This window comes from Diceros bicornis, chromosome 34 (genome assembly GCF_020826845.1).
Source record: "Diceros bicornis minor isolate mBicDic1 chromosome 34, mDicBic1.mat.cur, whole genome shotgun sequence".
Classification (NCBI taxonomy): domain Eukaryota; kingdom Metazoa; phylum Chordata; class Mammalia; order Perissodactyla; family Rhinocerotidae; genus Diceros; species Diceros bicornis.
The window spans coordinates 35,268,910-35,329,857 of NC_080773.1; the positions used below are offsets into that span (position 1 = coordinate 35,268,910).

Sequence of the window (60,948 nt, forward strand, 5' to 3'; positions counted from 1 at the left end):
AAAATACTCCATATGATAGTATAATGATGGGTATGTGTCATTATACATTTGACCAAATCCATAGAATGTATAACACCAGGGGTGAACCCTAATGTAAACTATGGACTTTGTATGATAATGATGTGTCATTGCAGGTTCATCAATTCTAACAAATGTACTGCTTTGGTGGGGGGTGTTGATAATGGGGGAAGGAAATGCATATGTGGGGGCAGGGGATATACGAGAACTCTCTGTACCTTCCTCTCAATTTTATTGTGAACCTAAAACTTTTCTAAAAAAATAAAGCCCTAAAAAAATGATCTGATTCTACCAATCAGCTCCGATTTGGGGGTAGAATGAAAGGGACGATTTACATCATTCTTTTTATCCCTAACCATGCCAAAGGCAAGGATTGCTATGGGAAAGTTGCTGTATCATCCTACAAAAGTACTAGGATGAAGGCCTAGTATTAGTATTAGTGGAGAGGGATTCTTAGGATTTAATGGTTTGAAAAATAAATGGCGGTAGAGCCTGCGGAGATGTTCCAATCTGCGCTTTACAGTCTCGTCATCTAATTTGGCAGCATCACTCTTATCTCCACATAGTAAGAACAATAACTTCAGAGGAGTTTAAACAGTAAAAATGCTGATAGAATTGAGCTGGTCCTCAGCACATAGAAGCATCACATGCTGGTGTATTGTCTGTCTGGAAAGTCACTTAGATATACTTCTGCTAACTCCAGTGCACTCCCTAAAAAGTGATCACGGTGGGGGGCCGGCCCGGTGGCGCAAGCGGTTAGGTGCGCGCGCTCCGCTGCGGCGGCCCGGGGTTCGCTGGTTCGGATCCCGGGCGCGCACCGAAGTACTGCTTGGTGGGCCATGCTGTGGCGGCGTCCCATATAAAGTGGAGGAAGATGGGCACTGATGTTAGCCCAGGGCCGTCCGTCTTCCTCAGCAAAAAAAAAAAAAAAAAAAAAAAGAGGAGGATTGGCGGATGTTAGCTCAGGGCTGATCTCCTCACAAAAAAAAAAAAAAAAAAAAGTGATCACGGTGTCTCAAACTGTAGGTGCTGTCCCCAGAACTGGAATCCAGTAAAAGCATCTTTCTTAAATAAAAATAACTTGAAAAGTAATTACAACCTAACACTCTAAAAATATGATCAAGGCACCTCCCCATGCATCTCCTTACAATATTATGCTATGGCTTATGCCTTAGGTAAGCTTGTGGCCCTCAAATTGATACCCCTCTGGCACTGACCTCTCCTCTGAACTGAAGACTGAACTGAAGACTCCTCTGAAATCTCCACGACGCTGTGAGAAGCTGGGTGGTTAGTGGTCAAACCAGCAAACTCCAGAGCCGCACACCTGCTTCACTAGCTGTGGGACCACAGGCGAATGACAGTCACTCAATTGCCTCATCTGTGAAAATCTCTATGAGGGGAGGAGAGGTTGTAGGATCAGATGGTTTAATATACATACAGAACTCAGAAGGGTGCCCGGCACAAAGTAATTGTCTATATTCAATATTATTTTTACCTTAAAAGCTGCTGCCCCACAGACAGATTCAGAGGTTTCACAGCAAAGGAGGTGGACGGAACATTCCACAGGCTTCAGGGTTCACCTGAACCCTGTAGTGTCCAAGCCCCGCTTCTCTTCCAGGAGCCTCCTAACACGAACTTGCGCTGTTTATTCTCCAAAATGATGCCCTTTTGAACATTAGGCAGGTTATAAACCCTTCAATGGCTCAATGTTTTCCTTTTCTCTTAGAATTAAACTCAAATTCCCGAAAAGGGCTGCATACATAGGTCCTGCCTCTCCCGCCACCCCACCCCCACAGCGCTCAGCGGCACCTTCCTCACCAGCATCGTATCAGTCTCTCTTCTGGTCCTCGGATATTTTGCTCATTTCCCACATCAGGACTCTTGAACTTACTCCTTATCTGGAAACCTTTTCCTCCAGATCCTCACACAATTCATTCATTCTTCTCTTGTAACTGTTGGCTCAAAATATCGCCTCGGCAGAAATGTCTTGCTGACTCAATATTTTAAGGAGCCCTTGCCCCCAAACCACCTGTTACTTCTGTCTTCCTGAGTATTCATGCTTTTGCGTTAGTTTGTTCTTTTTCTAATTTCTGGGTTTAATTCTTAGACCACTGTTACTCGTATTTACTTTTCAAGTGTCTTAGTGCGATTATTTTAAGTTTCTTCATTTGGGCCATGTGCATTCTCTTAAAATGTATCCTTGTAATTTTGGTTCTGCTGTGATTAAGATATAGTTTTAAGTTATACTTTTTAACCTATTAATGCCATCAAATAGATACCAGTGTTTGAGGAGCACATTCATCATATTGGAAAGATGCTGCCAATGTCATCTTGAATGAAATGGTTCACAAAATGCTTTCTGGATCTGTGTTGTTCAACAGGGTAGCCACTAGCCACATGTGACTATATACATTTAAATGAAAATAAATTAAATTAAAAATTCAGTTCCTCTGTCACACTAGCCACATTTCTAGCGCTCAGTAGTCAACTGTGGCTTGTGGATACTATATTGGACAGCACCAATATAGAACATTTCCGTCAGCACAGAAATTTCTGTTGGATAGTACTGATCTAGAATATGATCTCATTTAAAAATAAAGTATATATGTCATATACGTCTTCATATGTGTGTATATATATTTATATATATAAATTTACAGGTTTTCCATCTATTATATAATAGATTAGATTATATAGATCATATAATATTTATAATATGGATTTTTAAAATTTTTATAAAATGTAACTTTATTAATTGGATAAGAAATGTTAAAATATTAAATACTTTACCACATTCCTTGGAGAAATCCTTATTTGGCCACATTATTTACTTTTTAGAATATTCTGCTTCATAATATCCGTTTATTTTTTAAATTCCTTACCATATAGTCTAGCAATTCCAATTCTGAGTGTATATATTTAAAAAATTGAAAACAATTTCTCAGATATTTGTACACCTGTGTTCATAGCAGCATTATTCGCAATAGCCCAAAGATGAAAGCAACCCAGTGTCCATCGATAGATGAATGAATAATCAAATGTGAATATTTGAATATTCACAAGTGAATATTATTCAGCTTCTGCTGAGGAGGCACCTTGTGTTGGTTTGTGCCTTTACTGATTAAGTGAATTTGGGCCACTCAATTAAGGTGGAGCTGGCCAACTTTCTCCACTGCAAAATTACCAATTTTCCTTTTGTAGTTAATAAATAATCTGTGGGGAGAGTCTTTGAAATGAGAGGTATATCTTATTCTTCATTACTTAAAGCTTTTAACATTATTTGGGTTCTGGACCCAATTTCAGTGTGAAGGGGCCAGCCCTGTGACGTAGTGGTTAAGTGCACACACTCCACTGCTGGCGGCCCTGGTTCGGATCCCGGGTGCGCACCCATGCACCGCTTGTCAGGCCATGCTGTGGCGGTGTCCTTTATAAAGTGGAGGAAGATGGGCACAGATGTTAGCCGAGGGCCAGTCTTCCTCAGCAAAAAAGGAAGATTGTCATGGATGTTAGCTCAGGGCTGATCTTCCTCACACACACACAAAAAAATGTGTGAAGTGGGTGGTTTTCTCCCCACGCCACCAAACAACACTCAGTTCACCAGCTGGGTGTCCTACAATTCAACCTAACTCTGACACTATCCACCTGGAGATAGCATCAGATTCCACAGGTTAAGGGCTCAGTCCTAAGTCTGCCCTCCGCTTAAGATGCCAATCTCAATTCCAGGTTGTTACCTGTACTGCTGCCTGGCTATAAATCAGAGGTTTATACGACCTGCTCCTTGGGTTTCATTAATTTGCATATCCTAAAATGTCCTAGAGCAGCTCACAGAACTCGGGAAACCCATTTACTCGCTAGATTACTGATTTATTACAAAGGATATTAAAGGGTATGAATCCACAGCCAGATGAAGAAATACACAGGTCAAGGTATTGAAACCGAGGGCCCACTTGCTTTAACTAGACTCAGTTAGTTGTCTGTTTGCAACAGTAGTTAGATAATGCATTACTCAACCCCACCCTATAGATAACATCTCTATGGGGTCACCATGGTAACAAGTGCTTAAGTTTTTCAGGAACTGAGAGTTGACTCCTTGTCCAGTTATGGCCAGTTAAGACCACCGATTCATCAACTGGGCTAGCAAGAATACCCAATAGGTGACTCTTTGATGTCAGGGGGCTGAAAACTCCACCCTCAGATCACGCTAATGCCACCATTTTGTGAACATGTGTCCTATGAAGAGCCATGAAGCTTGACTCACTTGCACAGATCATCTATTACCTCACTTCTCCTCACCTCCAATCATCTACCGCCACACTTCAGAGGACCCTGCCCCTTTAGCCCATAAATATCCCTAATCCCCATTTTCAGGGAGGCACATTGGAGACTTGTTCTCTCATCTCCTTGCTTGGCTGCCTCATGGATAAACCTTTTCTCTGCTGCAAAACTCGTCATTTTGGTGACTGGCCTGCTATGCAGCAGGCAAAACCAGCCTGGTTTGGTAACAGTATGTGGGAAGGAGTGCAGAGCTTCCATGCCCTCGCCATGTGCACCACTCTTCTCTCCTCAAACCTCCATGTGTTCACCAACCCAGAACCTCTCTGAAGCCCATCATACTGGGTTTTTATGGAAGCTTCATTACAAGGGCACAATTGAAATTCCAAGCGCTTTAGGAACTCAGTGCCAGAGATAGCGATGAAGACCAAATATATATTTATTATAAATCACAATATCACACATCCATTGATGATTTTTGCCTGAATCGGTCATTACTATGATGACTGAAAAATGGTATTAATAAGTTTATTTTCATTGTCCTTGAAATCTGCTGAAATCCGGAGCCAGGCTCAGTCAGTAGAGCCATGTGGTGCCTTGCGTCTGTCTCTGCCTCCTGAAGTCCTGTTTACCATCTCTAGCTTCTGGAGAAGCTGAAGGTATGTTTAGAAGGGTATGTAACCAGGAAGAGTGAAATATTTGGAGCCTAGGCTGATGACATCAAATACTCTGAATTTGTCTCTCTGTCCACCTTGTTCTATCTCTGGAGAAATAAGACAGTCGATAGTGAGATTGGTGCCATTTTGTTTAGTTCCTATACCTAAGGAGAAAAGATAAGGGGAAAGAAAAATGGAAGAAGCCAGTTTATATACATAAACATGGGAGTCAATTCTATCCCACCTCTCCAGTCCAATATGGAACTTACTACCTCCTGGGAAAACCATGCATTAGCCAGCCCCTGGCAGAACACCTGAGGATTCATCCCTCCATTAACTCAATCATGCCTTCCACAAAAGTTTATTGATTGTTTGCCAGGGGCTGAGAAGACCTGGGTAAACAAAATTCACATTCTAACGGGGTTTCTGGGTTCTGGCTGGAAAAGTAGGCAGTGGAATTCCTTGGGAGAAACACAGATTTGGGAAGAGTCTTCAGGGACTGTGACCAATCTGGACTTCATGGAGGCAATAAGGCACTTGAGTAGGAATATCTTCCACCCATCCCTCCCAAGAGGAAATTGGAGTTGACTCCACCATGTGGGTGGACTGGGCACTCAGGAGGCTCTGCCTGTGAGCCAAATTGGGAACAACAGGCTGATTACCTAAAACTCTCTCACCTCAGGGATCTTGTCCCTGGTCTTGTCTCTGTTCTAAGGCCTCATCAGGTTCTCTTTTTCTCTGGACATGGAATCTAGATCTTCGATTTTGAAACCAAATCTGAGTGAGTAAAACAAAGAGATTTGATTAAAACAACTGATATCATGTAAGCCTCACCCTTGCTTTTTTCATAAGGCAAAGGGGAGGGAGAGGTGGTTCATTTTAGGCCTAATTCCAAAATCATTATTGACATTCCATATGACATCTAGAGAAGTCTATCAGGTCTGAAGATAAAGCTCAAAATTCTGAACCTTGAACCCAGTACCTTTGTGATCTAGGGACGGGCTTCATGTCCTGAAAGTTGCCAGAATCCTCTCATTACAAGGGCTGATCTTTCCCTAAAGTGCCACTCCTATATATTGCAGCTCCTCTCTGCCTGGAATTCTCTTTCCATCTTTTTTTCTTCCTCTCAAGAATCCCTACTTTTCTCCCATGACTCCAGACAGAGTACTATCTGTCTAAAAGACATTTTTTATCTCACAAGACAATTAATTGCTATCCCTTGCTTGTGCCCATAAATTATACACATATACGTATATTAGACATTACCTGTACATGTAATCATAATATGATTTCCAATAATATAATTTTATGAACAGTCATCTATTTATATATTACCCACACACACATCCCTCGTCTTCCACAGCTGCTACTTTTGTGTGTGTGTGTGAGGAAGATCAGCCCTGAGCTAACACCCATGCCCATCTTCCTCCACTTTATGTGGGACGCCACCACAGCACGGCCTGACAAGCGGTGCGTCAGTGCGCTCCCGGGATCCGAACCCGAGCTGCCAGCAGTGGAGCGCGCACTTCACCGCTACGCCACAGGGCCGGGTCCCTACAGCTACCACATTTGATTTTCACAGAAGCTGCAAGTAAAATAAGCACAGGTCTGGAGTCCAAAAGCCAGACTTTGGCAAAGTCATATAATATCACTGAGACTTTCACCTCCTTCCTAAAGGCAAATGCCACTCTCCAGACGAATGATTGATTGTTTCGGAAGAGCTGCACATATGTAGCCCTGGATATAGTTTCTACATCTGAACCAGAAATCTCTTTTTCCATCTGACCTGCTTATGGTATCTGTGAGCATTAGTCCCCTGTTCAGGAAGGCATTCAGCGATTTCTCATATTTATGCACCCACCAATATCTTGATTTCATAAGGAAAAAATATGTTCAGCTTTGAATTCTGAGGAGAAAACTAGCCCAAAGGATATGGGGTCAGCTACACTAGGACGTGACTGGGTTCATGTTTGACCACTGACTTCTGTTTCTCTCTCTCCCAACTCATATTTCTCCTTCTTCCAGAATCACACCAAACAATTTACTCAAGAGTCAGTCTGCCATTTAAATCCAACTTCTCTGTAAAGTCTCCCAGCCTTCACTGTGGCACATTGTCTTCTACCCAACCCTCTCCCCGGAGCTTTGGAGTCTCATGGAAGCTGCCTCTTAAATATCTATTCTGAATGTCTCAGGCGGACATCTCCAACCCCGTGGAACTCCTTTCATTCTCCTGGAACCCAGTCCTCCTCATGTATAACACCAATGTCAGTCAGCCATCCAACTAAACCCAGCATATCTTCCTGGTAGTCTCGTCTCTCTCTCTCTCATCCCTGTCCTCCACCCCCATCCCTATATATGCTATCAATCTATGTCCATGTTGTTTCTTAAACAGAACTCATTTCCAAGTCTCATCCTCCTCTTTATGACTTTTCACCCATTGCCTAACTTATTTCCTGTCTCCAGAACGGAACCTGTTCTTCCCTCTGAGGAAGAGCAGCTATTTTAAAGCGCAACTATAGCATGTTCTCTCCTCTGCCTTAACCTTTTCAGCACTTCTCCACCACCCAAAGGAGAAAACATAAATTCCTCTAGCAAGCATTTGCCATGTGTCTAATCCACTTCAGCACCTCTGCTCACTGTTTGGCACACTGGTATTAATCAGATATGAGCCCCATCTCACAGCTCACAGGCTAATGGAAGATGGCGTATTCACAACCTGAACATAAGGTCTTCAATCAATTGGTCACAACTGTTCCAGGCGTGAGGCCTCCATCAGTATCCCTATGTTACCCTAGTTCTCCAGCCTATGGAAAAATTTACAATTTTCTGTATCCACAGGACTGCTCTTAGGACGGCAGTCTGCCACAAATGCCACCCTTATTAACGCCCTCTATTCCGGTCTTCCCCCAGGGAACTTCCATTTGTTTTGCAAGCCCCAGCTCAAGTTTTCCTCTGTGAAACTATTTCTGACCAGATACATCTGCTTCCCTGTTTACACCAAACACAACCATCCATTCATTCATCTTTGTCTAGGAGGTGACTGTTGTGTGACATATAATCACACTATAGAAATTGTTAGTTTTTTGCCCATCTCTCTTGTTATTTTCTGAGCTACTTCTGTTCCTCTCTGTGAATACATCCCTATGTAGTACAGTTCCTAGCACACAGTAGGTGCTTGGTATGAATGCAATATGAAAGAAGAAAGAGAAAGAGAAAGGAAGAGAGGAGAGGGAAAGGGAAAGGTATGTCAGACCAGCTGATGTGTATTAGTTTCCTAGTAACAGGAGGGAGCACTGGTTTAAACACACATACATGGGGGCCAGCCCGGTGGTGTAGTGGTTGAGTTCGCGCGTTCCGCTAGGTGGCCCCAGGTTCGCCAGTTTGGATCCTGGGCGCAGACCTACTCACTGCTCATCAAACCATCCTGTGGCAGCATCCCATATAGGAGAGCTACAACTCTACAACTATGATACACAATTATGTACTGGGGCTTGGGGGAGAAAAAACAGGAAGATTGGCCACAGATGTTAGTGCAGGGCCAATCTTCCTCAAATAAATAAATAAATACACATACACACACAAACACACAAACACCACACCACTCTGACAGAATTACATTCCATTTTAGGATTCATCAGGATCCTATATTTCTCTAAGATAAATGTTAAATCTCTAAAGTGGACATAATAATTCCAGCCTCATGGGAGAATCAGAAAGGCTGAAGGACATGACAGTTATAAGGATGTTAGACAAAATGCCTGGCCATATTCAGTGTAAAGTAACATTCCTTCTTTCATTCAACAGAGTTTTATTAAGTGTCATGTGCCAGGCACTGTTCAGAGCACAAGGAATATGACATCAATTATAACAGAAAGAACTGAAGGAGGTGTGAGAGAGTGGGCCACGTGAGAGAAGGCCCTGGAGTGGAATGTGCCTGGCCTGTTGATGAACAGCTCAAGACTGGCATGGCTTTCCTTCCCACACTTCTCCATCCCTAGAAGATGGAACAAATTCCTCATCACTTACTTGGACTCTCGACTCTGGAACTCCAATTTCTTTAGCAAGTTGCTCTCTGGAATCAATCCCAGGGTATGGGTTTTTCATAAATGCCTCGATGAGGGTGTGTAACTGGGAGGAAGTGTAGCTGGTACGGCACCGTCTGTCTTCTCTACCTAGGACAGGTGTGAGACTGAGGGGTCAAGTACATTTCGGAGATCAGTTTACACATTCAAACAAGGAACCCAAACATGTCCCACAGTCTCCACCAAATTTGGAACCTGTTGCTTTTCCTTGAAAGGGCCTTGTCTCGGCCCATTCGAGGTGGAAGGTTCTAGAGGAGACACAGTATATGGCTGGGTTGCTGGACTCCCATGGAAATAGGGTAAGCAGGGGAAGGTCTCAGAAGGTCCACAGACCATGGGGGGAAGAATTTCCAAGGGCCATGTTGAACCCTTTGCCACCTGAAGACCCTGAACAGGAGCCCCTGAGAGAGAGAACATTCTTTTCCCACTCAGAGTAGTAGTTGGTTCCACGATAGAGGCTCTTGGGTACCCAAGAGGCTCTGCTGGGGAACAAGACTGGAGCAGGCTATTTACTTCGAATCTTTTCTTCATGGTGATCTTCATCTTGGCTTGATTTTAAGTCCTCCTCAGGTTCTGATCTTTTCTGGAATCGGTGCCTAGCTCTTCGATTCTGAAACCAAATCTAAGCGAAGAAAAGAAAATGAGGGAATTAAATATGTTAACGTCATCTCAGCCTTGTCACTGCCTTTCTCCAAAGGGAGTGATTCTTATTAGGCCTAAGCTCAGGTTCATTACTCATATCTGTCACATTCAACTAAGTCTTAGGCCAAGTCTCGGCATTTAGCATCTTTATAATCTGGTCCCAACATGATTTGCTATAATAATTTTTTTAAGTTAATAAATAGATGCTGCAAATTATGCATTTGAGAAGCAGCTCAAGCATTTCCTCTTCTCTGAAAGTGTATCTACACGCTTCCTCCTCATTCCTTTGAGCTCTTTCATACTCAGTGGCCACATTTGTGAAATGTGACTAAGAGGAACGTCCTTATGAGTTCATTCTGAGCATCAGGATACTCCACACAAAGCCCTTAGCACACTGGTGCATAATATGTGCTCAATTAATGGTTTCCCTTTCTAATTCTAGTCTTGGAGATATAGATATAAATTTGTAAATTACCTGGATTCTAGACTCTTCAGTGTTGATTTCTGAAGCAAGTCTTTTTTTGGTAGCGTAACCTGGGTAAGGTTTTTGGTTGAATGCGTTGACGAGGATTTTCAATTGATCTTCCGTGAATTTGGCACGGCTGCGTCTACGATTTGTCGCTGTGGTCTCTGTGGAGAGATTAGGAGAGAGGAAGCATTTAACAGGCCAGTTTAGAGGTTCAAACTTCAGATTCAAGCTTGTCTCTCATTCCTTTTGCTTGTTTGGAATCCACCAGAACCCACAAGGAAAGAGCTCTCCTACAATTACGAAGCCCTTAAACACACAAAGGTGATTCTTCATCTTCTCCAGCTGATCTGAATGCCCTGACTGGGGCGTCAAGATCTTCTGTTTTCAAAGACCACGAACAAACGATGTGTTCTGCTCATTCGGATCAAGAACAACACAAGGGCCGGCCCCGTGGCTTAGCAGTTAAGCGCACACGCTCCGCTACTGGCGGCCCAGGTTCGGATCCCGGGCGCCCACGGACACACTGCTTGTCAGACCACGCTGAGGCAGTGTCCCGCATACAGCAACTAGAAGGATGTGCAACTATGACATACAACTATCTACTGGGGCTTTGGGGAGAAAAAGGGAAAAAAAGGAGGATGATTGGCAGTAGATGTTAGCTCAAGGCCGGTCTTCCTCAACAAAAAGAGGAGGATTGGCATGGCTGTTAGCTCAGGGCTGATCTTCCTCACAAAAAATAAAATAAAATAACAATACGAGTCAAGGAAATGCATGTGATATGTCATCACAGTGATTAAAACTCGAGCCCACAGAAATGAAGAGCATTGGGGCGGCCCAGTGGCTTAGTGGTTAAGTGGGCACGCTCCGCTACTGGCGGCCCGGGTTCGGATCCCAGGCGCGCACGGAGGAACCGCTTCTCGGGCCATGCTGAGGCCGCGTCCCACATACAGCAACTAGAAGGATGTGCAACTATGACATACCACTATCTACTGGGGCTTTGGGGAGAAAAAAGGAGGAGGATTGGCAATAGATGTTAGCTCAGAGCCAGTCTTCCTCAGCAAAAAAAAAAAAAGAGGAGGATTGGCATGGATGTTAGCTCAGGGCTGATCTTCCTCACAAAAAAAAAAAAAAGAAAAGAAAAAAGAAATGAAGAGCATGTGCTACAGGGAAGAGTAAGCCTCTCTTAGTTTCTCTTAGTGGTTAAAATTCCTAGGAAGATATTGATTCATTTTGGGGTCCATTGCCCTCAGTAGCAGATAAACGGGATCAGTTTCCAAAATATTTTTTAAAACACTATGAGGAGAATAAAAACAAATGAAAAAGAAATTTCATACTTTCAGTAGAATCTTCAAGTAGGGAATAAATACTACCTTCCATGATTTTAGATATGGGACACCTCCTTGAAATAGCCAAATCTGGAAAGCCTGGGCATTCGTTTTGCAAAGTACGATCTTGAAACAGAATTAGACTCAGTGACCTGAGATAAGAAGTTACCGGGGATGCTGGAGGTTCAGTTGGAAGCACAACAGCTGTATTCATAGGAAGAGGAGACTTGGACACGCTGAGTTGCACTGATTTGCACCTCACAGGAAAGAACAAATTGAATCCTACTTCTTTTCTATCTCTGGTACAGTTGTGCAATATTTCTGAGGTCACTCTCTGAAAAGTCAAAACTCCATATTTTGGAGGATCCAGTAAACTCCAAGCGTGGCTACCCATTACACTCCTTCAGCAAAATAAAGATTTCAGGGGCCGGCTCCGTGGTGTAGTGGTTAAGTGCGCGTGCGCTCCACTGCTGGCGGCCTGGGTTCGGATCCTGTGCACACACCGATGCACTGCTTGTCAGGCCATGCTGTGGCGGCGTCCCATATAAAGTGGAGGAAGATGGGCACGGACGTTAGCCCAGGGCCAGTCTTCCTCAGCAAAAAGAGGAGGATTGGCATGGATGTTAGCTCAGAGCTGATCTTCCTCACAAAATAATAAATAAATAAAGAATTCATTTGGATTCCCAGACCATGAGGATGCTTTTTTGTTTGTCCCTCCTGAAAGCCTAAATCTGCAATTGCATACCAGTCCACTACCCACTGGTCTATTGTGCTTCAATAGAAAGGGGAAGGTTAACTTTAACATCACCCATAATTCCTCTCGAATCTTACCATGTCGATCAGGTTCTTGCCTCTATCTTTGACCTCATCACATATAATGACCCACTTGGCTTTACATCCTGGAATAAGTGTGTAGTCCAGCCACCACACCTAACTTCTCTCTGTCCCCCAACCAGGCCGACTACTTCCTACTCCAGAGCTTGGTACTTGTTCCTCTCTTCCTGCAATGCTCTTCCCATGATGATGGACTAGCTCGCTCCTTTACATCACTCAGGTCTCAGCTTGAGCACTGTCTTCTCAGAGTCTGGTCCGAGGAGACCCTGACCCTCCAGTCTAAGGTCATCCACACCCCATGCCACACTCTCACTTCACCCTGTCTTATTTCCTTTGCTGGTCTTATCTCCGTCTGAAATAATCTTCTATGCGTTTACTTGTCTCTGCGTTTTCCCCCTCTGGAATGAAGCTCCACAAGACATTCTTGTTTGTCTTGTTCACTCTGGAATTCCTAGTGAATATAATTGGGACTAGCTACATGATTTGTGGGGTCCAGTGCAAATGTTCCAATAAATTATCTTCCAATAAAAATGCTGAGCCCCTTTTTCAAAAAATTTGTTAAAAATTTCATGATAGCAATAGTAGAGCATTAAACCAAGCCCAGGGCCCCTCTAAGCCCAGGGCCCTGTACACTTGTGGATGACACAATATCTACTCCACAAACATTTGTTAGTTATTGAATAAACCTCTGGCAAAAAAATGATGAAAAAAAAACCCCAAAACACTGCGCAGTAACTTCACCCACACCAAACCAATCAAAATATTTATTCAGAAACTAAGAGAAATGATGGCTTGGAGAGAAGTTCCAAATAGAGAAGTTCCAAATAGTGATGGAATTTGTTTTCTGATGGAATTTTTCTAATGGCAAAGTGATTTGCTCTGGGGTTGGCCTTAGGTTAAAAACCCTTATAGGAACCCGCTGGTCTTATACCTTCACTTAACAGTATTCTCAGCTCACAGGTCCTTGACTGGATCCACTCTTAGCAGGAAAATTCCTACAGAGTAAAAAAGCTTAAACGGAACCCTAAGCCCTGAAGTAGATATACAATGACTTTTAACTAACCCAGACCAACTCCCTAGGGCATGGGGGAGGGGATAAGAAAATTAGGGCTTCCTGAGACACTGGTAGGTTGAGGCTGGGCAAAGAGGAGGAGGAGATGAACAAGAACTAAAGAAAGATGAAAGATAAGAAAGGAAAGAAGCAAAGAGATCAAAACTGAGAAAGATCTCTGTCTTCAACCCAGGAGCCATGTTTTAGCCCAATAAGTTACAGCCTCCTGAGAGCAGTGTCAAAATCCAGTTCATGTCTGACTCCAGGGCACACGGTTTGGCACAGCTTGGTAATTCCCCTCCTAAATCTATACCCTAGATGAACTGACCCATGTGCATATGGGTAATGCAAACGGATCTTCACTGCCATACGGTTGGTGGTAGTGAACATTTTAAATGTCCACCACCAGGGAACTGCAATTTCCAAACAAAAATACCAACAAGATCTTTAAAGTAAACATTATTTTAGAATGTTTTTAGATTTACAGAAGTTACAATGATAGTATGGGGACTTCCCATATATTCCACACTCCTATTTTCCTCTATTATTAACATCTTATATTAGTATGGTACATTTGTCACAACTAATGAATCAATATTGGTACATTATTAGTAACTAAAGTCCATACTTTATTCAGATTTTTATTTAGTTTTTATCTGATACCCTTTTTCTGTTCTAGGGTCCTATCCAGGGTACCATATTACATTTGGTCATCATGTCTCCTTAGGCTCCTTTTGGCTCTGACAGTTTCTCAGACCTTCTTTGTTTTTTAAGACCTTGAGAGTTTTGAGGGGGACTGGGCAGGGATTTTGTAGAACTTCATTGGGTTTTATCTGATGTTTTTCTCATGATTAGACTACGGGTATGTTTTTGGACTCGCTCCTCCGATACCAGTTTGAGGGAAACCTAAAATGTACAGCGAGAAAAAAAGCCCACAAAGTAGATCAGATATTTTGTTAAAGAAGGATCAGGATGATAGATTTACTCACCCAGATAAAACAATAGAATATTAAAAAAAATTTTTTCCTGTCTTACTGATGCAGAAACAGACAAATGGAACTCAACAGAAAGCCAAGAAACAGGCCTTGTTTATGTGAGAATTGGGATAGCAATAGCCTCCAAAATCAGTGAGAAACGCTAGTCTTGGGCAAAGAAAATGGATTACTATATGAAGAAAAATGAAGTTGGGTCACACAATATACAGTACATAAAATAAATGCCAAACAAACTAAAAACATGTGAAAGGTAAAAATAAATGAAAGATAATGTACAAGAAAACCTATGTCACACCGAGATAGAAAAGGGTTACTTAAATAAGATACGAAAACGCACAATGGGAAAAATTGCTGGAACTAAAGACATCATAATCAAAACCTTCCGTTCAAAAGCTAGAAAATCAGATAAAAGTCAGATGCTTGCAATGATGGGGGTGGGGTGGGAAGATCACAACCTTTTCAAAGAACTGGTTGGAATGTAATTTATTGTAGATAATCTGTAGGACAATCAGGCTATGCTTGTTAAAATTAAGTGTCATAAGTAAGTGTAACACTGCAGTCCATTTCTCGGCCAGATCTCCATGATATACTGTTCAGAATGCTGTTTGTAGTAACAGTGGAAGCAACCTCAAGGGCCATCGCTAGAGAATGGCTAAGTAAAATGTGGCATATGCCCGTGATGGAATTTTAGCATAAGACCAAAATAATGAGGAAAAAATGACAGAGAAGCAAGACAGATAGGTCTCAAAAATACAGTATTAAGTCAAGAAAGGAAGACATAGAATGAGGTATATACAGGGCAATATTATTTCTGTAAACTAAAAATGCATATACCTACTCAGTGTACACAAAAATTAATCAAACTATACACTTAAGATTTATGTTTTACTGTATGTAGTTATACTTCAATGAAAAATTAGAGAAAAACAAGTATTCAGTAAAGATCAATTAATCTAAATAAAATACATTACACAAAACAATGCTGTGTATTTATCAAAGATACTCATATATCTAAATAGACACATACCCTAAAGGCCACGTAATACCCTAGAATGAACGGGTGCTTGTAGACAAGGTAGGGAAGGAATAGGAGTGGTTAAGGAAATGATGTTGATAGAGATAAAACCCAAGGAAAAGAGAGGCCTTGTTCAGATCTATACTAGAACGTCAAACTTGAGGAACATAATTAACTCAACTTTGTGACTGAGGACTGGATCACAAAAAGAAAAGAACCTTGAAAATTGTTTCACAATTTTTTTGGTCTAGAAGATACCCCAGATCACTCATTCTCAATCATTTTGGCCTCAAAACCCACTTACACACTTAAAATTTAATGAATACCTAAAGAGTTTTTGTTTTATCTTATTAAAAATTAAAGTGAGGGGCCAGCCTGGTGGTGTAGGGGTTAAGTTCATGCACTCTGCTTCCCGTGGCCGGGGGTTCCTAGGTTTGCATCCTGGGCGCAGACCTATTCACAGCTCATCAAGCCATGCTGAGGCGGCATCCCACATAGAAGAACTAGAAGGACATAGAACTAGGATATACAAGTATGTACTGGGGCTTCGGGGAGAAAAAAGGAAAAAAAAAAAAAAGAGGAAGATTGGCAACAGATGTTAGCTCAGGGCCAATCTTAAAAAAAAATTAGGGCCAGCCCTGTGGCGCAGCAGTTAAGTGCGCGTGCTCTGCTGCCCACGGCCAGGGTTCGGATCCCGGGCTCACACTGATGCACCACTTGTCAGTCCGTGCTGTGGTAGTGTCCCATATAAAGTAGAGGAAGATGGGCATGGACGTTAGCCCAGGGCCAGTCTTCCTCAGCGAAAAAAAAAAAAAGAGGAGGATTGGCATGGATGTTAGCTCAGGGCTGATTTTCCTCACACACAAAAAAAATTAAAGTGAGAACATCTATTAATCGATTTAAAATTTTTTTTTTAATTTTTTTATTTGTTTATTTTTCCCCCAAAGCCCCAGTAGATAGTTGTATGTCATAGTTGCACATCCTTCTGGTTGCTGTATGTGGGACACGGCCTCAGCATGGCCAGAGAAGCGGTGCGTCGGTGCGCGCCCGGGATCCAAACCCGGGCCGCCAGCAGCAGAGCATGCACACTTAACCACTAAGCCACGGGCCGGCTCTATTAATCAATTTTAAAATATTGATAAGCCCATTACATTCTAACAACGATAACGTATTTCTATAAAAAATTACTACTTTCTGAAATAAGAACGATCACTGAGAGAAGAGGCATGTTTTACATTTATGAAAATCTATTTGATGTGTAGCTTAATAGAAGGGAGCTGGATTCTTATATCTGCTCCTGCATTTGAGTTATTGCAATATGTTCTTTTTTTTTGTGAGGAAGATCAGCCCTAGGCTAACATCCATGCCAATCCTCCTCTTTTTGCTGAGGAAGATTGGCCCTCGGCTAACATCTGTGCCCATCTTCCTCTACTTTATATGGGACACCGCCACAGCATGGCTTGACAAGCGGTACGTTGGTGATCCAAACCTGTGAACCCTCAGGCCACTGAAGCGGAGCACGAGCACTTAACCATCACGCCACCGGGCTGGCCCCTACGTTCTTTTCATTGAAGAATTTTGAGCAATTCCAGTCTCAGAGAGCTAGGCAGTTGGAAAGAATTCTGTTTTAATAGCCTTTCAGATACTGGTAGTTATTCTCCTTTGAAAACACTCTAAAACAAGCTCCTCAAACTTTCTTAAATGTTACTTGCCATATGGAGTCTGAAACCATTTTAGTGAACTTTTTCATGCTGTGTTACATTAAATGCCTTTGTTTGTCTTGCGTTTTGAATGGATCTTTTATCCATGCATGATTTTGTAGCCTTATGTATTGATGATTTAAAATAATGGTTTACTGAATTCTGCAAATTTTCCAAAAACTGACATTTTATTATACAGTTTCAAGAAATCACATCCATTAAATTTACTGCAACTTTCATCAGAAAAGTTTTTAAAGTATTAGGGTATTGTCAAGCTCACGGTGGAGGGTCCAAGTTTTCCAAATTTCTAATTTTCCTACGAAAGCTTGAATTTTTCTACCTTTCTTCACCTGACAAACATCTACCCACAGGTAAGTCCTGGTAAGATGAACCAGAATATTTTTCTCTAATTCTAATTGTTCAAAAAAATATTTCTAGAGTATCTATTAAAGCCAGACTCTATTCTAGGCACTGTGAACAAAATCGACAGGATATCCTTGATCTCATGGGAAGCCAGGAGATAAAAAAGCAAACAAGTGAAATACACAGTACGTCAGATGGTGAATATTTCCGTGGCAAAAAGGAAAGAAGAAGGGAAAGTGGAGAATGCACAGGGTGAAGTCACAATTTAAGATGAAGTTGTTAGGAAGACCTCACTGAGAAAATGACCTGAGGCAAAGACATGAAGCAGATCAGAGAGGAAGCAATGTTGACATTCGGGAGAGAAAGGTTACAGGAACCGGGGATAGCAGATGGGAGCCGGCCTGGCCTACTCAAGATGTAACAAAAACGCTACAAAGTCTGGAGAAGAGGGAACAAAGCAGAAGCAGATGAGGTCCTAGACCTCAGGGCCGGGAGATTATATAGGGCCTGGCAGGGCCACGTGACTTTTACTCTGAGTACTGTGGGCAATCACTGAGGGGTTTTGAGTAGATAAAAGACATGATCTAACCAACACTTTACTGAGATCACACGGCTAGTGTTCAGAACAGACTGAATCAGGACCCGGGTGAAGCAGACAGATCAATTACTAGGACTTGACAATAGTCGAGAGAGGCAAAGGTGGGGATAGACCAAGAAATGGTCAGATTCCTAAAATATTCGGAAGTTAAAGACAACAGAATTGCCAGCCTGATTAGAGGTAGGTTATGAGAGAAAGACTGGGGTCAAAGGTGTTTCCTAGATGTTTGGCATAAGCAACTGGCAAATGTGAGCGAGGGAAAGCAGGGGAGGAAGAGTTTGGGTGTGAACACTGGAACGTGCTGGGTTAGAGACAAGCAGGCAGTTGGACAGATCTGAGACTCAGGAGAAAAGCTCAGTCTGGAGAGAGAAATCTAGAAGCTGCTTTGATTCCAAGCACATTGTCGTCTCCGAACTCTTTGATGCCTCCCACCCTTTCTTTTAGTGCATCTCTCTCCCTCTCCTTCCCATCTGCTCTTTTCTCCCATCTTCCTTCTCAAAGCAAGAATTTGTCTTGTTTAGTTCTTGAATGTCTGCATCTTTCTAAAATTCCCAAGGCTCAAATGCACAGAAAACAGCATATTTTCATATCACATGAGAGAAATTGGCTTTCCTGAACCCTAGTACAGTTATTGAAAAGTTTGGAAACTGGAACTCCCACAACTTCTGACGAGCACACTAGGTTTCCAGCCCAATTTCCTCCCCAAACCGGCGAAACTAAACCCGAAGTCGGGTGGGTCGGGCACTTACTGTTAGGAGAGACGTCTTGGGCCATGTCGGAAGAGAGTCCTGAGGTCTGAGCATTTGACGGGGAGACAAACAACCAGCCAGCAGGCTGCTTTTATGTGATCAGCTCGATGGCCCCTCCCATTTATTTAATCATTACTGATGATTTTAATGTTTCACTTCTACTAATTACATCAATTCTTAGAAACAAAGACCCTCTTAATCCAAGAAGGACTAGATAGGACTTTTTTTGGTCCGTTAGTAGAGATTTAATAATTTATACCAACCTCTACAACTAAACCATCACAGGAGCATTTTTGAGTACTATTGCACTTACACATCTTTTTTTCAGCGTTTATTATATACATATGTATTCTTTTTTAAATTGTCTTTTCACGCTCTTCACTTATCTTTCGAGGTGGTGACCTTTTCTAATTAAATTAAAAGGGTTTTTAAAATTTGTATCGAGATTAGGGTGAGACAAGTGAGGCTCTCACCCGGAAGCAGTATTTCAGGGGGTGCCAAAAATTTTGTGATCAAGGTTAATATTTGAACGCAATACTTAAAAAAACAAAAATTAATTGCAAAAAGTTTATGTTTACAAAATATAAAAATCGTAGGGGCCGGCCCGGTGGCGCAAGCAGTTAAGTGCCTGTGCTCCGCTTTGGCGGCCCAGGGTTTGCAGGTTCGGATCCCGGGCACGCACTGACACATTGCTTGGTAAGCCATGCTGTGGTGGCGTCCCATATAAAGTAGAGGAAGGAGGGCACGGATGTTAGCTCAGGGCCACTCTTCCTCAAGAAAAAAGGGGAGGATTGGCGTTGGTTGTTAGCTCAGGGTTAGTCCTCCTCACAAAAAAAAAAACAAAAAAAACATAAATAACAACAGGATCCTACCCTGCACCAGCAGGAGTTATGCACTTGAGGGCACAGGTGCAATGAATAAAAGGATCTCTCCCTTGCAATTCCTTCTCAAGGTCATTGATCAGTCTTGAGGGAAGTTGACAAGTTCTTTTAATTTTTTATAGCAGTAATCCACAGTACTCCAGGATAAAAGGGCAAGTTTTGTTTTATTACACAAACATGTTTGTGTGATTTAAAACATAGTTTTAAGAGCAATTAGTTAAGTAATACAAATTTTATTTATCAATATATTTGACTTTTAACAAATAAAATTTGATCAAATAGCAAACATTTTCTTTTTTTTTTAATAATTTTATTTATTTATTTTTTCCCCCAAAGCCCCAGTAGATAGTTGTATGTCATAGCTGCACATCCTTCTAGTTGCTGTATGTCGGACACGGCCTCAGCATGGCCGGAGAAGCAGTGCGTCGGTGCGCGCCCGGGATCCGAACCGGGGCCACCAGCAGCGGAGTGCGTGCACTTAACCGCTAAGCCACGGGGCCGGCCCAGCAAACATTTTCTGAAAAAAAATTTTTTAGCCAGAAAATTAACATATTTACCTGGAAACTTTTACATTTTATTCATTTATTTTATTTTATTTTTATTTTTTTTATAATTTCATTTATTTATTTTTTCCCCAAAGCCCCAGTAGATAGTTGTATGTCATAGTTGCACATCCTTCTAGTTGCTGTATGTGGCACTCGGCCTCAGTATGGCCAGAGAAGCGATGCATCGGTGTGCGCCCAGGATCCGAACCTGGGCCGCCAGTAGCGGAGTGCGAGCACTTAACCGCTAAGTCATGGGGCTGGCCCTTATTCATTTAAAACAGCGATAAATTATATGTTATTCACTTTTATATATGAAATTTTTTTCCACTATTTATTTCCACCAAATTTGTCTAGAAACCTAGAGCACAATTCTCTGCTATTTGTATTTACTAATATTTCTATTTTTGATACACATTTTTATGTACACCTATTTGGGTGTTAAATATCATAATTTGGATGATTTATGTTGATGAATATAAATTAAATATTTGTATGTTATATTTACTCCCATTAAATATTGTATTTATTTTAAAATACATATTTTAAATTTAGGCTAAAAATTAAAAAAAATATATATATATATATGCCATCTAAAAAGCCCAACTAGTGCAATGATCAAGAAAAGAAGAAAAGTGCCTGTGGAAGTGGATCGAAATTATATGGAGTAGTTATAAGGTTGACTAGAAAAACAGTATTCTAGCTACTGAAAATGATCAACTATCCAACAATGACATTGTTAAAGCAGATTGTCATCAAATTCAGAGTCAACTAAAGATCACTTTTCTCTTTTTCCCTCCTTCCTCCCTCCCTCCCTCCCCCCTCTCTCCCTCCTTTATCCCTCCCCCTCCCTCCTTCATCCCTTCCTTCCTCCCTCCCTCAGCCTTTCCTCCCTCCCCACCTCTTCCCTCCTTCATCCCTTCCTCTCTCCCTCTCTTCTCCCTCCCTTTTTCATCCCTCACTCCTCCCTCCTTCCCTTCCTCTATCCCTCCCTCCCTCCCTCCCTCCATCCCTGCCTCCTTCCCTCCCTCCTTCCCGCCCCCCCTTCACTAAACTTTCTTGAGCGTCCACCCTGTGCCAGGCCCTGGGCTTTAAAGACTCTTCTTCTCCTGTGGGAAAAATAATGAAGAAAGGGAAATGCTAAACTTTCAGAAACTAGTGAACATGAGGATGAGTAAGAAAGTAAGAAGATACTGTTTGAGATAAATTTAATAATCCTCCATTTGAGCTTCCAATTCCCAATAAAATCTAAATGATTTTAACAGAAATGGGTCTGACCCAGGACAAGATGCATATTTGGAGAAATCTACTTTACATGATGGTCAGCAATGTTCAAAAGACCAGTGTTTTTCAAAAATGTTCTAATGACAAGCGGATTCATCATGACTGGCTCATTTATTTCAAAGAATCCTTGTCTTTATTTTGTTTTCCATTTGCAGCTCAAATGCATCATTTCTAGGGAATGAGATTATAAGTACTTCCCCCCACACTTTATTTTTGAACTCTGGTTTAGTTTAATTTTTTTATTTTTCTACAGTAATATATATCACCTGTGTCAATAAAAGTAAACAGTATTGGGAATACACAAAATCTCCTACAAGGGGTCGGCCCTGTGGTATAGTGGTTAAGTTTTCCTGCTCCACTTCAGTAGCCTGGGGTTGGCGGGTTCAGATCCTGGGCCTGGACCTACACACAGCTCATCAAGCCATGCTGTGGCAGCGTCCCACATACAAAATAGAGGAAGATTGGCAACAGATGTTAGCTCAGAGCCAATCTTCCTTACAACAAAACAAAAATCCCCTACAAATAATTAAGAATATGACATACAATCAAATAGAAAAATAGGCAAAATAGATGAATAGTCATTCATTCATACATTTTGCATATATTTATTGTTTCATCAGATGATGAAGTAAAAATCAGATTTAAGAGTAAAACGTATATATATTCGGAGTAAAAATTTAAGAAAAAATGGGCCGGCCCGGTGGCACAGCAGGAGTGCACACGCTCCGCTTAGGTGGCCCAAAGGTTCGCTGGTTCGGATCTGGGGCGCACACCGATGCACCACTCATCAAGCCATACTGCAGCGGTGTCCCATATAAAGTAAAGGAAGATGGGCGCGGATGTTAGCCCAGGGCAGATCTTCCTCGGCAAAAAGAGGAGGACTGGCATCGGATGTTATCTCAGGGCTGGTCTCCCTCACAAAAAAAAAAAAAAAGAAAGAAAATAGGCAAAATTGAGCAAAGAGTCATCATCTGATGAGACTCAATAAATAGATATATAGCCTACCCGGTGTCAAAGATAAACAAAGCTGGACGTTAGTTATAGCGGTGAAAACAGACTTTGTTCGCTAACTACAGACAGCAGGGGAAAGAGCTGAGCTCTGTTCCAAGTTGTACAGAGCTGACTGGGCGTTTTAAAGGGAGGAGAAGTGGGAAGGAGCAAGCAGGACTCAAGCAGAGCAGGGAAGTGAACAATCACCAAGGTGACCAGTGTAAACGTGATCAGGCGAGCTTTCTGCTGGCTAGCAGTTCTCAAAATCAGGATTCCATCCTCCCAGAGACTGGGAGACAGAGGCCCTATCCTTCCTGAAGATGACATTTCAAAAGAATGGCTTTCAGATCCTTGAGAAAGACACCCCTGAGTTTCAGGGGATACATAAACATCTCAAAGGGACTGAGGAAAGATGCAGAATCAGAAGCCCTTTTAAGTAAATGCTCTGAGAAAGGGAGGTCAGGGGCCTATCTCAGGTGTTGGCTAGTAAACTCTCCAGGCAGGTATTTTCGTGGCCTTAAGTCGCTAGAGGCCATGTGAGAGTTTGCTCAGGTCTCTCAGTGCAGGGGTTTGGACAGAGTCATATGCCTAGAGTTCTGCAATTCTTAGTTCCTCGTTTTGTTCAAGAGAAAGAGCAGGGGGCTGGCCCCATGGCTTAGCGGTTAAGTGAACGCGCTCCAATGCTGGTGGCCCGGGTTTGGATCCTGGGCGCGCACTGATGCACCGCTTGTCAGACCATGCGGCGGCGTCCCACATAAAGTGGAGGAAGATCGGCATGGATGTTAGCTCAGGGCTGATCTTCCTCACAAAAAAAAAAAAGAGAGAGAGCAGATGTCTTTCTCATAGAACAACTGTCATTTGTCACACCAAGGTCCTCGAGATGGGTCCAGTTGTTGCTTCCGACCTCTGTGAGATTCAGGAGGAGTCAAGGTGGTAGGTGAGATGACCAAGGAGGTCCAGTGCTTTCGGCAGCAGCAGCACAATTGTCCCACAAGGGGGATGACACACTTAAGAGACGAAAACATGACCATTAGAACCAAAATAAAGAAGTTGAGTCCTTTATAGAATCCCCTAAACCTTCTAGTAAGCAGAGGAAACCACTAATAAGAGAGTCAAGCCAATCTTTTTCTGCAGGGCTGTAAGCTAATAGCTGCTTCTCTGGCATGAGCCACTGTTATGAATATTTTTTGATAAATTTCCTCTTGACCGTCATTTACAAATATGCAGCATGGAGGACCCACTAATGCATGAACACCTACTTGAGATGCCTGTAAGTAGTCAGAAGCTAGTCTGGGACATCCATCTTGTCCTGCCCTTGGACATTGATGCTCCTGGTTCTTCAGACTCAAACTGGGACTTACACCATTGACTCTGCTGGCTCTCAGGCCTTCATGTTTGGACTAGAACCTCAACACCAGTTTTCCTGGGCCTCCAGCTTGCAGGCTATAGATCAGGGGACTTCTCAGCCTCCGTAATAACATGAGCCAATCTTTCATAATAAATCTCGTTCTGTGCATCTATATATATCCTTTTGGTTCTGTTTCTCTGAAGAACTCTGATTAATACAGATTTGGGCACCAAGATTGGCTCTAGAAGAACAGAATTTTGAGTTTTCTGAATTGGTTCTGGGGTTTCTGGAGTTGGCTCTCTAAGCTGATTAGATTTAAAGACGTTAATGACTATTTCCAGTGGTAAAGAGAGCACTGATAGTCTATGGCATGAACTGTTTATGGAGATATGCAAAATATCTCCACTGGATACTCTTTATTTTGTTTGTTTGTTTGTTTGTTTTTTGCTGTGGGAGATTTGCCCTGAGCTAACATCTGTTGCCAATCTTCTTCTATGTTGTATGTGGGTCACCACCACAGCATGGCCACGAGTTGTGTAAGCCCATACCCAGGAACCAAACCCAGGCCTCAGAAATGGAGTACACTACGCGACCGGGGCTGGCCCCTCTACTGGATATGTAAGTGAACATAAGTAAGGCCATCTTGTAAGTGGACATAAGTGAGGCCATCTCGTTACACTAAATAACACTTTCTTAGTTGAAATCTTTCTAGCATGTGATTGTTATAAATTGCCGCATGCTCTAATGATTTTCTGGCCTTGATCCTGTGCACCTACTCCTGCTGAGGTACTCTGATAGCTTTGTTCTTAACAATTTTAATGAATTTTCCCAGTGAATAAGAAGGCCTCCAGGAAGAAAGAGCACCTGTAGAATATTCATCATCATCAACAGAAGAAAAAACAATGAGAGATCCTGGAGTCCATCGTGTACATTTCTGAACCCCCTCCTTATTGCCCATTTTTCCTATATAACTACCTCAAAATTCTATAATCCTTGAAGATGGGTTTTTGAGACGTTAGTCACCTGTCTTCCAATCTGCTGACTAATCTAATCAATCTTGTTTCTAATCTCTAACTCGATTGTGATTAATTGGCTCAGATCACAGCAAGCAGAGTAAGCCCATTGTTCCATATCAGATACTCTTTTTTTTTAAATAATTTTATTTATTTATTTTTTCCCCCAAAGCCCCAGTAGATAGTTGTATGTCATAGTTGCACATCCTTCTAGTTGCTGTATGTGGGACTTGGACTCAGCATGGCCGGAGAAGCAGTGCGTCGGTGTGCGCCCGGGATCCGAACCCCGGCCACCAGCAGCTGAGCGTGTGCACTTAACTGCTAAGCCACGGGGCCAGCCCCCATATCAGATACTCTTAATCAGCTACTTAAAAGAGGCAAGGAGCTAAGTGATTCTGTATATGATACTTTCAAACTTTTTCAGAAAGCTAAGGAATACACTGATGTTGGCTGGTTGCTCCTAATGCTGCTGGACAAAGTGGGAGCCCCTTATCTCCTGTAGACACAGGGCAGAAATTGCTGAAAATCAAATGCAGAACCTCATCCCGTGATTGGCTGAATTACAATGCAAGTTGAACTCCCAGCCTCACAGGGTGTCTACTGTTAAAGCGACTGCATTGAGTGAGAAAGAATGGGATCCTGTAATTTGAGATGAGGACATGTGGGAAGACCTTGATGAAAATGGGGACATTGAGACTCTAAATTCTGAACAGTCTTCTTTGCCAGCATAAAGGTCTCTCCTCCTCTAGTGGAAGGGCCTCCCATAACCAGTGGTGTCCACCTTTCCACCTCTGATGGAATTAACTCTGCATTGCCTAAGGAAACATTAATGGCCTCCCCTGAGGCAGTTGTCATGCAAGACAATGCTGATTCTCCTCAGGACCCACCCCACTACCCCTCTTTGCTTTTAGACCTATAACTAGACTCAAGTCTCAGCAGGCCCCTAAAGTTGAGGTGCAAAGTGTGACCCATGAGGAGGTGCACTACATTCCAGAAAAGCTACTTGAGTTTTCTAATTTATACAAGCAGAAATCTGGGGAACATGTGAGGGAATGGATCTAGGGTGTGGGATAATGGAAAGAACATAAAGTTGGATCAGATCAAATCTATTGATATGGGCTCACAAAGCAGGGATTCTGCACCTAATGGTACAGCTCAGGAGGTTAGACAGGGCTCTAATAGTTTGGTTGGTTGACTGAACCATGGACCAAAAGATGGCCCACCATGAGTGAATTGGAAATGCCCAAACTCCCATGGTTCAATGTGTTAAAAAGAAACAACAAGCCCAAAATGGAGTCACTTGTGTTAAGCCCCACCAAGACTTGAGACCTCACCTAATTGCAGTCTCAGCCTCTCTCAGGAGTGGAATTTTAAACCAATCAGTTTGGAATTTCCTGATCAACACTAATCTGCATGATAACACACCCTGCTCTTCCCCCTAAGGGAAGATGACTTTGCCTGAAATAATCCTTTTGTTTCCTTGTCCCACCCTCTGTGCATATAAGAGCCTTCACATTATGTAGCTCCTCAAAGCTCCCTTTTATTTACTAGATGAGATGCTGCTCAATTCATGAATCCTTTAATAAAGCTAATTAGATCTTCAAATTTACTCAGTTGAATTTTGTTTTTTAACAAATATAGAGGAGGGGATTCAAAAGCTTAGGAAGATTTGAATGTCAGAGTGGATTTCTCATTTAAGACCTATTCACCTACACTAGGAGGGCCCATACCGACATGCCTTTTACCAATACTGTGAGGAACAAATTTGTGAGGATGAGCTCTGTGAGACTGCTCTTCTCTGTAGGCCAGACCATACAGTGGGCACTGCAGCCACTCAACTGGAAAATCTAAATGCAGTGGGAGTAATTGGATCCTGGAGTGGCAGGGGCCAAATGGTGGCACTCAACTGCCAAAGGCAAGATGGCCGTGGTTGCCGTAATGGACAGCAGATTCAACGTAGCAATCAGAATAGTCTGAGGTGTGCGGAGTTAGGCGTTGGCTAGTTAATCATAGTGTTCCTAGAAGTGAACACTATGAGAAGCCTACTAAATTTTTACTAAATTTTTACTTGATCTGTACAAGCAGAAAAGTTCTAGGTCAAGTGAACGAAATCTAACTCAAATCATAAAAACAGAGAGTCACGGCCCCGTCAATCAATTCCCAGACTTGAGACAGTTTACAGGTTCAGCATGCCTTGAATGAAGGGGAGGCTGGGTCCCCTTGAGGAGGACCCCAGTACACTACAGAAAATTTATACTGTTAGTCTCTCTCCCAGCCTTGCCCAAAGGGACCTTTTACCAGGATAATCGTATATTGTGGAAAAGGATATAATTAGATCTTTTAGGGACTACTGGACACTGGCTCTGAACTGACACTAATTCCAGGAGACCCAAAATGTCACTAGTCCACCAGTCAGAGTAGGAGCTTATGGAAGTCAGGTGATCAATGGAGTTTTAGCTCAGGTCCATCTTACAGCGGGTCCAGTGGATCCCCAAACCCATCCTCTGGTTATTTCCACAGTTCCAGAATGCATAATTGGAATAGACATACTGTACTGAGCAGCTGGCAGAATCCCCGCATTGGTTCCCTGATCTTTGGAGTGAGGGCTTTTATGGTGGGAAAGGCCAAGTGAAGCCATTAGAATTGCCTCTGCCTAGGAAAATCATAAATCAAAGCAATACCACATTCTTGGAGAGACTGCAGAGATTAGTGCCACTATAAAAGACTTTAGAAATTTTTTTTTGAGCTAACATCTGTGCCAATCTTCCTCTACTTTGTATGTGGGATGCCACCACAGCATGGCTTTATGAGCAGTGTGTAGGTCTGCACCCAGGATCCAAACCTCTGAACCCTGGGCCACCCAAGCAGAGCACATGAACGTAACTACTATGCCACCAGGCTGGCCATGATCAAGGACTTCAAAGATGCAGGGGTGATGATTCCCACTATATCCCTATTCAATACCCTATTTGGCCTGTGAAGAAGACAGATGGATCTAGGAGAATGCCAGCGGATTATCAGAAGCTTCACCAGGTGATGACTCCAATTATAGCTGCTGTACCAGATGTGGTTTCATTGGTTGAGCAAATTTACACATACCCTGGCACCTAGTATGCAGCTGTTGATCTAGCAAATGCCTTTTCTCCATCCCTGTCCATAATGCCCACCAAAAACAGTGCTTTCAGCTGACAAGGCCAGCAACACACCTTCACGTCCTACCTCAGGTGTGTATTACTCTCTAGCCTTATGTCACACTTTAGTTCACAGCGATCTTGCTCACCTTTCTGTTCCACAAGATGTCACACTGGTCAATACATTGATGACATTATGCTGATTGGACATAGTCAATGAGAAGTAGCAACTACTCTAGACATTTTGGTAAGACATTCGCATATCAGAGGGTGGGAAATAAATCCAGTTAAAATTCAGGGGCCTTCTACTTCAGTGAAATTTCTAAAGGTCCAGTGGTGTGGGTCATGGCAAGATATCCCTTCTAAGGTATTGAATCTGGCCCCTCCTACAATCAGTTAAGAGGCAGCAGGGGGCCAGCCCGGTGGTGCAGCGGTTAAGTGCTCGAGCTCCACTGCAGTGGCCCAGGGTTCGCAGGTTTGGATCCTGAGCGTGCACCGATGCACCTCTTGTTAAGCCATGCTGTGGCGGCGTCCCGTATAAAGTAGAGGAAGATGGGCATGGATGTTAGCCCAGGGCCAATCTTCCTCAAGAAAAAAGGGGAGGATTGGCATCGGATGTTAGCTCAGGGCTAGTCCTCCTCACAAAAAAAAAAAAAAAAAAAAAAAAGAGGCAGCATATTCATTTGGATGTGTCACTCCAGCTCATTTATGGAGTGACCTGAAAAGCTGCCAGTTTTGAGTAGGGCCCAGGACAAAGGAAGGCTCTGCAGCAGGTCCAGGCTGCTGTGCAAGCTGCTCTTCTACTTGGGCCATGTGATCCAGTAGATCCAATGGTGCTTAAAGTGTCAGTGGCAGATAGAGCTGCTGTTTGGAGCCTTTGACAGGCCCCTATAGATGAATCGCAGCACAGGCTTAGTGACCCAGCCCTAAGCTACTAGAAGCTGTGTTAGAGTTTGATCAAGTATCTTAGTACATGGGGCCGGCCCCGTGGCTTAGCAGTTGGGTGCGCGCTCTCGGCTGCTGGCGGCCCGGGTTCAGATCCCGGGCGCGCACCGACGCACCGCTTCTCCGGCCATGCTGAGGCCGCGTCCCACATACAGCAACTAGAAGGATGTGCAGCTATGACATACAACTATCTACTGGGGCTTTGGGGGAAAAAAAATAAAACATAAAAAAGTATCTTGTACAGAGGCTTGGACGGAAGTCATTGTATGCTGAGTTCTGCAGTTTCTGTTAGATATGTATATGTAGTTTGCTGAGCTATTTTTTTATGTACCAATATATTGAACACCCTTCTTATCAATAAATACATATTTCTACAATATTAATAGCTCTCTTACAAAACTACAGCAATAGTTCACAACATATCACATAAAAATCTAACCCATTCACATCAGAAAAGAAATTTCAAAATCTTTGGAATTTAAAGATAAAAATTAAATACTTTAGAGGCCAGCCCAATGGCATACTGGTTGAGTTCGAGTGCTCCACTGCAGTTGCCCAGAGTTCACAGGTTCAGATTCTGGCCGCGGACCTAGACACCACTTGTGAAGCCACGTTGTGGCAGCATCCCACATACAAAATAGGGGAAGACTGGCACAGATGTCAGCTCAGCGACAATCTTCTGCAAGCAAAAAGAGGAAGATTGGCAACAGATGTTAGCTCAGGGCCAATCTTCCTCAAATTAAATAAATACTTTAAAAATATGGAAAAATATTTGCAACACCGGGTAGGCAATACAGTATAGTTGTTACAAATATTGGCCCTGGAGCAGACACACGGCTTTGAATACCAGCTCTTACTTAAGTTCTGTATGACTTTGGAAAAACTACTTAACCCTTCTGATAGTCTTTGAAAGAGCGTCACTGATTAAATGGTCAATTTGAATATATTTTTTGGAACACTTTAATTTACAAAAGCATCACCATGAAATATGGAGTTTTCACCATCACAAGTTCTGTTTAAATTCTTCCAATTTTTTAAACCTTTATTTGAATTGCAAATGTTCAATCAGTTATATTACTGCCAAAGAATATACATGGAAAACAAAATCAAGATAAGGATTCTTTGGAATAAATGAGCCAGTCATGACCGAGCAACTTGTCATCGGAACTTTTTTTTATTTTTTCCCCCAAAGCCCCAGTAGATAGTTGTATGTCATAGTTGCACAGCCTTCTAGTTGCTGTATGTGGGACGCGGCCTCAGCATGGCCGGAGAAGCGGTGCGTTGGTGAGCGCCTGGGATCCAAACCCGGGCCACCAGCAGCGGAGCACGCGCACCCAACCGCTAAGCCACGGGGCCGGCCCGGGGAACATTTTTCTTTTTAAACAGCCTTTTGAAAACTGTTGGCCATCATGAAAAAGATTCCCTAAAATTTTCATCATTGGAAATCTCTGAGCTTGTGGCGACTACATTACATTTCAAAAGAGAGGAAACACAATTAGAAAAGATGGAGAGATTCTCAACCTCATCAGTATCTGGGAAATGAAATCAAGACCACTATGCAATTCCACTTACTGATTTCGTTGGCAAAATATGAGAAGTTTGGCAATTCCAAGTATTGGAGAAGATGTGAATTAATGACATCTCTTGTCTTTTCTGAAAATTTTGGAAAACAACTTGGCATTATTTTTAAAAACTGAAAATTTGCATACTCGCCCATGATGCAGCAATTCTCATCCTGATTATACACTGAAGGGAAACTTTTCCATATGTTCACAGCAGCACTGTTGTTTTTTTGTGTGTGTGTGTGAGGAAGATTAGCCCTGAGCTAACATCCATGCCAATCCTCCTCTTTTTGCTGAGGAAGACTGGCCCTGAGCTAACATCCGTGCCCATCTTCCTCCACTTTATAAGGGACACCACCACAGCATGGCCTGACAAGCGGTGCCTCAGTGCATGCCCAGGATCCAAACCCGGGCTGCCAGCAGTGGAGTGCATGCACTTAACCGCTATGCCACAGGGCCAGCCCCAGCAGCACTGTTCTTAACAGCAAAAAGAAATCCTAGAAACAATTCAAGTGCCCATTGAGAGTGGACTGGTCACAATGCATTGTGATATATTCATAGGACAGAAAATTATATAGCTGTTTAAACAAATAGGTGAGTGAGAATAACATAATGTTGAGTCAAAAAGCAAGTCCAGACAATGACATATTGTAAGATATCCCATTTTTATACAGATTGGGAAGGAAGAAATAAAACTATCTTTACTCAGGGGCCAGCCCGGTGGCGCAGGCGGTTAAGTGCGCACGTTCCGCTGCGGCGGCCCGGGGTTCGCCAGTTCGGATCCCGGGTGCGCACTGACGCACCGCTTGTTAGGCCATGGTGTGGCGGCGTCCCATATAAAGTAGAGGAAGATGGGCATGGATGTTAGCCCAGGGCCAGTCTTCCTCAGCAAAAAAGAGGAGGATTGGCATTGGATGTTAGCTCAGGGCTGGTCCTCCTCACAAAAAAAAAAAAAAAAAACTATCTTTACTCTTACATGACATGATCGTCTATGTAGAAAATGCAAAAGCATCTACCAAAAAACTCTTGGAACTAATAAGCAATTATAGCATGGTTGCAGGATGCAAGGTTAATGTGCAAAAGTCGACTGCTTTCCTATATAGAAGCAATGGACAAGTGGAATTTAAAATTAAAAACACGATACCATTTACATCAGCACCCCCCCAAAAATGAAATACTTAGGTACAAACCTAACAAAATATGTGTAAGGTCTATATGAAGAAAACTACAAAACTCTGATGAAAGATAAATAGAAAGCCCTAAAGAACTAAACGAAACCGTAAAAGAGAGGAAGTAGTCCATATTTATGGATAGGAATACTCAATATTGTCAAGCTGTCATTTCCTCCCAACTTGATCTATAAATTCAATGCTATTCCAATCAGCAAGTTATTTTGTGGATATAGACAAAGTGATTCCAAGTTTACATGGAGAGGCAAGAGATCCAGAACAGCCAAACAAAGAGAAGAACAAAGTTGGAAGACTGGCTCTATCCAATTTCTTTTTTTTTTTTTTTGTGAGGAAGATCAGCCCTGAGCTAACATCCATGCCAATCCTCCTCTTTTTTTTTTGCTGAGGAAGACCGGCTCTGAGCTAACATCTATTGCCAATCCTCCTCCCTTTTTTTTTTCCCCCAAAGCCCCAATAGATAGTTGTATGTCATAGTTGCACATCCTTCTAGTTGCTGTATGTGGCACGCGGCCTCAGCATGGCTGGAGAAGTGGTGCGTTGGTGCACGCCCGGGATCCGGGCCTGGGCTGCCAGTAGTGGAGCACGAGCACTTAACCGCTAAGCCACGGGGCCGGCCCTGGCCCTATCCAATTTCAAGACTTACTATAAAGGTATAGTAATCAAGACACTGTGATATTGGTGAAAGAACAGACAAATAGATCAATGGAACAGAACCAAGAGCCCAGAAATAGAACTATATATAGTCAACTGATCTTTGACAAAGCAGCAAAGGCAATACAACGGAGCAAAGATAGCCTCTTCAACAAATGGTGCTGGAACAACTGGACATCCACATGCAAAGAATGAATCTAGACATAGACCTTTCACAAAAATTAACTCAAAATGGACCATAGACCTAAACGTAAAATGCGAAACTATAAAACTCCTAGAAGACAAGGTAGGAGAAAATCTAGATGAGCACTGGGTGCGGTGATGGCTTTTTAGATACACCACCAAAGGCACAACCCATGAACAAAATAATTAATAAGCTGGACTTCATTAAAATTAAAAACTTGAGCTCTGTGAAAGACAATGTCAAGAGAATTTTCGAAGGTGAGCCACAGATTGAGAGAAAATATTTTCAAAAGACACAATTTGATAAAGGATTGTTATCCCAAAATACAAAGAACTCTTAAACTTAACAATAAAAAAATAAAAAATCTAATTAAAAAATGAGCAAAAGACCTGAACAGACACCTCATCAAAGAAGCTATGCAGATGGCATGTAAGCACAGGAAAGATGTTCCACATCATATTTCATCAGGCAATTGCAAATTAAAACAACAATGAGTTACCACAACACCTGTTAGAATGGCTAAAATCCAAAACACTGACAACGCCAAATGCTGTGAAGATGAGAAGCAACAGGAACTCTCATTCATGGCAGATGGGAACGCAAAATGGTACAGCCACTTTAGAAGACAGTTTGGTAGTTTCTTACAAAACAATACATATCTTACCATATGAACTAGCAATCACACTCTTTGGTATTTACCCAAATGAATTGAAAACTTATGTTTACACAAAAACTTGTCCATGGATTTTTTTTTTATAGAAGCTTCATTCATAATTGTCGAAACTTGGAAGCAACTAAGATGTTCTTTGGTTTCTTTATCCATTCAGCAGGCAAATCGATAAATAAATTGTGGTACTTCCAGACTATTTCAATGAAATATTCAGCATTAAAAAGAAATGAGCTGGGCCGGCCCCGTGTCTTAGTGGTTAAGTGCGCGCGCTCCGCTGCTGGCAGCCCAGGTTCGGATCCCAGGCACGCACCAACGCACTGCTTCTCCGGCCATGCTGAGGCCGCGTCCCACATACAGCAACTAGAAGGATGTGCAGCTATGACATACAACTATCAACTGGGGCTTTGGGGGAAAAAATTAATTAATTAATTAAAAAAAAGAAATGAGCTATCAAGCCGTAAAAAGACAGGGAGGAAACTTAAATGCATGTTACTATTGAAAGAAGCCAATCTGAAAAGGCTGCATACTGTGTGATTACAACTCTATGACATTCTGGAAAAGGCAAAACTAAGGAGACAGTAAAAAGATCAGTGGCGGGGCCAGCCCTGTGGCGTAGTGGTTCTCACGCTCCACTTCAGCTGTCCAGGGTTTGCAGGTTCAGATCCTGGGTGCAGACCTATGCACCGCTCATCAAGCCATGCTGAGGAAGAGTCCCACATAGAGCAACTAGAAGGATGTACAACTATTTACTGGAGCTTTGGGGAGAAAAGGAAAAAAGGAGGAAGATTGGCAACAGATGTTAGCTCACAGCCAATCTTCCTCAAAAGAAACGAAAAAAGATCAGTGGTTGCCAGGGGTTGTGGGAAGAGAGGGATAAACAGGCAGAACACAGAGGATTTTCAGGGAAGTGAAAATACTCTATATGATACTATAATGATGAATATATGTCATTATACATTTGTACAACACCGAGAGTGAACCCTAACGTAAACTACTGGCTTTGGGTGGTAGTGATGTGTTACTGTAGGTTCACCACTGTGGTGTGGGCATGATAGTGGGGAAGCTGTGCACGTGTGAGAACAGGGGGTATATGTGAACATTCTGTACTTTCCATTCTATTTTGCTACGAACTAAAATTGCTCTAAAATATAAAGTTGGTTAATTAAAATAAGAAAAAGGAATTGAAGGCCCAGAGAAAACAGAGAGCAAGGCAGATTGTAGAACCCAAAAGATGTTTGCTGTTCACTTAAATGAACAATAATTCTCACGCTCTTTGTTTACCTGAGCAATCTGCAGAGTCATTTTTTGTATTGGTTATGTACAAGTTGGAATGCCATGGATGTACTTGTGGCTAACAAAGAAATTTTACTAGGGCTTTATACCTTTGAGAAAAGAAAAACAATTAAATATTATTAGCTAGCCATGCATATTAAGGAGGAAAATCAATCAGAACAACAGAACTTTCAGAGGTCAGGGGTTATTTTTCCAGTTCGTAGTCTGCACAACTCCTAAGCATTTGCTTCTGCAAAGTCTGATAACTCTAACTACATCTGCTGTTCTTGCAGCTGTAAGAAAACAGGGAAGATTTTCTGCTTCTTGCCTTGCAGACTCCTTTTTCAGAAGTTTCCAGGGCCTGTACCTTTTAAGAACAGTGTGGACTGTTCTGGTACTGGTATGGAAATATCTTTAGGATATTGTGTTAAGTAAAAACACATAAAAGTCCAAGACTGAATATGTTATGCTACCTTTTGGCTAATAAAGGGGGAAAAATCTAATGTACATTTGTCTTCACTGAAAGAAAAGCTACTCAATTTGGTTACCTGCAAGTCAGGGACTAGATAGGAATAAAGCTTTTCACTGCTTATCTTATATCATTTTGTTTTTGTGCCATATGCACTCATTTCCTATGAAAATTTTTTTTAATTTGAAAAATCAATTGCATTGCTTTAAAAAATACACATAAATTTTCAAGATTGTGAGCTAAGCTTCCATTATATCTTACTGAAATGTCTATAATGTGTCTTCTTTGTGCTAGACATTGTTTTAAAATTTTGGGATTCAGCAGTGAACAAAACAAACATCCTTTCCCTCATGAGCAACATCTAGAGGGGGAGACAGGAAACGAACAATAGTTATAATAAACAGGTAAAATGTATATCAGAAGTTAATCAGTGTTATGACAAAGAAAATGAGAAGAGGAGGGTAAGATGGATGTGGGTGCCAGAGTTGGGGGTGTTGGTCTGTAATTTTTTTTAGGGGGATTAGGGAAGAGCTAATGGAGAAAGTGACATACAACCAAAGTCAATAAGAGGGTACAGAGGCCGGGCCCGTGGCTTAGTGGTTAAGTGCGCGCTCTCTGCTCCTGGCGGCCCGGGTTCGGATCCTGGGCGCGCACCAACGCACCGCTTCTCCTGCCATGCTGAGGCCGTGTCCCACATACAGCAACTAGAAGGATGTGCAACTATGACATGCAACTATGACATACAACTATCTACTGGGGCTTTGGAGGAGGGGGGGAAGGAGGAGGTTGGCAATAGATGTTAGCTCAGAGCCGGTCTTCCTCAGCAAAAAGAGGAGGATTGCATGGATGTTAGCTCAGGGCTGATCTTCCTCACAAAAAAAAAATAATAATAAGGGGGTACAGGAGTGAGCCATGTGGAGATGGGAGAGAAGGGGGATTGGTCTGGCATAGGTTTTAAAAGAAGTGTGTATCCAGGGGCTGGCCCGGTGGTGCAAGCGGTTAAATGCACACTCTCCACTTTGGCGGCCCAGGGTTCACAGGTTCGGATCCCAGGTGCGCACCGATGCACTGCTTGTCAAGCCATGCTGTGGTGGCGTCCCATATAAAGTGGAAGAAGATAGGCATGGATGTTAGCCCAGGGCCAGTCTTCCTCAGCAAAAAAAAACGAGGATTGGCATCGGATGTTAGCTCAGGGCTGATCTTCCTCACAAAAAAAAAAAAAGTGCGTATCCAGTCAGTGCATGCACCAGTAAGCTAATGTGGAGTAAAGCAGAAAGTGTAACAGGCTGTGAGGACTTTGGCTTTGACTCTGAGAGGATGGGGCCACTGCATTTAGGGTTTTGTGTAGAGGAAGACATACTCCAAACTTAAGTTGTGTATTACTTTTCTATTGCTATGTAAAAATTATCATAAATGTAATGGCTTAAAACAATACACACCGATATTTCACATTTTCAGTGGGTCAGGAGTTTGGTCGTAGCTTAACTGAGCTGTCTGCTTCAAGGTCTTACAAAGCTGTGCTCAAGTTGTCCCCACAGAGACTCAACTGAGAAACAGTACACTCTGAAACTCATTCAGGTTATTGCTAGAATTTATTTTCTTATTCTCAGTTTCTTGCTGTGTGTCTGTGAAGGTCACCCTCAGCTCCTAGAAACTGCCTGCAGTTTCTTATTATATGCGCCTACCCACATGGCTGCTTGGGAGAGAGAGGATCCAGCAAGATGGGCCTTCCCATCTTATGTAACATAATCATGTACACAAAATCACATACATTTCATCACCTTTCGCATATTCTTTATGTCTAAGAGTAAGTTACAGGTCTGGCCCACCATCAAGGAGAGAGGTCATACGAGGGCTAGAACACCAAGAGGGAGGTGGGAGGATTATGAGGCCCACACTGGTCATCCTAGAGTTTCTCTGCTACACAGACGCTCACTCAGGTTATTGCAAGAAGAGACTTGAGTGGGGTGAGGATGGAAGCAGAGAGCACACTTAGGAAGCTGTTGTAGGAATTCAGAACAGAGATTTTGTGGCTCAGATCAGAACGAGGTGGAGAAAACCTCTTTTCTTCTGTCTCTTTCTTTCTCTCTCTCTATACATATAACTTTTCATTTGTAAGTAATTTCAAAATTATAGAAAATTTTCAAAAATAGCACAAACTCTATATATTCTTCACACATTTATCAATTAACATTGTGTCACATTTGCTTTATCATTCTCCTTTTTTTGGTGAGGAAGATTGGCTCTGAGCTAACATCTGTTGCCAACCCTCCTCTTTTTTTTTTTTTTTGTGATGAAGACTAGCCCTGAGCTAACGTCTATCGCCAATCCTCTTCTTTTTGCTGAGGAAGACTGGCCCTGGGCTAACATCAGTGCCCATTTTCCTCTACTTTATATGGGACACTGCCACAGCATGGCTTGACAAGCAGTGCGTCGGTGCACGCCCAGGATCCAGGCTGGTGAACCCTGGGCTGCTAAAGCAGAGTGTGCGAACTTAACCACTATACCACCGGGCTGGCCCCTATCATTCTCATTCTTTCTCTGCCTCCCATTATCCATCAATTTATATTTCTCTGAACCATTGAGAGCTTCATACTTCATGTCTTTCTTCCTAAATATTTGTTTGTATTTTCTGAGAACAGTCATTATCTAACACAACCAGTGGACAGTTTCCAATATCAGAGAATTTAACGTTAGATCAATAGACCTATATGGATCATATGACGTTCATCGTATGTAATCCATCATATGTAATATGATCTATCATAACAATGGATCAATACCAGATTTGGTCTGATTAGGCAGAAGTTTATCTTTTTACTGTCTTTATTTGGAGATTAAGTATGGTTTAAGGAGCTGTGTTTGGGTGCCAAGTTGACAAGGGGTGGAAATAATGGCTAGTTTTATGTGTAAACTTGGCCAGGCTATACTACCCAGTTATTGGATCAAACACTAATCCAGGTGTTGCTGTGGAGGTATTTTGCAGATGTGCTTAACATCTACAATCAGTTGACTTTTTTTTTTGTGAGGAGATCAGCCCTGTGCTAACATCTGCCAACCTCCTCTTTTTTTGCTGAGGAAGACTGGCCCTGGGCTAACATCTGTGCCCATCTTCCTCTACTTTATATGGGATGCCGCCACAGCATGGCTTGCCAAGCAGTGCGTTGGTGCGCACCCAGGGTCCAAACCAGCGAACCCCGGGCTGCCACAGCGGATCGCGTGCATTTAACCGCTTGCACCACGGGGCCGGCCCCAATCAGTTGACTTTAAGCAAAGGATTTTATTTTGTTAATATGAGTGGGACTTACCCAGTCAGTTGAAAGGCCTTAAGAGGAAAAGTGAGGGTTTCCTGAGGAAGAAATTCAGCCTCAAGACTGCAGCATTAGCTCTGGCTCCAGAGTTTCCAGCCTGCCCTCTACCTATGGAGTTTGGACTTGCCAGGCCCCACAATTGCATAAGCCAATTCCTTCCAATAAATCTCTCACATACATATTACGCATACATATATATGCACATACATATATGTACATACACACAAATAAAATGTGAATATCCTACAGGTTATCTGCAGAGCTCTGACTGATACACTTCTCATTCCTTGACCTAATTAACGTCCTGTCACTATACTTCTCTCTCATCTTAAAAAAATTAAATCTCTTAAGGGCACTTTCTGCACTCCGATTTCATTTCTCAATCCCACATGCGTCCTCAAATCATGAAAGGCGCCATTTTCTTCTCTCAGCTCTACAGTTATGAAAAAAAGTTACCAATGGTGACTTCTAAGCCTGGTTAATACACCTCTGGGTGGTCGTTAGAACCCCTAACGTGATTGTGTTGGTTTCTTGTCATCAACCACCCAATGAAGTCGGGTTGGTCCAGGGTTCATGCTCCGTCCACTCTCTTCTCCAGATTACACTCCTTCCCTTGTGATCTCACCTAGCATCATGACTTGAAATAACAATATACGCTAACAACTCCCAAATTTACATATCCAGGCTGGAACTCTCTCCCAGTGTTCAGTAATAGGTTGAAACGCCTACGTCACACACGCTTTGTGATCTCACAGACATTTCAAAGTGGCCATGCTCGAAACTGGAGTTTTGAGTTTTCCCCCAAGCTTCCTCCACTTGTGGCCTCCCCACCTCAAGGGACAGCAAATCCACTCTTCGGGGGATCTGGGCCAACTACGTGACTCAGAAGTTCACGCATCATATGAAGGAGGCTCCGGGTCAAAGAAGGCCCAGGAGAGCGCGGTCAGTGAGGCGCTACGCACCAAGCGGTCTTCCGGCATCCTACTCGGGAAGACTTTTAAGCTACTTTTTGTCTATTCCCCAGTACAGTAGGAGGTGACCGGAAGGCGAAGTCACCAGGTGAGCCGCGAGCCGAGGGCCCGGTTCCGCCCTTTGCACTGGCCCTGACCCTGGGCGAACGAACCTGCATGCCGAGCCTCAATTTCCCAGGCACAGAAAGCACGCGTTCCCCCACCCCTTGTTCCTTCTGAGTTGCGCCCTCCGTAAGGGGGCGGGGCCGGGCGGCTCTCGGTTCCTAGTGCGCCGCCTGCGCGGAGGAAGATAGTGCGTATAGTGGCTATAAGAAGATAGTGGGTATAAGAAGATAGTGGGTATAGTGAGGAAACTACACTACCCAGAAGGCTGTGCACTGTGCGCCTGAGGGGTGCTAGCCAATTACGGCCTGGGACAGGGGCGTTCCCTGCGGCCACGTACGTGGGCGGGACTTCCGGGTTTCCCAGGGAGGACGCCATTTGTCTCTGTGGTTCGGTCGCGGGCGGGCTTGGGTTGATGAGGGCCGGTTTAGCTCAGGTTCTCGAGCCTTTCGTCACGACCGAGCTGGGCAGGAGGATAGGAATCACCGTCGCGTCTTTGTTCGGGCCGCGACTCCGTATACCGGGCGTGTCCCCTGCTCGCTCGCCGGGCCGCAGCCTCTCGGGCCCTCTGCAGCCGCGCTCCCTCCCCGCCGTCGCCAAGGGCGGCGCCCTGGGTCTCGGGCGCCTTTTCTAGAAGGACTCGGCGGCGCGGAGTGCGACAGTCCGCCGAAGTCCCCGGGCGAGGCTGTGGGGGTCAGCAGGTCACCCGGTGTTCGCTCCCCCAGCGTCGCTCGACTCTCGGGGTCCCACGATGGCGGCGGCGTCCTCCGCTCAGACACAGGTAAGTGGACGGCGACTTCGGAATTCTTTTCTGCGAGGGCGGGGACGGTTCCTGAAGGGGCCGGGAGCCAAGCCGTCCACCGGGTTTATCTTCGCAGTTGTCGTGTTTCGGCACGCAGAGCTGGTTTACCGCAGAATTGATCCCCAGTCCTGAACGGTGTTGGGCTCTGACAGATGCTTCCTAGGTTGTGGAACGACTGAGTGATGCTTCCTTCAGGGGCTCCTATCATACTTGGAGTAAATCCCAACTCCCACCTTGTTCTGCAAGGATCTACGCTGGCCCACCTGTTCTTCCAACAGGTGCCCGTGGGTATTGGGGGAAGGGGAGACAGGGCTTTCCAGGCAGAGAGCAGTGTATGAACAAAGGCACGGTGTATTGGTGATTTAAGGAGGCCCAAAAGGGCCTGTGAGGTTGCGGTGGTTCTCCCCAGCTGTTGAGACATGTCTTGGGAAGGCGAGATTGTGTGGCCTTTGTAGGATGTTCCACCCGCCCTCAGCCAGGACAGAGGCTCTTATTCTCATGGCCAAAGCTTGTGTTGTCTTTGGCCATTTGTGCTTTCTGGTCCTGAAGTATCCTGGTCTCAGAGATAAGTGCTGTCAGAACTCAGGAAGGAAAAAAAGGCTAATGGTTCACTGGGGAATCTCCCTGGGAGTCTGGGAGACCAAGGGGACCAGGGGGTGTGGGGAGCTGGTCCAGGCCCTGCCATTACCCGGGTAGGTGCCACCCCTTCAGGTGCCTCTCCTGTGAGTTCAGTGGTGAGGTCTCTGCTTTTCTGTCCCTGTTCACAGAAGTATTTTCAGGGGTGACAGTAATGGATTGAACAGCGAGAGTTGGTGTAAATGCTTCACAACCTCATTACTATGTATTCACGTTGGTAATGGAGGAGTGTTGGTTTACTCTGTTAGACCCTGTGCTAGAGTAACCTGTGTTAATATATTGCTCCTGGTTTGTGAGACTGGAGACACCGTGAAGGGGTGGAGGTCCAATAGCCTCAGGACTTGGCATGGAGGTGATGAAATGTTGACCTCAGGGTCTGTGGGAGAATTAACGAAAACCTGAAAGCACTCCAGGTATTTGTCTAAATTTCACAACTGTTACTGGTGAAGTGGGAGCCGTTATTGTATTGATCCGGAAATCCAGACTCAGAGAAATGAAGTGATGTCTCCAAGGTAGCAGAGCTGACAAGCGTCGGGGTTTCCAGATTTTGGATGCCAACTACAGGAGGTTGAGTTAAGGACTGAGGACTGTTAGTTGCTTTAACCGGAATGTGAAGCCCTTGGCGAGAGGCAGGCGTCTAGCAGGACCAGTGAGGCTGGGGTATTGGTTCATTTACCATCATTGATAATATTATCATTATTTTCTCATTTTTCTGCTGTCCCAGAGCACTTACAATCTGCGTGTCACAGTCTACATGTCATTTCCATTGTCTTCTGTCATTTTCCGATGCCTGCTGCATGGGAAGCTTCTCTGTCTTATACTATTGTGTTATGTCCAAAGCATTGACCGCCTCCCCCTTGAGCCCAGCACAGAGTTCAGCTCTCAGGAGGTACTCGGTGATTAGGACCTTGATCTCTCTGCACCTTTACCAGTAATGTAGAGAGGAGCTCTGATCCCGTCCAACACCCCTAAGGCTAATGCTACTGCCTCTATTTGACTTTCCAGGTGTCTGTGACCTTCGATGATGTGGCCGTGATTTTCACCCAGGAGGAATGGGGGCAGCTGGACCTGGCCCAGAGGACCCTGTATCAGGAGGTGATGCTAGAAAACTGTGGGCTCCTGGTGTCTCTGGGTAAGGCGCCCCCACTCCACCATTGGGGGGACTTGCCACTTCCTTCATTCCAACCTCTGGCTCCGTCTCAGCTGGTCAAGAAGACCTCAGGAGCCCTCTCTCCCTCCTCCCACAGCTTCAGTCCTTTTCTAGACTCACCTCTTCCTGCCTGGTCTCCCTGTGTCTCTTTGGGCAAGAAACAGTTCCCCTTTGGCTCCTAGAAAGTGATGTAAGGAACCTAAAGGCAGGATTTCCGGTTGGGCCCTTTGAGTGACTGACATGAGAACTGGGAACCACCATGATTATGCCCTGGCTTCTGAGTCTCTTGTCCTGGCTTCTCTCTCTGGGTCTGCTCATGTCGCTGTCATTTCAGAATGGCTTTTTCTCCTCAGCGAGTTTGTGACAGGACTGGCCACCTCAGTCCCTGCCCTTTGTGGCCCCCAGGTTCCTTGTCTCTACTTCCTTGCATGTTTATATTGTTTCTCTTTCCTTCTCTGCTGCTGGGCTCTCTGGGGTGTCCCTTAGGCAGGAATGGCCACCCGAGCCCATACTTCCCTGAACCTCTGTCCCCAGTGCCCAGCACAGACTGGCCTCTGTCTGAGGTTCTTATTTCACGTTCCAGAGAGGGACCTGACTGAGCCTGGTTGGCTCAAGTGTCCCGTACAGCCCAGTTCACAGGGCTGTGAGTGCTGGGATGTTCTCCAGGAAGAGGGTGAGTCAGGCAGGCCCCAGGAGGCCTTTGCCTTCAGTGCCAGCAGGTATTGTTGGCACATAACCGAGTGTGATCTCGGTTATGGGTTATGGGGCTTCTTTATTCTCTTGTGCCTTCACGATCATATCTGGTTTCCTAAGTCCAGGACCGAGATCCTCTGCTAGCACAAGAGAAAAGTTAGAGAAATGCTTCTCAATACTCGGTGGTTTCACCCCCCTGGGAGACATTTGGTAATGTCTGCAGCCACTTTTGATTGTCACTCCTGGGTGGGGGCAGTACGGGCATCTGGTTGGTAGAGTCCAGAGATGATGCTAAACATCCTACGATGGACAAGACAGCCCCCTTCAACAAAGAATTTTCTAGCCCACAATGTCAGAGTGCCAGTGTTGAGAAACACCAGCCTAGATGTTTTTCAGCTTGAGGATAATCACTATAGACCACTCGATTTGAGGAAAAGGAGGGCTGTATGTCCAGGGGTCAGAGTAAGACATACCTATTTTAGAGAGCTGGAGTTATGTTGTGTGTCAGTGAAAATAGAGAAAGCAGAATTAGAAAAGTATGATAGGTTAAATTTTGTAAGGAAACCTTTTAAAATAAAAAGTTCAGCATCTGGTCCTGATGGCTCTTCACTTGCTCTCCCCGAGCTCTCTCTTCTCCCGCCGTGCTTGTCTCCCTGCTCTTTCCCCAGCACGTTTGCACATGCGCTTGCTGTTCTGTCTGCCTGGTGAGTTTCTTTGGCACTTCAGCCTTTCATACAGCCATCCCTGCTCAGCATAGTCACCACCTCACTCGGCTCTGTCCTGACCGCCACATCTCATGGAGGGTCTCCCCATCCTGCTCACTTTCTTTCACATTCCTGTTTAAAACCTTCTCGTCCAGTGGTTCTCAGGAGTGATGTTGCTGCCCAGAAGAAATTCAGCAATGTCTGGAGATATTTTTGCTTGTTACACCTGTGATGTGGATGCTACTGACATCTGGTGTGAGACCTGGGATGCCACTAAACACCCTTATAATGCACAGGACAGCTTCCTTTCTGTCCTCCAGACAAAGAATTATCTCGACCTAAATAATCATGCCAGGTTGAGAAACCCTGTTTCAGAGAGTGCCGAGACGCTTCAACAGCTGGCACTGAGAGAGACACTGAGGAAGCCATTCCTTTATTTATTCTCTTTCTGCTTCCTGTTGTTGTTGATGCAAAGTCTGGGTTCAGGACACCCCTTCTTCACTCCCCTACCCGCTCCAACTATTGCTACTTTCCCCTTTTCAAGAGAGAGAGTTGCCTGAGGCTCACAGCCCTGAGCAGGCAGCACGAGCCTGCTGGGCCTTAACAACCTCACTTTGATTGCAGGGCTGCATTTTCAGGGTGACCTGCCAGCAATGCAGGGGACTCAGTTTCCCATTTAGCAGAGTGACGCAAAATTCTCTTTTTTTGTTTGTGTGAGGAAGATCAGCCCTGAGCTAACATCCATGCCAGTCCTCCTCTTTTTGCTGAGGAAGACTGGCCCTGGGCTAACATCTGTGCCCATCTTCCTCCACTTTATGTGGGACGTGGCCACAGCATGGCCTGACAAGCGGTGCATCGGTGCGCGCCGGGGATCCGAACCCCAGGCCACCAGCAGTGGAGCGCACGCACTTAACCACTATGCCCCAGGGCCGGCCCCCGCAAGATTCCTTTTTTGAAGAGATCTAAGAAAAATAAAAAGTGGGTCACTTTTAAGAAAAGTAGTTACTACTGCTGTTTGAGCACTGACCACATGTCAGGTGTGTTCAGACATTGTTCATGATCCACTCATGTAATTCTCACAGCATTCTCACTATATCAGTTTGTACCTGTGGGATTTCACTTTATGGAGGTGACTTAGTAACCGACAATGTGGAGGGGTAATGCCAGGGAAAGAACAACTTACTACGGCTCTCTCGGGAGAAGGGACACACTGTGTCTCCCAGGGTCACATAGGGAAGCACAGCGTTGGCCAGGAGGAAAACCAGGATTGAGGGGAAAGAAAGCATGACCCAGAACATTTATGGGGGTTTCTGTGGGAAAGGCACGGTAGGGCAGGGGACAGCTTAGAACTGACTCCTTTGAATATTTCTGGTGGTCTTTGGGGTACTAGGGGCTGTCCCCGGTTGTCTGGAACCTGGATTTGGGTTGATTTAGGGCCAGGAAATATTGGCTTGGTATGTGAGTTAGATGAGGTGGGTGGGGTGTGGCTTTGGATTGTTGGTTTGCATGTGAAAGGTGTGCTCCAAGAGAAATTGTTATGCTAGGGATTAGCTAGCCCTGGGAGGGGTAAGGCCCACCGGCTGTCAACACATTGTAAAATAACAAATTTTTTAAAGGAATGGTTAAATAATTGGTCCTTCAATGTTTTGATATCATGTTAAGGAAACTTCAGAGTGATGATAGTGGAGATTTTTAGAAAGTACTGCATAAGTTGCCCTAAAGAGTATAGAAAATATTTCATTATGAGAGTGGAAAGGAGGAACACAACAAGTAGAGACACAGAAAGTCCCTGCAGGCCAGGCCCATAACTAAGTTTCCTGTTTATATAGCGTTAGCCAAGAAAATCAATCTGAAGTTGTTGAGGATGTCACACATCTTAGTGGCGTTGTAAAGTGCGCTAAAAGTATGAATTTTATGTATGCGTATATATATGTACACACACACGTGCGCGTGTGGTATTTATGTGTAAAAGTAAAAAACTTCTTTTTCTCTACTCATGACATCGAATGTATGGGTTTTCCACACCAAGCAGTTCTGACACTACCTGGAGTTAGCACAGACCCCACAAGACAGCCCTTCCACCTCCCACCCACCCATTTCAGATGCCAGTCACAAGTCCAGGTTGTCACCTGTCCTGATCAACCAGCTATAAATCAGAGGTTCCCATGACCCCTTCCTCAGGTTCAGTAATTTGCTAAAGCGACCCACTGAGCTCAGCAAAGTGCCTTACTTGTTATCTGTTTATATAAAGGATACAAATCAGAAACAGCTACATGGAAGAGATGCATAGGGCAGGGTCTGCAGGCTGGGGCGCTGAGCTTCCGTCCCTTCTCCAGGCTTGCCACCCTCCCGGCACCTTGATGTGGTCACCAACCTGGAAGCTCTCTGAACCACTTGAGTTAGGGTTTTTAAGGAAGCTTCCTTAGGTGGGTGTGATTGATGAAATCACTGGCCATTGGTGATTGAACTCAACCTCCAGCTCCTCTCCTGTCCACAGAGGTCAGGGGGTGAGGCTGAAGTTCCAACTCTCCAGTCAGGTAGTTGGTTCCCCTGGTGACCAGCCCCTCCTCCTTAGGGGCCTTCCAAAAGTCAACTCATTAACATTAACTCAGATGTGGTGGAAAGAAACTTGTTAGAAATAACAAAAGATGCTCCTTTCACCTTTGTCTCTTCTGAGGACAAAAACCAAATATAACAAAAGATGCGGGCCATGGTGTAGCAGTTAAGTGTGCCACGCTCCGCTGCTGGCAGCCCGGGTTTGGATGCCCGGGTTTGGAAGCCCGGGTGCGCACTGACGCACCACTTGTCAGGCCGTGCTGTAGTGGCCTCCCACGTAAAGTGGAGGAAGATGGGCACGGATGTTAGCCCGGGGCCAGTCTTCCTCAGCAAAAAGGGGAGGATTGGCATGGATGTTAGCTCAGGGCTGATCTTCCTCACACACACACACACAAAAAAAGATGCTTCTGTTGCTTAGGAATTTTGAAGGGTTTTAGGTGCTATGTGCCAGGAATGGGGACAAAGACCAAGTGTATATTTCTTGTTATATCACGGTGTATAACCAAGGGAAGGAGGTCATGATGAGAGCTGGGGTGATAGTAGGAGAAGGCTTGGGAGAGTGGGTGCCCCTCTCTCCAGGAATTTAAGGGATTGATTGATATGAGGCAGGTGCCTCCCGGGGAAAGCAGTAATCTCCATTAATTTTTAAAATGTCACAGCAGCAACCTCTGTCAGATTTTCCTTTGACAGAAGGCAAGAAATACACCAGGATCATGGGCTAAGAAAGTAGCAGCAAGCTCAGGAATGTAATAGAATTCCTAATATCAAAAGGAGAGAGCAGAAGGTCCCAGGTCTAATTGCTGTCCCAGGAGAGGTGGTCCTTGGGCGACCGTGGTGTGAAGGTTTTAGTGTCCCCGGTGACGTCAGCTTCATCGTTGAGGTCTTGTTCTGGGACAATGTTGCCTGGATATGGGACTGGGGTACCTCTCCAAGTGGGTACCCACTCGAGTTGATGTGGGCCTCAGCCTTTGCCATGTTAGGTTGAGACAGTGGTTTACTTGTAGGGTTTGGGCCTCCGAGCTGTAAGCCAACAAAAGAACCCGGACCAGTAGTAATAAAACCAGCAGTTATCAGAATGGTGTGAGGCTGCACATCAAGGTTTGGTTTTTTTCTGGGGTTCTTTTCTTTGTTTGTTTTTTAAGTTCAGGCTCAGATAGGTTACATATCAGATGAGCAGCTGCCTGGCCTGTGGGACAATCCATGGTTAATAGGTCCTAGGAGAGTTTGCTCCCTCAATCTGGCCTCCAGCATTCATGGGATGGTGACAAACTTGAAATTGTGTAACTGTAGGGGGAGGCATTTTGAAGGGCCTCATATAGAATGGGTTTTTGGATACATGGAGGTGAGGCCCATTCGCCTTCAAGTATAGGGAAGGGCAGTGGGAACCTGAAGGCTCCCAGAAGGTTAAAGTGAGTGTGAGATTAAGTAGGCCAAGGGCCTCAGACCAGAAAGATTGAGGCTGGGGGCAAGATAGAGACCGTCTAGGGGTTTGTTTGTCAGGTTGGAATTTGGAAGCTGGAGGAGAGCATTATGTCTTTTCGATAAACCAGCTGTTTGGGGCCTGTGAGGGCCAGGAAAGCTCTGTTGAATGCTTCTTTCAGGAGCCCAGCATTGTGTAACTTGAGAAGTGAAATGTGTGTCTTTGTTATTATCAGTTAAGTCTCTAACTCCGAAGGGAATAAGGAGTGCCCTGACAAGGCCTTGTATGTGTAGAGACTTGTGATTTTGACTTATTTTGGGGTAACTGTGAGTCAAGAGATTCCCAGAGTTCTTTACCCTGAAGGGGACAGTTTTTAGGCAATGACCCATGCGTTTATGATGAACGTGAAGATGGGGCCATTTGTTGGTCAGGGCACCTGGTGCTAAGATGACCCTCGGAAGTTTGGCCAAGTGTTGTTTCTTTCTTTTTTTTTTTTTTTAAATATAATTTTATTTATTTATTTATTTTCCCCCCAAAGCCCCAGTAGATAGTTGTATGTCATAGCTGCACATCCTTCTAGTTGCTGTACGTGGGACACGGCCTCAGCATGGCCGGAGAAGCGGTGCGTCGGTGCGCGCCTGGGATCCGAACCCGGGCCGCCAGTAGCGGAGCGCATGCACCCAACCGCTAAGCCACGGGGCTGGCCCCGAGTATTGTTTCTTAAGCCCCATTTTTTATTTAGGACATCATGCCTAAGGGATGGAAAGTAGTAACATTCCACTGAGCTCCATCACGTATGGTGGTTAGCAGTGTCTTTCTTATAGTCCACGAACTCCCATTATTATTCACTAAGTTAATCCCAAGGGCTCCCTGGGTAGCCAAGGGGTCTGGGGGAGAGGTGACCTCCAGCACCCTGGCATCTGGCAGAGGACTGAGTAGAGGGGAGGCCATCCCTCCTGCAGATGGAATACACGCGAGGGCCCAGGTTGGGTTCTGTCCTGTGTTGGGGCTCTGGTAGCTGTGTGAGCCTGTGATGTGCTGTTTCCATGACCCACCTGGGTGTGGGGGTCACAGCGCAGGGTCTGTGAGAGCCTCTATTTCCAGGAGAGCCTAGTGTGTAGTTAGTCCTTGTCGTTTTAGTAGTGTATAGTACGAGGCTGAGGGGGACAGTTTCTTCTGTCAGAAGCCCTGGGGCAATTTAGGGCCATCATAGGGACTCGGAGACTGCAGGAAGAGAGGTGGTCAGTGCCTTTTCAGTGAAGGAGTCTCCGAGGGCACTAATGGGAATGAATGTTCAACGTATTTTGAATAGATCTTAGAGCCTTTGTTGGAGGGATCCCCATTGAAGGTGGGCTGATTTGTAAGTATCAGTATCAGTGAGATTAAGTGAAATTTATAAATGAGGAATATGTTGCCACCAGGCCCAAAATAATACTAAATAGCATTATTGTCTAAAACTAGTCCCCAAAAGGACTAAAAGATGTTGGACTTACATATCCATAATGAGTATGTCAAATGAGTCTCCTTGGACAAGGCTCTCGTCAGTGTCAAGTCACCTCTGTGCTCCCGGAGAAAGGTGGGCGCAGTTGAGATCTTGTGTGCAGAGACTGTGTGTGATGGCAGAGCTACTGAGCTAGCCCACAGGTAGCCTGGAAAAGGGGTCCTGTTTCCCTTCCCACGGGAAGGAGACTGGCTGAGAGGCTGTTGAAATAGGCCCCGGACAGAACATATTACCCAAGTCTATAAGCACAAAATAATTACTGGTTGTCGACTGGATAACATTAGTAATTTTAATGATATTGGATATTGGGTATGTGGACTGTATTAGTCAGCTCAGGCTGCGTTTACTGTGTGGCTTAAACAACAGAAGTTTATTGTCACACGGTCTGGAGGGTGAAAGTCCCAGATCCAGGTGCCAGCAGATCAGTTTCCGATGAAGATCTCTTCCTGGCCACCTTCTTTCTGTGTCCTCACCTGGCCTTTTCTCTGGCTGAGCCAGGCTTTCTGTTCTATAAAGACACCAGACCTGCCACATTAGGGCCCCACCCCCTGACCTCACTTAACCTTAATTACCTCCTTAAAGGCCCTATCCCCAAATATCACATTGGGGGTTAGGGCTTAACATAGGAAATTTAGGAGTCACAGTTCAGTCCATAACAGGGAGCCTAATGGACGAGACCACAGTGCTAAGGTTGTGGTAACCTACCAGGAGGTGCCCTTTATCTTTCCGAGGTTTAAGAACAGGCACAATAGGGCTGTAAATGGAGAAGCAGCAGTGATAGTCACCCCTTTATTAATTACGTTTTATACAGTAAGTTTTACTTTCCGAAGGCCCTTTTTCAACTTATGTTGAGCCTATTAGCTATTTTAACTGGGGTCTATAGGGTCCCATTTTATCCAGCCAATTTGTAAGTGCCAAAAATTTATTTAATAGTGTATTGTGTCAGAGCATCTATGCCCAGTAGGGGGCAGTGGGTACTATGACTATGGGAAATTTAGGCAAGGCTACAGTTAGAATGAGGCATACCTATTTTTGCTATTTTATATTTAGTAACTTTTATTTATTTATCGTGAGGAAGATCAGCCCTGAGCTAACATCATGCCAATCCTCCTCTTTTTGCAGAGGAAGACTGGCCCTAGGCTAACATCTGTGCCCATCTTTCTCCACTTTATATGGGACGCCGCCACAACATGGCCTGACAAACAGTGCATTGGTGCGTGCCCAGGATCCGAACCTGGGCCGCTGGCAGTGGAGCGTGCACACTTAACCGCTACACCACGGGGCCGGCCCCCTGTATTTAGTAACTTTAAAAAAAAAATTATTTTATTGAGGTCATATTGGCTTATAACATTGTGTAAATTTCAGGTGTATGTTATTATATTTCAGTTTCTGTATAGGCTGCATCATGTTCACCATCAATGGTCTAGTTTTTATTTGTCACCATACATATGTGCCCCTGTATATTTAGTTACTTTTTAAGATTGGGGAGTACAATGTTTAAATTTAGTGAAATTCCAACGTATAGCTGTATTTTGAGCCCCAGTATTAAGTTCATGAAGTTTGTCAGTTGGTGCATTTTAGCAAATTCTGAAGTTAATTTAGAACCTATATTGTAGAGGCACAAAACCAATCAGTTCCTTGTTTTGTGTTTGTAATGCCAAATTTTTTAGTATATAAATTTTATTGTATTTATGCTATATACGCAATTATTATCTAATTTGTTATGTAAATTATGTGAATTTTTGGTATATAAATTTTGGATTTCTGGCTGGGTCCAATTATAGACAGTATTTTAATTTAGTTACATGTTGTATATTATTTGGATTCCTTGTATTTTTCCCCCTGTATCTAGGGGTTTGTTTTTTGTTACTGTTTTTAAATCAATAGTCTAGAACGAGTATTCTGTTTGCTAGACCTGGCATTTGCTGGGTACATAAGCTTTAAAGACCCCTCCCTTTTTTTTTTTTTCCTATTGGGCTTTGGCCCGCTGAAGCCTTGGTTTTTATTTTGTCTCTTGCTGATGAGAGGAAGGTGGGAGGGGCCTGGTCTGGCAGCAGCCTCCCTGGGATTAGTACCCCCCGTTTTTCTTTTTTTTTTTTTTCCCTTTCCAAACAAAATCTTTTTTTTCTTCCTCTTTTGTTTGGTCACCTCTTTTTCTCCAACCATTTTTCTTTCTTTTATTTAGGTTATTTACCTGATAAGCTCCTGGCAGTCCCAAGTGGCCTGTGCTGAGTGGCGGCCTCCCTTTCTGGGGTGTCCCAAACAACCGCACAGGGGCCGGGGCTTACATCTGGGAGAGCAGTGGTTGTGTGACTGATTGTGTGAAGGTTTGGTTTGAAGGAGGAGACTCTTAGAATGCTGATAGGCAGCAGCACTCAGAAGCACCCAGACACATTGGCCAGAGGATGTACAATCTCAAATGAATTGAGAAACCACCTCAGTTTCTCAATGGGAAGCAGGAACAAGATACTCCATTATAGTTGAACCGCCAGTCTCCAAGGGTGGGATCCCTTGTACCCTGCTGGGTCGGGGGACAGACTGCCTCAGCAGTAAGGCAGCAACAATAACAAGACTGGCCCTTGAAGCAGTTTAAGCCTCGTCTGTGCCATGGCATCTGTGAGGAGGGCGCCCCACGCCACATCGCCGGTGCATCCCTGTATTGCACCAGGGACCAGTGCCTAGACCCTTCACCAGGGAGGCCCTCTTGAAAGGACAGGCCGATGCCATCAGTCTCCTATAGATGGGAGGGAGAGTAACTCATTGAGCAGCCACCACTGACTTCAGGGTTGTTGGCACACTTCCATTCCCAGCACACTCTCTGGGGGGACCTTAGCTTGTACAACAGCCAGTTATCCTAGATGCCCTGGGGTCACTAGCCCAGAAACTTGGTCTCCTGACCACAGAAAATCAGACTGATGGGATCATCTCTTCCAGATAAGGTACCAAGTGGGGAATGACAGCCCTTGAAGACTTAGATGATCACACTTTTAGACTACAAAAGGGACCCGAGGAGCACTCCTTCAATACTTTACTTAGGATCGGAAAAAAGACTTAGATCAATGAAGACACATATTTTGTCTTATATTATTCCATTGATTTATTCAATTTTAAATGACGTGCATTTAAATAGCTTGGCATGTTCCTTGGGATATGGTTACACCATATAAATATTAGTTTTTGACTTACTATTAGCATTAAAAATTCCACAGCAATGTGGCAGATTGATTAAATACCTGGATTCAGGAGCCACAGTTTAGTGAAGTCTTCTTAGGCAGTGACATTTGAGCTGAGACCCAAAGAGTTCAAGTTAGCTAGATGGAGCAAGGTGGGGAGAGAACAGCGTTCCATATAGAATGGCCAACATGTGCAAAGGCCCTGAGGTCACAGGGGGGAATGACACCTGACAGAGCTGAGGGAAGGTCTCATTCACCTTTCTCCCGCCCCATCACTGAGTTCTATGCTGGGCATGTAGCAGACATGAGTGTGTGTTTACTAAGTGACAACTAATGAATCCTGGGCTGCGTGCTGCGGTTCAGGATCTGACAGAGGAGCCTTCTGTGGGACCTGGTGTCTCTCTCAATGACTTCTCTATAGACACCTTGTGTCTTTTTTCCCCCTACATCCATGTTTGGCTGCGTGTGACGGAGCAGCTCAGTCTTCATCCTGAAGGAAATTTGTTGTCTCACCTAAGAAGTTTAGACGTGGGGCTGGCTTCCGGGTTGGTGGGTACCAACCCAGTTCCCTGTTTCTTTGCTTCCTCTCCTTGGTCTAGGTCCTTAGGCAGATTCCTGCACAAAAGCCCCAGGATGCTACAAGACAATGGGAGCGGCAGATCCCTCATTCAGCCATCCTGGAATAAAGCTTTCTCCTCACAGAGTGGCTGGTGTGGGTCACCTGCCTGCCTCAAACTATTGGTGATTGAGGAATGCCACTGGCAAGTTGGTGGAGACAAGGCTATTTCAACCCTCCCTTGATGCCAGAATCGTCTGGGGAGGTTCTTAAATCTGCTAACATCCAGGCCTCACCTGCAGAGATTGCTTTCAGTTGAATGTGAGCCAGACATCCCAGGAGGTTTTCATTCACAGGTGGTTGAGACCCACTTACTTGAATTAGTAAGAAAATATCTTTCAGGGCCGGCCCCATGGCTTAGCGGTTAAGTGCACGCGCTCCGCTGCTGGCGGCCCGGGTTCAGATCCCGGGCGCGCACCGATGCACCGCTTCTCCGGCCGTGCTGAGGCCACGTCCCACATACAGCAACTAGAAGGATGTGCAACTACGACATACAACTATCTACTGGGGCTTTGGGGAAAAAGAAAGAAATAAAATCTTAAAAAAAAAAAAAAAAAAAGAAAATATCTTCTGGAAGGGGGATCATATTCCTTGGCTTCCGTGACTACAACTCAATACACTGGGAATCTGTGATGAAAGTCAGAGGGCGTAGGTGCTGTCTACACAGCCAGCGTTACTGTCTAAAGTCTTTGGATCCCAGTGATGGTGTTTGTGCCCTTAGTTTCTGAGTCGCAGGTCAGTATTTTGTTTGTGTGGATGGGAGCAGCTCTATTCCGAGGTCTGGTCCACATCCTGAAGTCCCAGACTAGATTGAGAAGTTTTGTTTCATTTCACAAAAGCCCTGTGTGTCCTCTTTCCTTCTCCATGAACAGGGTGTCCTGTTCCCAGACCTGAGCTGATCTACCAGCTGGAGCACGGGCAGGAGCTGTGGACTGTGAAGAAAGACCTCTCCCAAAGCACCTGTGCAGGTAGGAGCCCAGGTGTGGGCAGCTGGGAGAGCCTGCAGGCTGGAGACCTGGGGAGACCACTGGCCGTGGTTCCCTGGGGAAGCTTCTTGTCGTGGCCTCTGGTGGTTTGGACGCCATGGAGTCCTTTGGCCCATGGGCCTTCTGTCCTCCCAGAGAGCAGAGGTGTGAGCTAAGATCTGTGTTGGGCCCCAACTGCTTGGGCTGAAAGCCTGGCTTGCCAATCACCTGCTCTGTGGATCTAGCAAAGTTGCAGGATCTCATCGTGTGTTTGTGTATGAGTTCGGCTAAGTTAAAGCTAGCTACCGTATCAGACATACTCCAGGATCTCGGTGCTCAGCGTGTGGAAGCTGGTTTCCTCACTCACACCAAGGTGCATGTGGGTCAGCAGGCAGGGACCCAGGTCCGTTGTGTGTTAACATGTGGCTTTAAGGTTGTCCTGACACCCTCCAGCTGGCAGAGGAGACTGGAGAGGGGCAAGGGAGATGTCACACCCACTCCCACAGACACCAGGTCCCCTCACATCCCACTGACAGGAACTAGGCATCTGGCCTCACTTGGGTGCCTGGGGCTGGGAAAGGAGGCCGAGCTGTGTGTCCAAGGAGAGGAGCAAAGAGTTGGGTGAGTGTGGTCTGCTACTCTCACTGTGTTCCAGAAAATGCTAGTAATAATAGCTTCTATGTCACTGGGTTGTTGGGGATGTAATCACGTAGTGCATTAATGCAGAAAACTGCCTAGCACAGCCTCTGAGCCATCATGACAGTAAGCTGTTGGTGTCATTCCTGTCACATTGGTCGGAATAAAGAAGGTGTCTCACGTGTCCCTCTGCACTCTGAGGAAAGGGCCTTTCTTCCTCTCCTGGTCCCTCTCTCCAGCTACACTCTGCCTACCCCCTTCCCACCTTCTCCATCCACCCCTCCTCTGAGCGTCAGTCAGAATCTCAGAAGCCCTCCCTTGTTCTCTGTCTTTCTGTCCCTCCTCATTGGTAAAACCTCAAGGTGACATTTGACCACCTCTGCCCCCACACCTGGACTGCTGAGGGCATTGGGGCTGTCGTGTGTGGTGACTGGTGCCACCACAGAGTCATGTTCTCTCCCCTCTATTGGTGCCTTGGGCTGCTTTGTCCGTTCTCTCCACAGCCCCTCAGAATCTGTTCTAGGCCTTCTGCCCTCTCCTCAATCCCACATCTCTACTTGAATATCTCAAAGGCACCCAAAGTCAACCTGCCTGGCAAGGACCCCCTATGTTGTTCACTCCTCCCACCTCCCAAGTCTGAGTGATTGGTTAGACGCAGGTTGGAAGACTAGATACAGCCTCAGAGAATTCCTCACACCTCTACCTCCACCACTCCCCATATCCTACCATCCAGACAGCTACCACTTCCCACAGATGTCTCAGCATTTGGCTAAGGATCTGTCAGCAAGTTTTCATGTTGAAGGTAAAGTCTGTCTCCTTCTACTGTGTGATTTAGACTGTCATGTCTGTGGCGTCTCCTTTGACCCAGCAGGAGAGGTTTTGGTGCTGGCCATGGCCAAGGCTTGAGCTAGAGTCTAGACCACACCTTTTCAGGGAAATTCTTTCTTCAGTTATATTCTGCTTGTTTTGTAACTTGATCCTTTCTCTATTCAACATAAAAATATTCTGAAAGTCCTTACAGTTGAAGAAAATAAATAAAAAATGCGCCTGTCTCACATTGTATTCATCCCCTCTCTGGGGCATTTAGTTTCTTACATCTTTTCAATCACAAACACTGCTGCCAAGAACATTCATGTCTGTTGGTCATCTTGCACATGACTAGGGGTGTCTGATGTTCCTCCCAGTGAAATGGATTATAGGCTATGCAAATTTTCAAGTTTACACAATAACTGCGATTGTTGTCTAAAGAGGCTGCACCAACTTACTCTTCCACCTGGACAGAAAGGAGGTTCCATGGATCAGATCCTGTCCACTAGTTGATATTCTGAGGCTCCTTAATTTTTGCTTATCAAATGGACACACGGTTGTATCTGATTTGGTCTTGATTTGCATTTCTCTCATTGTTAAGCTCCAGCACCTTACCATATGATTTTAGGTCAGTCTGTATTTTCTTCTTTGAAATGTCATTTTATGATGAATGCTTATTTTTCTGTTGACTTGTTTGCCTTTTGATTTGTAGGGTTTCTTTGTACATTCCTGATACTTTTGTCAGTGATAGATGTTGCAAATATAATTTTCTACTATTTAATTATCTTTTTACTCTTTAAAGTATATTTTGTTGAGTGGAGAGGTTCTTATTTTAGTGTAGTGTAATTTATGACATTTCTAAATTACTAATGATTTTGTGTCTTGCATAAAAATCTTGCTTTACCCCCAATATCAAAAAGATATTCTTGTTTATTTTATTCTAAAAGTTTTAGAACTTGGCATTTGACATTTGACTCTTCAATTGGAGGTGGAGGTCAAGTAGAGTGTGAGATGGGAATGCAGTGTATTCATTCCCAGCGTGTCACCAATTTTTCTAGCTCCATTCACTGCACATGCTCTCCTTTTACCACTGAGCCACTCTGCCTCCTCCGCCATCTACCAAGACTCCATATGTGTGTGAGCGTATCTCCTGAGCTCTCTCGGTTCTGTTTCCATTGCCTGTTTGTCTTCTCTGTGCTGGTACTACAGTGTCTTAAATCTGTAAGCCCATGATACTATTATCTGGTTAGTTAGGTACCCTTCTCTGTATTCTTGCCTCTTTGGCCTTTAATACAAACCTTACAGTCAGACTACCAAGTTCCACAATAACCCAACTGGCACTTTACAGGGAATTGTATTGAGTTTATATATTCATTTGGGTGGACTTACTGGTTTTATATTATTTAATTATTCACTGCTGTACCTCTTTAATGTCTTCAAGTAAAGTGCTATCATTGTCTCCATCTAGATTGTGTGTATTTTGCTAGCCTTTTCACCAAACTGTTCCTCAAGCATACCAGACTCAATATGTCCAGCCCAGTCCTGCTCACCTCCTGCCTTATGAGCCCTGTCCTGGGAGTCCTCACTGTCACCCAAGTCAGAACCTTGGGGATCAGCTTCCCCTCTGTTCCCACCTGCCCCTGGATTCTCATCAGCACTGTGCTCGCATGTTCTGCAGTGCCGTGTACATTCTGTCTTCTGAGGCTACAGTGCCCCTCCCACCTTCTCTTTGTGGCAACTCTTATGGTGCCAGTAGGACTCAGATCATGGGCTCCTCCTATTGGAAAACTCCCCTGATCTCTTCCTGCACAGAATTAGCCAAACTCAGAGTTAAGGACACAGAACTCTAAGGCTGCCAAGTCTGCCCAGGTCTTCTGACACCAGCCAGAAGTTCAGAGATTTCCCAAAACCACTATCAGGTTCGATGATTTGCTAGACAGACTCACAAAACTCCCTAAAACCTTCTATACTCACTGTCATTTTTATTATAGATAAAGGATACAAATTAGAAGAGATGCAGAATGTGGGGCTGGAAGTGTTCCAAACACGAAGCTCCCGCGTCCTCAGCAGCTCATTACGTCCTGGTGTTGATGTATGGCAGGATGTGGGTGGAGTTTTGCCAACGCAGGAAACTCTCCAGAGGCTGGGTATCCAGAGTTTTATTGAGCCTTCATTACCTGAGTACGATTGATTGAGTCTTTACCAGTGGGACTCAGTCTCCAGTCCTCCTTCCCTTTCCAGAGGTCCAGCTGATACCTCATGACTCAAAGCCCCACCTTTCTCATTGCGTGGTCAGTCTTTCTGATGCGGCCAGACCTTACCCTGAGTCATCTCCTTAGCATAAACTACCTAGGGCCCTACCATGAATAACAGGCATTCCTGTCACTCTGGAGATACCCAGAATTTAGAGGTTACTTATTTGGAGTTGGTACAAAGACCAGACTTCTCCTTGGGGGAAGTTAATTTCGCATTACACACTTCGTGGCTTCTCTCAGGGCTGTGTTAGATGCCCTTTCCCAGTGTTCTTTTTTTTTTTTTTTTTTTTTGTGAGGAAGATCAGCCCTAAGCTAACATCCATGCTAATCCTCTTCTTTTTGCTGAGGAAGACCAGCCCTGAGCTAACATCTATTGCCAATCCTCCTCCTTTTTTTTCCGCTTTTTCTCCCCAAAGCCCCAGTAGATAGTTGTATGTCATAGTTGCACATCCTCCTAGTTGCTGTATGTGGGACGTGGCCTCAGCATGGCCGGAGAAGTGGTGTGTCGGTGCGCGCCTGGGATCCGAACCCGGGCTGCCAGTAGCAGAGCGCAAGCACTTAACCGCTAAGCCCTGGGGCCGGCCCCTCCCAGTGTTCTTGTAGCAGCGTGGGATGTCTTCACTCAGAGGACACTCAAAACACAGCATCATTATTACTCTGTCCAGCCACGTCCAATCTGGAATTGTGGTGGTACCTTCACTTCAGATCCTCCATCTCCTCTTCCAGCCTCTCCCCCCGCGTCTCCCTTTCAAGGTCTCAACAGTCCAAAGACCAGGAAAGAAAGAAATTGCTATCCTGGGATTTAGAGGTAGCAAAACATAGCAGACACAGAGGCAATATTTTCATCTTCATTTTTTTCACTGAAATGCTGATTTTGTTTCTTCTATCTTGGCATTACTAACAGGCCCTGTTGTATACTGGCTTTCTTTCAGGTGACGAAGGAAAACCCAAGACCACAGAACCTACCACTTGTGAGCCAGCCCAGTCTGAGGGAGTCTCTCTCCAGGAACAGCTAACACAAGGAGCCCCAGGGGACTCCCAGGTGGGCCAAACCAAGGATCAGGAGGGGCCATTGGAAATGCAAGAAGGAGACTTGAGACCAGGGATAGACCCCTGGACGGAGAAGCTCCCTGGGAAAATGAGCCCTGAACGTGATGGTTTAGGGACAGCTGATGGTGTATGTTCATGGATTGTACAGGAGCCTGTCCCTCTGGGAGGTGCTGTTCTTGACCATGACTCATGTGGATCAGGTAAAGATCCCATCATTCGGGAAGAGGAAAATATCTTTAAATGCAATGAATGTGGGAAAGTTTTTAACAAGAAACACCTCCTTGCTGGACATGAGAAGATTCACTCTGGAGTGAAGCCGTATGAATGCACCGAGTGTGGGAAAACGTTTATTAAGAGCACACACCTCCTTCAGCACCACATGATCCACACTGGGGAGAGGCCCTATGAGTGCATGGAGTGTGGGAAGGCCTTCAACCGAAAGTCATATCTTACACAACACCAGCGGATTCACAGTGGAGAGAAGCCTTATAAGTGCAATGAATGTGGAAAGGCCTTCACCCATCGCTCCAATTTTGTCTTGCATAAGAGGAGACACACTGGAGAAAAATCTTTTGTGTGCAAAGAATGTGGGCAAGTCTTTCGACATAGGCCGGGATTCCTTCGACATCACATCATCCACGGTGGCGAGAATCCCTATGAATGCTTCGAGTGTGGCAAGGTCTTCAAACACAAGTCATACCTCATGTGGCACCAGCAGACTCACACTGGGGAGAAGCCCTATGAGTGCAGTGAATGTGGGAAAGCCTTCTGTGAGAGCGCAGCCCTCATTCACCACTACGTCATCCACACTGGAGAGAAGCCCTTTGAGTGCCTTGAGTGTGGGAAGGCCTTCAACCACAGGTCATACCTCAAGAGGCACCAGCGGATTCACACTGGGGAGAAGCCTTTTGTGTGCACTGAATGTGGAAGGGCCTTTACCCACTGTTCCACTTTTATCTTGCATAAAAGGGCCCACACTGGAGAGAAACCTTTTGAGTGCAAAGAATGTGGGAAAGCCTTTAGTACTAGGAAAGACCTCATTCGGCACTTCAGCATCCACACCGGAGAGAAGCCCTTTGAGTGCATGGAGTGTGGAAAGGCGTTTAACCGTCGGTCAGGCCTCACGAGGCACCAGCGGATTCATAGTGGAGAGAAGCCTTATGAATGCATGGAGTGCGGGAAATCCTTTTGCTGGAGCACAAACCTGATTCGACACGCCATTATCCACACTGGAGAGAAGCCCTATAAGTGCAGTGAATGTGGAAAGGCCTTCAGTCGCAGCTCATCTCTCACTCAGCATCAAAGGATTCATTCTGGGAGAAACTCTGTCAGTGTAACAGAAGTGGGAAGACCGTTCACAAGTGTACCAACCTCAGTCACCCTCCGAGAACTCCTTTTGGGGAAAGACTTTTTGAATGTAAACACCGAGGAAAGGCCTTTGGCAGAGAAAACATCTACCACAGCATCTGATCGTACATACCAAAACCAAAGAGAAACCCCACAAGTATCTTCACTGTGAGAAAATCTTTTGTTGCAGATCATTACTTGTCATGTAAAGGCGTGTTTTAGAAATTGACCCAGCCTCTAGAGCCTTATCCTGTATCTCAGAATTCATCCATGAGGGAGAGACCAGTGCTTATTGTACACCAAGGATAACCTTCAGCTACATCTTTCTCCTTAGTTTACACTGCAGTGTTATCTCAGGAAGTCTTTTTACAAGGAGGAGTGGACTTAGAAAAGAAAATGAAATGCAAACACACTTTGTTTGAGACTTCTCTATCAAGTCTACAGCACTTTGTCATGGATTCCTTAGTTTACTTGGGGCAAGGGGAATGTTTCAGAAGCAAATGGCCTTGACCCTTTATGTGTCTTGTATGTACATTCATTGCTGTCCAGTGTCAGGAGAGTTAGAGAGTTAAGGGAAGATATTTTAAGGAGATAAGGATACACGAATGAGTGGCACATTTTATTGCACCAGTTAAGACTATTTAAGGCTTTGATTTTTAAAAGACAAACCATTCTTTGTGTGGTTTTAGACACTTAACACTCCAACTTTTTGTTCGCAGTCTATTGTTTAATTTCTGCAGCTACATGGTAAATCTGAAAATTGAGTAAAATGATTCCTCTTTATTTTTATTTAAAATTGATTTAGCTTTCCTAGTTCCTTTGACTTTCCATATAAATCTTAGGATAAGTTTGTCTATTTTTACAGAAAATCTTGCTCTCATTTTGATAGAAATTGATTTAAATCTGTAGATCAATTTGTTGAGAATCATCATGAACATAGTACATGATATACTGCATTTATTTAAGTAATTCTTGATTTATCACCATTTTATAATTTTCAACAGAGAGGTTCTGTACGTTTTTGTTAGGGTTTGTATCTAGGTTTTTGGAGGGTTTTTTTTTTTTTTTTTTGAGTTATAATAAATGGCATTGATTTTTAAATTTTAATTTTCCACAGGATCTTTGATAGTATACAGAAATATAATTGCTTTTTGGATGTTGTTTTGGTATCCTGCAACCTTGCTGAACTCACTTATTAGCCATTTCTTTGGATAGAATCTGTGGGTTTTTTTTATAGAAATGTCAGCTGCAAATGGAGACTCTTATATTTCTTCCTTCCCGGTCTATATATTTACTATTTCCTTTTCTTGTCTTACTGCACTAGCTGGGACTTTCACTATGATGTTGAATAG

The 60,948-nt window shown here is 44.3% G+C and overlaps 2 protein-coding genes across 4 annotated transcripts; one reads left to right on the top strand and one right to left on the bottom strand.

Annotated features, from left to right (window-relative positions):
- Nucleotides 1–4,966: 4,966 nt before the first annotated feature.
- On the bottom strand, nt 4,967–18,794 carry DUXA (double homeobox A). Its single transcript, XM_058530801.1, has 6 exons — nt 18,770–18,794; nt 10,146–10,300; nt 9,542–9,650; nt 8,973–9,118; nt 5,624–5,723; nt 4,967–5,110 (listed from the first exon to the last, which is right to left on the bottom strand). The coding sequence occupies exons 1-5, from the start codon at nt 18,792–18,794 to the stop codon at nt 5,625–5,627; spliced, it is 534 nt and encodes a 177-aa protein (XP_058386784.1). The 3' UTR covers nt 4,967–5,110; nt 5,624.
- A 20,870-nt stretch (nt 18,795–39,664) lies between these two features.
- Nucleotides 39,665–60,684, top strand: LOC131397490 (zinc finger protein 264-like). 3 transcript variants are annotated; one of them, XM_058530444.1, is made up of 5 exons: nt 39,665–40,066; nt 40,164–40,365; nt 41,729–41,855; nt 53,409–53,504; nt 58,132–60,684. In XM_058530444.1, exons 2-5 carry the CDS (start codon nt 40,270–40,272, stop codon nt 59,766–59,768), a joined length of 1,956 nt encoding a protein of 651 aa, XP_058386427.1. In that variant the 5' UTR covers nt 39,665–40,066; nt 40,164–40,269; the 3' UTR covers nt 59,769–60,684. The 3 variants fall into 3 exon arrangements, with proteins under 3 accessions (XP_058386427.1, XP_058386430.1, XP_058386429.1); XM_058530447.1 differs by lacking the exon at nt 53,409–53,504; XM_058530446.1 differs by lacking the exon at nt 40,164–40,365 and having other exon boundaries at nt 39,666–40,066.
- Nucleotides 60,685–60,948: the final 264 nt, after the last annotated feature.

What these genes read in the sequence shown, in the direction of transcription:
- DUXA (XM_058530801.1), bottom strand. Translation starts at nt 18,794, where the DNA reads ATGGCCCAAGACGTCTCTCCTAACA. An exon ending in CTGAAGAGTCTAGAATCCAG is followed by an intron (nt 9,651 to 10,145) that starts GTAATTTACAAA and finishes TTCTTCGCTTAG; the next exon opens with ATTTGGTTTCAGAATCGAAG. An exon ending in CCATGAAGAAAAGATTCGAA is followed by an intron (nt 9,119 to 9,541) that starts GTAAATAGCCTG and finishes CACCTGTCCTAG; the next exon opens with GTAGAGAAGACAGACGGTGC.
- LOC131397490 (XM_058530444.1), top strand. Translation starts at nt 40,270, where the DNA reads ATGCTTCCTTCAGGGGCTCCTATCATACTTGGAGTAAATCCCAACTCC. An exon ending in CCCACCTGTTCTTCCAACAG is followed by an intron (nt 40,366 to 41,728) that starts GTGCCCGTGGGT and finishes TTGACTTTCCAG; the next exon opens with GTGTCTGTGACCTTCGATGA. An exon ending in CTCCCAAAGCACCTGTGCAG is followed by an intron (nt 53,505 to 58,131) that starts GTAGGAGCCCAG and finishes GCTTTCTTTCAG; the next exon opens with GTGACGAAGGAAAACCCAAG.